The sequence below is a fragment of the Lissotriton vulgaris genome, chromosome 3_1, assembly GCF_964263255.1.
Source record: "Lissotriton vulgaris chromosome 3_1, aLisVul1.2, whole genome shotgun sequence".
Classification (NCBI taxonomy): Eukaryota; Metazoa; Chordata; class Amphibia; order Caudata; family Salamandridae; genus Lissotriton; species Lissotriton vulgaris.
Window position 1 is genome coordinate 872,953,649 of NC_141689.1, and position 72,089 is coordinate 873,025,737.

A 72,089-nucleotide genomic window follows, 5' to 3' on the forward strand; every position below is an offset into this window, starting at 1 on the left:
CATCTATGCACAGAGTCACACACCTCTCAGCCACTCCCACACACACTCACCCTCTTATACAAATACTTGGGCAACCAATGAATAACCTATATAGCCACTCATATAGCTACTAAGCAACACATGCAGCAGCTTACACAACAACAGACATAATGATGCACACATTCAGACAGTTTAGTCACTAACCTATGCATTCAGTAAAACACATTTAATCACTCACTCATACAGTCAGTCACGCACCTACTAAATCCTTCATCCACACACTTATACATACACTCATTCTTCAATATGTAAAACATAATTTAACTTAACAAAAACACACATTCACTGGATGATGTCATCAGTGATGTCATCAGTGATGTCATTTTAGATGTCATCAGTGATGTCATCAGTGATGTCACTGACCATGTCATGAATGATGTAATATGTGACATCATCAGCAGTGGATTGCAGGCGCGCAAGTTATAGTGAGTCCAACTAACTATAACGTGGGAATTTCAATGGTTTTGTATGAGTAAAATGTCCAGCTAACTATAACTGGTGTTAAACCTATGGTTTTTTCAGTGAATATATATAAATTTATATATATATATATATATATATATATATATATATATATATATATATATATATATAGCACCCGGTCTGTGCACCTCGCGTCAGCGCGCTATTCTTGCATCCTTTTCTTTTGTTACTTCAATCCCGACGCGTTTCGAGGCTGAACGCCTCGTAATCATGGGCTGCACACAGAGAAATCGAGGGCTCTACTGGATTCTTTTCATTCTTGATTTATTGAAGGAACCGCCCACAGTGGGCGTGGCACACCACAGATGCCAAATGGGATGATGGTAGTTGTGGTCCGAGCAGGTTAGATTCAGTATTTGCCTTGAGTAGGTTAAATTCGCATTTCACATTATTACTTTTATATATATATATATATATATATATATATATATATATATATATATATATATATATATATATATATATATATATATATATATATATATATATATGTATATATATACATACATATATATATTCACTGAAAAAACCATAGGTTATAGTCGATATATAGTTAGGAATTTGCATTTACAAAACCTTGAAAATTCAATGAAAAAACCATTGGTTTTAGGCCATATATAGTTAGGGATTTGCATTTACAAAACCTTATTTTACTCACATAAAACCATTGAAATTCCATATATAGTTAGATGCGCTAACTATATATCGCGCACCCGCAATCCACTGCTGATGATGTCACATATTACATCATTCATGACATGGTCAGTGACATCACTGATGACATCACTGATGACAACTCAAATGACATCACTGATGACATCTCAAATGACATCACTGATGACATCACTGATGACAACTCAAATGACATCACTGACAACATCACAGATGACATCATTCATGTGTTAATACGATGAACCTCTACAGACTCTGATATATCCTTAGATACACTCAGTGAAAACAGACACTCACAGATTGTCACTCATCCATGGAGTTACTCATACACCTAGACAGTCATGCAAAGAATCAAACACACCTCCAATTCCTCAACTATACAGTTATACACACCTTACTTATTGAAACATATTCTAACACATATTTACTCTCTTATATAATCCCTAATAAAAGTTCACAATGATCCATACAGCCACTCACACATTCACTGGCTCTAATGCACAGTTATTTATATATGTTAACTCTCACATGTACTGTGTTTTACATATGTACTTACTTTGACATGTAGCACTGAGATATCCATTCACTCACCAATACACTCATGCACACAGTCAACCGCCCATACAGCTGTTTCCACATGCACTTTTGAAACCATACATCTAGTGAATCAACTGCTCACACATCTATGCACAGAGTCACACACCTCCCAGCCACTCACACACATACTCAGTCTCCCATACAAATACTTGAGCAACCAATCAATAACCCATATAGTTATTCATATAGCTACTGATCAACACATGCAGCAGTTTACAGAACAACAGATATAATGATGCACAAATTAATACAGTTTAATCACTAACCCATGCACTCAGTGAGACACATTTAATCACTCCCTCATACAATCAGTTGCACCTACTAAATCCTTCATCCAGACATTTATACATCCACTCATTCTTCAATATGTAAGACATATTTTAACTTTACAGAAACATACAGTCACTGGATGTTGTGATCAGTGATGTCATCAGTGATGTCACTGACCATGTCCTGAATGATGTAATATGTGACATCATCAGCAGTGGATTGCGGGTGCGCGATATATAGTTAGCGCATCTAACTATATATGGAATTTCAATGGTTTTATGCGAGTAAAATAAGGTTTTGTAAATGCAAATCCCTAACTATATATGGCCTAAAACCAATGGTTTTTTCATTGAATTTTCAAGGTTTTGTAAATGCAAATTCCTAACTATATATCGACTATAACCTATGGTTTTTTCAGTGAATTTCAATGGTTTTTTAATAGCAAATATGAAAAGCTTTAAAATGTCAAGTACGTGATAGATAAAAACTTTTTCGTGTTTATGCACGCTGATGTGCTTTGAACGCTGCCCCCCTCCCCTCTTTTCTCTTAGTAGTACTCTCTCTTTGCAGATAGTGAAGAGTAGTTAACGCAGGCCTTTACCCCCGTTGTAATCCGTCCTGCCTGCTTGTCTCTCCATTTGATTGATTATTATCCAAGCATTTACTGTTTTACAATTGATTCTCTTTGGTTCATTCTCTATTTACAAACAAGCACAAAGTCGCAATACTCTGTTTAGTCTTTGCAGATCGTGAAAAATCGTGTAAAAAAATAAAAGTAATCGAGCAAAATCAGTAGGCCACTAATTGGATCTCTTTTTGACCTCGCTAAAATAGAAATATTATAAACAACCCTTCATGAGAAATACGAAAATAGTGAGATGAACTGAGCTCCACACCATGAGGGCTGCAAGACAGCTCGGCTCCGTCACCCATCCCGCCCAAAATAACGACAAACCCTATGCAAATATTAAAAATATAGACAACACACCAGCAAAGAAACAGGGTAAAACATTTTATTAAATAACTATTTACATAACGTTGGTTTATAAGATGATGTCAGTAGTGGACCGATGTGTGAATAGGTCGGAAGCAGCACAAGGCGCCAAGATCCGGATGGCAAGTCCTGGATGTTGGGTGCCATAGTTCAGAGTTCTGAGTTTGAGCCCTTTTCAATGCCTGAGCTTTGTTGTTTCCCCTCCATCAAAAACAAAAAAAAAATATAAAACTGTGCAAAAATACAAAAAAATCAAAAAATGTTTACAAAAGCAGTGCTTGTAAGACTGTCTGAAGCTTATTTCCACCTACTGCAGCTTCACTATTCTCAAAGTAAGTGAGGGTCGTTTGTGGACCTGACTGCATTTGAAAACAATGTTATATGGTACCTCCCTAAACCGCTTGACGGAGGCCCCCGAGGGGCGGTGTGATGGCACGGACTCGGAGAAGACGCTTGGCTCCGACCCCCTCCCCAAGTCTTATAGCACTGGTGTAGCCTGAGATCGCCCCCGACATAGGCGGCCGGCTCCCGGGGTCCGGCGGAACTTTTTGCCTTTTGATGACTCTTCTATTCTGGACTTTGTCCCACAATCCGTTTGACCTGAAGACACGCTGTAGTGGGGCGCCCCTTTACCGTTTTAGTTGCCATTCCGCCCGCTTTTGCTACACTGTGCCTCTTCCGCCATTCAGCTGTTTACCGCCCGCTCTTGCGACTACAGCGTCTCGCTCACCATGTAGTTAAGTTGCTCCCGCTCTTGCGGTGCAGCGATAGGCGGCTGCCACAGGACTCTCAAAATGGCGGCGGCTCTTCGGTTTTGGGCCTGGTCCACTAAAATGGCCCTGGGACACCTTGGAACTCGGACGCTTCCCTGATAGGGCTTGGGTCCCATTCTCGAAAGCGTCCCCTCAGCCGTGAAGATTCTACAAAAGTCTTGGGGGCCCCCGACTCCCGCAGGCTTCTGGTGGGGAGCGGCTGCCATGTCTGCTCGTGGAATGGCCACGACGGAGCTATGAGATGGTAGTGCTCTCATGCTGACGCCAGCTTTAGTCTGAAACATCCAGAAACACTGTAGACTACCAATTCGATCAGTTCCGGTAGCGCCCCAACATGACCCGGAAGAGAAGAACTTGCCCTCCCCTCTTTGACTGATGGTTCTTGTTGCCTGTCCCCTCTGTTGTCATTTAACAGAACTTTTTGGACTGCTGAAAGGGGTTGTGTTCCGAACGCTGGTTGGTGGAGACATTTTGACTATATTCTTGACCTACGTTGTCGCGTAATGCGTTATATGACACGCCGCGTTAGCGCACCCGGAAGTGATCCGGGGCGCGGCGGCAGCGAGTAACGTAAGCATAACAGGTCATGTGACTTGTTAATAAAACTTTTCATTGGTTCATTTTACTTTTGTTATTTTAATGATGAAAAGCTTGGTCATATGACCTAAAAATTACGCTTTTTATTGTTTTCGAACATTATTTTTTTTTAAACATATATGTTATAATATTCCAGGCTAATGTACTTTCCCGGAAAATTTACAACTGTCCTGCAAGTAAAATATATTCCTTTTTCGAGAAAAAGGGCGTTTCTTCGTTCCATGACGGAGCTGTTGAGTAAAAGAGACTCGGCCTGCTGTCTTAGTCGCCGATACGCCTGATTATCAGATTCTTATCGATCACTTTATGTTGCAGGAGTGGAAAACACAACTGCCCTTGACCATTTATCTTTACTGCGTTCCTACATATTATACCTTTTATCCGTCATGTAATTGGACTGCTTTATTTCACTTGCCTTTTACTGATTCGAAAACAGTGACTAAAAGTAAAAACTTTACCAATGTAAATACTACTACCGTGTTTTGTTTTAAAAACCTTTATTGTGAAAATGTCAGTATACAAATACGGGCCTATAACCACGTGGGCCGGCCACGGAGCAAACTGAAATCGTATATGATGAGGAGACATTTACACTGTAGAGGAACGTAACGAGCGGGCCATTAGGTTGCAAGAACTAAGGTGTCTAACAGTTGCGGAATCGGTGGACGTACATTTTGTAATTAAAATAAGACAGGGCCACTTACAATAACATTTTCTAGATATACATTTGCGGGCAAGGAGTTACGAGTCCCATTTATACCGGCGCCATTTTGGGCGAGGCCGGGCAGGTGCAAGATATAGTCAAAATGTCTCCACCAACAATCGGCCAGACCAGAACCCCTTTCGGCCCTTTATGCTACAAGATGGTGTCTTCCATTCAGAAAATATTGTTGGCAGCATTTTGAAAGGAAAGATAAACAGCCGTTCTCCTAGTGAGTCTCACATTGTTACATTTAGGAAGAATGTTGAAGAGTAGTATGTGGAAAATCTGAAGCCATTTTTCTACAAACTCTCAATCAGCCTTGGATGGAAAAAAAAATCCTGAAGAATGTACAAACTGAAAACCAATTTTTGTCTGTATAGCATCAACAGCAACGCTTGAGTCAGCTTTGTGTCAAGCCGCCATTTTCATTCAATCAATAGCGTCCCCCTGCACACATTCAGGAACCTGGTCGTGTCTTCAGGTGAAACGGATTGTGGGACAAGAAGCAGAAAGGAAAAGGAAAAAAGTTCCGCCGGACCTCGGGAGCCGGCCGCCTATGTCATGGCCGATCTTTGGCCACACCAGGGCAATAGTGAAGCTGCAGCAGGTGCAAAAGAGCTTCAGACAGTCTTACAAGCACTGCTTTTCTAAACATTTTTTTGTATTTTTGCACAGTTTTATATATTTTTTTTGTTTTTGATGGAGGGGAAACAACAAAAAACAGGCATTGAAAAAAGCTCAACAGTGCAGGGCGCCTTGTGCTGGTTCTGACCTATTCACACATCGGTCCACTACTGACAACACCTCATAAGCCAACGGGGCACCCCACACTGACTTTCGGCGCAGCATTGTAGGATGGCCACACCAGTGCGGCAACTTGCTGGACACCACCTCGGTGCCATCCGGATCTCGGAGCGTTCGAGTCACTGTACCGCAAGAGTGACCGGAACTCAGCTGGTCACGCCGTCTTTCGGCGCAGCATTGTAGGATGGCCATACCAGTGCGGCAACTTGCTGGACACCACCTCGGTGCCATCCGGACCTCGGCGCGTTCGAGTCACTGTACCGCAAGAGTAACCGGAACTCAGCTGAACACGCCGTCTTTCGGCGCAGCATTGTAGGATGGCCACACCAGTGCAGCAATTTGCTGGACACCACCTTGGGCAATAGTGAAGCTGCAGCAGGTGCAAATAAGCTTCAGATAGTCTTACAAGCACTGCTCAGAACTCTCAACTATGGCACTCAACATCCAGGACTTGCCATTCGGATCTTGGCGCCTTGTGCTGGTTCCGACCAATTCACACATCGGTCCACTACTGACATCACCTCATAAGCCAACGGGGCACCCCACGCCGACTTTCGGCACAGCATTGTAGGATGGCCACACCAGTGCGGCAACTTGCTGGACACAACCTCGGTGCCATCCGGATCTCGGCGCGTTCGAGTCACTGTACCGCAAGAGTGACCGGAACTCAGCTGAACACGCCGTCTTTCGGCGCAGCATTGTAGGATGGCCACACCAGTGCGGCAATTTGCTGGACACCACCTCGGGCAATAGTGAAGCTGCAGCAGGTGCAAATAAGCTTCAGATAGTCTTACAAGCACTGCTCAGAACTCTCAACTATGGCACTCAACATCCAGGACTTGCCATTCGGATCTTGGCGCCTTGTGCTGGTTCCGACCTATTCACACATCGGTCCACTACTGACATCACCTCATAAGCCAACGGGGCACCCCACGCCGACTTTCGGCGCAGCATTGTAGGATGGCCACACCAGTGCGGCAACTTGCTGGACACAACCTCGGTGCCATCCGGATCTCGGCGCGTTCGAGTCACTGTACCGCAAGAGTGACCGGAACTCAGCTGAACACGCCGTCTTTCGGCGCAGCATTGTAGGATGGCCACACCAGTGCGGCAATTTGCTGGACACCACCTCGGTGCCATCCGGATCTCGGCGCGTTGTGCTGCCTTCGGCCTATTCGCACATCGGTCCGCTACTGACGCCGCCTCACGTGCCAACGGATTTTCTACGCTTTTTGTAGCCCTATGCCGCATAACAGGTCATGTGACTTGTTTATAAAACTTTTCATTGGTTCATTTTACTTTTGGTTTCCTAAAGATGGAAGGCTTGGTCATATGACCTAAAAATAACACTTTTCATTGGTTTAGAACATTTTTTTTCCCAAACGATGAAAGCCCCACCTTGTTTCTGGATGATTCAGACTGAAGCTGGCGTCAGCATGAGAGCACCACCATCTCGTGGCTCCGTCGTGGTCATTCCGCGAGCAATCATGGCAGCCGCTCCCCACCGGAAGCCTGCAGGAGTCGAGGGCCCCCAAGACTTTTGTAGAATCTTCACGGCTGAGGGGACGCTTTTCGAGAATGGAGCCCAAGCCCTAGCAGGCAAGCGTCCGAGTTCCAAGGTGTCCCAGGGCCATTTTAGTGGACCAGGCCCAAAACCGAAGAGCCGTCCGCCATTTTAAGAGTCATGTGGCAGCCGCCTATCGCTGCACTGCAAGAGTGGGAGCAACTCAACAACATGGTGAGCGAGACGCTGTAGCCGCAAGAGCGGGCGCAACTCAGCTGGATGGCCGCCACCTGGGGAGGCCCATTCACGCCGCCTCCCCCACGCCCCCCCCCCCCCCGGGCCGCCCCACGCCAATTTTCGGAGCAGCATTGTAGGATACCAAAACCAGTGCGGCAGTTTACTGGACATCACCTGGGTGCTATCATCATCTCAGCGCGTTCTGCTGCCTTGGGACTATTCGTACAACAGACCGCTACTGACGAGGCCTCCCTCCGCACCACCCTGGACGCCCCACGCTGTTTTTCTTTGCTGCATTGTAGGATCCCAAAAACCAGTGCGGCACCCAGGTGACATCACCTGGGTGCCGTCCAGAACTCAGCACGTTGTGCTGCCTTGGGACTATTCGCACAAAAGACAGCTTCTGACCATTGTTGCTTTTTTTTGTGAAAAATGTTTAAATGTTTTTACAGTTTTTGTTCCGTTCGTTATATTTAAAAGTTAATAAAGTTTTATAATCCTACTTTGTTGGAGTGTTATATATTTTTTTAAAAACGGGTGAATGGGGCCTTGAATCGGGTTATTGTCATGTGTGGGCTTTGCAAGTGTACTGCTACAGGATCGGACATTTCAAACTCAAATGCACGTTCTTTTTCTTACCTTTCCGAAGCATGGAGTGCAATAGCAGGCAGAGAAAGGGTGATGCAACTATTGAACACTGCCTGGCCTGGAAGTTGCTGGCAGTGCCCCCCCCCCCGCCCGCTCCTGAAAGAGGACACACACACACCGCCGCCCCGAGTACTTCACAGATCTTTAAAAGACCATGCGCTTGTTCATGAGGCTTAAATGGTTTATCACCCCTTCTAGAACCCCTGCATCGACCCTCTGACGTTTCCTGGAAGAATTACCACGTAACACAATACCAAGCCTTGTCAGCTGAAACCCCCGAGGAATCGTGGGGCATATTATCAAGGGGGTTTATCTCCGCTTTTTTGGCTTTAAAAGCCAAGAAAGCGGAGATAAAATTATCTCCCTATTACCAAGCTGTCGCTAACACCAGTTAGTGACAGCTAAAAGGAGATAGCGACCATCTTGGGCCCCGCTTTGCATGTCAGTGATATTTATCACTAATGACATGCAAAGTGGGCGTGCCAAGATGTTAGCGACTGGAAACAGTCCCTAACATCGCTATCTCCTATTACCAACTTTTGGAGATATTCGCGCTAAGCGCGAATATCTCCAAAAGCTAACACCTGACCTGAGCAGTTCTTAGCCATGTTATCCAATGGGAGGTGGATAACATGGCTAAGAGCATTTGCTCGATAATACATGAATATCGCTGACTTTTCTGCGATATTCATGCATTGCGGCCGTTTTTTATCGCATTTGCGATAAACCTTGCTAATAGCAAGGTTTATCTGCGATAAAAATCGCCGATGTGCGGCGATAATTTTTGTCTCTAAACAAGTTAGAGACAAAAATTATCGCTAGTTGTTGGTAATATGCCCCCGGGTTTTTGCTTGCAGAAATCGGGAGGCGGGAGACTAGCACTGAAATCAGTAGTCTCACGCCTGAATCGGGAGGGTTGGCATGTCTGGATTCTCTACAGCTGGGGCCATAAACTACATCCGCAGGGGTAGGTGATAGCCTGGGACCAGCCTGGCATCTAAAATGGCTGCCGTGCACGACAAAATTGTGGCATTGGAAAAAAGGCAAGATGGCGCAGACAATGTTTATCAATAAGGATTCATTTATAACAAAATATTTTATCGCAGTGACAAATTGGCGGTCAACACTTCCTGATTTCCATCGAATCGAACATTAACAGACGTCACGCAGCAAAAAAAAAAAAAAGCTCACGCACAGCCGCTGGAAGAGATGTATCAACATATATGAGCCTCCTCAGCCACCCTCAGGAAACATAGGGGATTAGGATACGTCTCCCGCACCCCCTTATACCTAGTAATTTAATTAAAACGAAGCACAAAATGGCGAATTCCCGTTTCGCTACCAGTTTGCGGCCCAGTTCGCGGCCCGTGAAGCGCTTCTACCGTGAAAAATCATTTTTTTTTTTTTCCCCACGGGACCCTTTAATAACCCCAACAACATTCCTAGGGGGTCAAGAGGGGTATACCTTGCCCCCTTTCATTAAATTCCCCCTTCGTTTTTCACCTCTTCTTCTCTCTCGATCCAACCGAGAGATAAGATGGCGGCCGCTCCGGACTGTTTAGAATGTTGACAGACACCGGAGAGCCAATCAGCTTTCTGCGCGCAAAGTTCCGTTTCGCGAAAAGTAAGCGAACCGGAGCGCAGCCCGGAGCGCTGTTACAGATATATATCTTGTTTTGAACGTTAATTTCTCAAAAACTACTGGAGCACATATATTGAGACCTAGCAAAGGCACATCGGGCTAACAGTCCCTACAATTTTGCCAAGTTTCGTGCAAATCCATTCAGCCGTTCGAGCTAAAAGTGAGTCCAACCGCCCTATGGAAATTAACATGGGAAAAACGTGTTTTGGGACCCCCCTTTTTTCTCGGCCCCCCCTCGACAAAACCCCCCCAAATTTTCAAGGGCTGCTCAGAAACAAAATGTGCCATTTTCCTGAAAATTTCAGCCGATTCCGTCCACAAACGCCAAAGTTATTAGACATAGAATTTTCAAAAATCCCATAGGGAATAAATCCTAACTATATATACCTACTGGCGATAGCCAGTAGGTAATATATATATACACACATATATATATATACACATATATATAAACTGAGAAAACAAGGGTTAAAGTGAGGTTATAGGTAAACATTTCAGTGCCAACATATTGTGTTAAACTAAAAAAAAGACATTTATTAGTTGTAGTTTTCTATACTATAACTCGTGCCCTAAGGTAACTATAACTAGTGGCCCTCAATGCACAGGGTTGAGTGATGTAGTATGGGAGGTAATTAGCTGTGCATGATGAGCGTGCAAGTTATAGTTACCCATCTATGTATGTATTTGTATCCCATGAGTCCCATGAATCCCAAACCACAGTCTGCTACAGCTTTGTTTATTTAATTTCTATTATTTATGCTTACCTCATCCTTTACTTCCCTGAGGGCTGTCGGAGCAGAGCAAGACGATCAGCCATCAGCTTGAGTCCTGGAAAAGAAAGAATAGAAGAAAAAGGATTTTATACTGGGCGCACAGCTATTTAATTGGTTTTAAATTGTTTGTAAGGAACTCCGGAGTATCGCCTTCTGTCCGGAGGCGTGGTAAATATGTGGGGGCAGCACTCTCAACTCTGAGAGATGTCCTCCGGGTTCCGCAAGAGTCCTTGCAAGAAGGTTTCTTAAATAGTTAGTAGAAAGGTGAATAGAACACTTCAGACGTGAAAGATGTTCAAGTATTTAATCATGTATTTTACTTCTCGTTGCATTCACAAGAATATATTCCATCATCAGAATTCCATTAATGCACTCAAACCATCCCAATGCATTTCGGTATTCAAGTCATGCCTTCATCTGGGGATATGTTCTGTAAACAAAGAAGAAAGTATTTGTACTCTACATAGAGCCTAAAATGTTCAATAACTAAATAATTGGAGTGAACAGTAAAGTGAGGGCGTTTGTAATAATGAATCAAACGTGATTTAGAGTGATTGAAATAATAATGAAGGGTGATGCTCGGGATAACTAAAAGATGTGCTCTGTAGAAATGGTATCGTAACCGACTCGTGTCAGCATGCATTTCAGTGAACTCGTTAAAAAGGATACTTTGTAGCGCGGAACCGCTACGAGTGGTGATTGGAAAGGAAGAAGACGCGTGCATCGCGCTGTAGTTTAAATGCAAGCGGGCTGATTATAAAACGTGCAAGCAACTAGTTAGTAACGAACAGAGACAGTGGTGGGTTGCTTACCGTGAGCTTGCAAAGTAGATTCCTAATCGCCGACAAGCTTTACTCTGGCCGGGTTCGAACGCGGTTGTGAACCGTACTAAGGAGCAAAACATTAAACAACTGTTATACCTATCAAAGAAAATAATCAATCAGCGCCTGCATGCGAGCACTATGGTCAAGTACCACAAGGCACAGAGAATTCCGAGAGGCTTAAGGATACCATTAAAACCGTCTCTATGTAAAAACGTTCAAAAATTCAAAGACAGATGGTATGCCATCCTTAATAAGTGTAGTCTCGATCTGATACTATTGATTATTGAGGAATTATCAACCATCCTGGAAGAATTATCAACAGATATCTCCCGAGTCAAAACAGAATTGGAAAGTAGTTACTCCACAGAGGAACTCAATAAAATCATGGAAGACATCAACGCACAACTAGCCAAACACACTGCTGAAGTTAGTGAACACAAGATTCGAAAACTAAGAAGGGATACTATAGATTACAAAATGGGAGAGGTATACACGTGGGCAGACATCTACGCCAAACGGCGACAGAATAAACCCTACACCGCCAATACCGAAACTTCTTCTTCGGAAGACGACACCACCAACTTACAAGGTAGAAGAACCAGGTTTCCCACACAGAAACCAATCTCCAACGTTCAAGAAACCGCAACAAACTCCGAAGTTCCCTCAACATCTGCCGAGCCTTTTTTAGAGGTAGGCCAAGATCAACGCGAAGACCCAGGAGGTCAAAAAGAAAAAACAAAAGAACCCCACAAACGAGAACAGTAACCAGCAAGAGGGACAAACCGAAAGTGAAGTAACAGATAACCTGGTTATTAACATTTCTGATTATCATTTCAGCAAAATCCAAATAAAAATCCTACAAAAGGGTACTTCATTCATACCCACGGCCCAAACCAACAAACTAGAACTGGAAATTTATTTCTATAAGCTCATGAGGAAACTCCGTTTGAAACACTTTTTTCAAAACATCATACAAACACCCACTGATCCTCAGGAAGATCAACTTAGGGGCCTACGTCCAAAAAGTAACTTCTTAGCACTTGTCTCACACAAGACCCTTGATACCTATGAGACTCTCGTCAGAAATGATTTATCCAAACTCAATTGCAATCGCCAATCCAAACACAAGAACTTCACCATTAAGGAGATCAATACTATCAAATCCATCGCTAACAACAACAAAATTACCTGCGTTAAAGCAGACAAGGGTGGGGCTATTGTAATTCTTAATACATCTTACTATGATCAACAAGCATCTCTTCACATCTCGGACACCAACACGTACTTGAAATTACCAAATAATCCACCATTTAATTCAAGGAAAGACTAGACAAAACATTGAACACAGCCCTTGAAAATGATGTAATCTCTGATAAAACCATGAAGTACCTTACTACTAAACATCCTAAAAGTCCAAAATTCTTTTTGGTTCCTAAAATACACAAGATCCTACAAACACCTCCCTGTAGGCCTATTGTGTCTACATGTGGCAGCATCCACGATCCTGTGGGAAAGTTTTTAGATAAATATTTCCAGCCCATCGTCATCTCCCTGCCAACATTCATTCGAGACACAACAGACTTTCTCAATAAACTCAATCAAGTGCAAATAGAAGACCACAACCAAATACTATTGTGCACGGTGGATGTATCATCTTTATATACATCTATCCCGCATTCCATGGGGATTGAGGCCATTGAATATTGCTTGTTGAGAACTGACTTGGACAATGACCTAAAAATTTTTCTAATGGAACTCCTACAATTCACACTATTTTTCAGCTACTTCACATGGAAAGACAATTGGTACCAACAAATGACGGGAACATCTATGGGCAATTCGGCAGCACCGGCCTACGCAAATATTTTCATGCACAGATTCGAAGAAGACCACATCCTTAACAAAACTGAATGGACTGATCACTTGAAAATATTTGTAAGATTCATAGATGACATCTTCTTAATATGGCAGGGCCCAAGAAACATCTTGCAACAACAATTGTCTTTATTGAACACCATAGATCAGCGCATCCAATTTACTCATGAAATCCACACTGAATCTATAACCTTCCTTGATGTCAAAGTCACCAACACTCCCACAGGATTCATTACCAATTTATTCCGTAAAAAAACTGACAGGAATAATATGTTACACTACTCCAGCTTTCATCCACGACCTTTGAAAGATCATTTGCCATACAGCCAACTCATCAGGGCCAAAAGGATTACTTCGGAAAGCGACCACTTTCAAAAAGAGGTACAAACCACCTTACAGAGATTCAAATCCCGAGGGTACCCACACCACGTCCTCGACCAGGCTAAACAACGATGTGAAACCAAATCCAGAAGCGAACTATTGTCTAACATTACAACATCCAATAAAGACTCAATTACCGTTGTTTCCAAATACTCCACAGCCAGTAACAAATTCAAGCAGATCATCAGAAAACATTGGGAAATCCTAAGAATAGAACCTGACTTCAACAAAATCTTCGATAACCATCCCACCTTTGCGTATACCAGAGCCAAAAACATAGGAGAACTTTTGAAAACACCTCACCAAACCACCGCTGAATTCAAAGGAACAGTCCCATGCAGAAATTGTAACCACTGTAACAGTGTCATCCAAGGGAATACTATCAATCATCCGATGAAGGGTAACAAAATCAAAGTCAGAGCGACAGCGACATGCGATACCAGCAATGCAGTCTACATGTTGAAATGTCCATGCAGCAAAATTTATGTTGGACAAACCGAAAGGAAACTGAAAGTACGACTTAACGAACATAAGTCTAACATAAGAACCAAACAAATCAAATCCACAGTTGCCCAGCACTTTTTGGAAGCAGGACACGGCATCAGCCAATTACGATACTGTGCTTTGGAAACTATCAATAAACAAGAAGGCAAAGACAATCGCATTGAACTTCTTAGAAGAGAAAATTACTGGATTCACACGTTGTGCAGCATGAAACCACTGGGTCTTATCGACCGGGTGGAATACCTATGCTACCTTTGATGTGCTGAAGTTTCAGCTTATGGCTCCCTAAATACGTATAGTGGCTAGCTCTACATACCACCTACACCACTGTACTTCTATTGAGAGTAACTTATTGACTTCACGGATCACATCCTTGTTTATGCTTTAGCATTAATTGTACTTATTCATCATATATATTTGTCATATTTTTCTTTATATATTCATTATTGCCTTTGTATCTGAGGGTAGATTGTTATTTATCCCCTCATTTGTGTAAATTGTTTATTCGTATTCATTCACACATGTTATTCTTTCACCCTCGACTCACAGTCCGTTTTTTTCGCACACCAATATAATTCACGTCTAACACGCTATCCAGGGCATTCTTAATCGTAATGGTGAAATTGTTTATACACGGCCCCTTGTAACTATCTTGCCACACTTCGCTTCCACGTAACTTCTCTGCTATATACACTTCCGGGTCACAACCGCGTTCTAACCCGGCCAGAGTAAAGCTTGTCGGCGATTAGGAATCTACTTTGCATGCTCACGGTAAGCAACCCACCACTGTCTCTGTTCTTTACTAACTAGTTGCTTGCACGTTTTATAATCAGCCTGCTTGCATTTAAACTACAGCGCGATGCACGCGTCTTCTTCCTTTCCAATCACCACTCGTAGCGGTTCCGCGCTACAAAGTATCCTTTTTAACGAGTTCACTGAAATGCATGCTGACACGAGTCGGTTACGATACCATTTCTACAGAGCACATCTTTTAGTTATCCCGAGCATCACCCTTCATTATTATTTCAATCACACTAAATCACGTTTGATTCATTATTACAAACGCCCTCACTTTACTGTTCACTCCAATTATTTAGTTATTGAACATTTTAGGCTCTATGTAGAGTACAAATACTTTCTTCTTTGTTTACAGAACATATCCCCAGATGAAGGCATGACTTGAATGCCGAAATGCATTGGGATGGTTTGAGTGCATTAATGGAATTCTGATGATGGAATATATTCTTGTGAATGCAACGAGAAGTAAAATACATGATTAAATACTTGAACATCTTTCACGTCTGAAGTGTTCTATTCACCTTTCTACTAACTATTTAAGAAACCTTCTTGCAAGGACTCTTGCGGAACCCGGAGGACATCTCTCAGAGTTGAGAGTGCTGCCCCCACAAAGAATAGAAGAAAACATTATTTACCTGCCTCATACAAAGAACTGTTGAACTTAAAAGACAAATACCAAAACTCTTTAAACATTTGGCTTGATTTCACTTGTCTACACATTCAGAATGCTAAAATTAAAAAAATCTTTTCCCCTAAAACTCTTGGCATCTTGGTTTTACTTTCCCCGACTGATCCCCACCCACTACAGACTCCGTCGAGCCTACATGGGCCTGGCTGCTTCTTTGTTTTTTAGCAAATGCCATAGTTTTGCTGCAGTGATAATCTCCCTGTAACACTATTCTCAAATCCAAGCCATTCACTCTTCATTCACTGAGGCAGCTCCAGAGGAGAGAATGAGAGGGACAGATGGTGAAGCATGAATGCCAACTAGACAAACAAACATTGAAAATGCAATAGAAACTCGCCTTTGATTATGTTAAAGCCATTTGCTTTGCTAATGGTATTGTATAGCAAAACAAATGGTTTTAACTTAATGAAAGGTGAGACCTATTGTATTTGTAATGCTTGTTTAACATGTGCCTGACACACCTATATGATCTTCTAATACAATATTCAGCTTTAAAGTAAAGCAATTACACCTAAGAATAAACAGCCTTGGCACACTCAAAGTTGTATTGGGAATTTTGGATTGCATTCCCCCTTTGGGCCATATCTGATCCTGTTGATAGTAGTTTTTGGAATGCACAGAAGAGGTTTTTTGGTATCCCATGATCTCTCAGGGTGGGCCAAAGAAGATTTCTGATAACTGAGTGGAATGTAACTTTTAGATTTTTACAAGCCAGGTGTAGAGGTGTTTTTCTCAGTGTTGGGTATTTAATGCAGTCACATAGAGTCTAGTGGCTTGTTCTGTATCTCCAAGTCCTTTTTTTAAACCCACTTGGAAGTTCGAGAAAATCAGATCACTTTCGACCCAGTCTTGGATATGATTAATTAGAAGTTGTCCATAGACTTTTCCAGCTCTGTTGAGTAGCGAAATTGAACAAAAGTACTTGTAATCTGAGCATAGACCTTTTTTAAAGATACAGATTTTAAAAGCTTATCTCCATAAACTTGAGACCTACCCAAGTTTCAGGTCTGTATTAAAAGTGTTTTTTAGAATTGGGGAAAATAGTAGAATATTTGATCGAAAAACATCTCAGGGATTCTGTCAAGTCCTGGAGTTTATGAGGTTTTTTGGCTCTTAATCGCCTCATTTACTTCTTAGGATGGAAAAGCATGTGACTGGGAATAAGTGTGACATGGCAGATTAAAGCGATAGAAGACTTTGTTTACCCACAGCCAACACCCAGCTTTAAACACTAATAAAAAGCACCTAGGCCCCTCCTGACGGTTCAGAGATGCTAAGCAAGCTCTTGGGCCCCTTTTCTCTCGCCTGGTGGCATTTGAAAGTGCAACGCTTTGAATCCCAATTGCCTGAACTGGACAAATGTGAAGCTGTTCCAGTCCCACTAATCCACCAGGCAAGTGTTTCTTTGTACGCCCAGGCAGCACATATAGATCTGAGCGAAAGTGCCCGTAATCTTGCAAATGTTAGAAAAATGGCCCAGTGTGACAGTCGGGCAAGGGGGAAGGAATCGCCGGCGGAGGGGATGCCCGGGAACATCCATTGTCTGAGGTGCAGGAGGGAAGGGGAGGAGGGGGCATGCGATGGCGCCCCCTCACCTCATCTCTTCTGAACCGTCCCGGAGGGAAGGAAACCTGCGCTTCGGGATGTATCGCTCTCCAATGGCCGTCGCACACTCAAACACACTCGCAGGACCGCGACAAGTTTCAAAACACTGTGAAAATTCCCCTTCTGGCCGTTTTCAGCTGTGCAACCCCAGCAGCCGGCCGCTCGCTTATGTACTGACTTCATTATCACCCCCACTCTTGATGCAGACGGTTTCACTTTCCATTAAATATATAGTGCATCCATCTCACGCAGCGAGTAAAGCATCCAGTCCCCTTATGCACATCTTCTGTCTCTTCTGTCTCTCCGCGTACACATTTGGAATCCGTATTGATTCCAAAAGGCGCTCGCATGGCGAGAGCAGCGCTTGCGCGCTGCTAACGCCAGACGAGACCTAAAAAGCAGGAGCATCAAGTGATATCAGAGGTCTGCAGTCAAACAGAAGCCACTAAGATCACAGACGCCTTCCAAACTCTGACCTTGCATAGTGATCCGAGAAGCCATGACCTAATGAAGGCATCCACTCCACAGGCCAATTTATTTGGAATTCAGGAACATTACACTGATAGCAACGCTTCATTTTTGTAAGTGAAGCAATACACTAACGCCACAACAAATCTCCTCATGAACCCTTGAAAAATCCTGGCATTCCTTATAAGTACGCTGAGGAAAAAGGTCTGGCTGAGATTATCTGCCCTGATGTTCTGAACTGTCTGGACATTGGCACACAGACATGGTCAACAGACTCAGCCATAATCAAGTATGCTGTGTTAGGCTTCACAAAGCAGATAGCTGATGTGTCCACCTATGTGTTAATGTAGGCTTTGATCACAATGTTCTCCTAACAAAATGATGCCATTCAAGATAGGGAAAGACTAGAAAGCCCCACTTGATAGTCCTTACTTTCACATAGTCCTGTGCCTACATTCGAAGTAATTACCCAACTTCTTTTGGAATTCACAGAAGATTACTAGAGAAATCCTGTGAACCTGTGAAACTCGCAGATTTCCATGAGAAGTTCTGTAATTCTTTTGGAAAGGCAGCGTTTCTCAAAGAGATTGCTATGAGTATTTCTGGAATTATTTTGTGAATTAGAAGTTTCTTAAATGCCAAAAGTTTTTTCATGCTTAAGTGTTACAGGTCTACTTTTAGACAGGCGTAAATACTTGTAAAATGGGGCATAATTTTTTTTCTCCATGTGGAAAATGTATTTCCCAGTGAAGAAACACGTTCCTCATTGCTTCCCAGTTTTGGTAGAATTCCCTTCCTTTTCCAAATATCGACACAGATCTCTAATACTCTTGATAGAAAAAAACGCCTACCATTCCCAGCCTACTGAGTTTGTGATTATCAACAAACTAGCAAATTGGTGAGAATTCATCCTAACCTGGAACACCCACACATCAGCCCTGACATTAGATTTTCTTACATGTAAATTTACACCATGCGAGTGTAAATTCATTTTTTGTAAATGCAAAATGTGACTGTTCACTCATAAAACATTTTTTTCTGAGCTAGATACAGAGACACAAAATATTAGTCACTTCCCTGACATAGTGATTATTTCACATTGTACTTTAGCATTGAAGGCATACCAGGGGAATAAAACACAAATAGACAATTGTACAACAAAAATCTATAATAGCAGATCATTATTAATCCCATAAAATCAACTTCAAAGTAGGCCTAGGAGAAATCTCAGTTATGCCAGTGTAATCTCCCATAATGTCTGTAAGTATGGTCCCTACTTTCCCAGTGCCCAGCCCACTGCTAAGGCTTCCCGTTCTATGGCACTCATCCTCTGTTCCATGGGTAGTAGTCTCCTGCTAATGAAGACTACAGGTTTATCTAGGCCCTCTTCATTTAGCTGTGAGAGAATGGCCACAATGCCATGAACTGAGACATCTGTTTGGACTATGAATTCCTTAGAGATTACAGGCACCTTGCACACTAGTGTCATGCACATGGCCTCCACCAAGATGCCAAAACACTTTCTTGCACACTTCTGTTCACATCACCTTCTTGGGCTGTTCTTAACAGCCAGCCCCATCAAGGGGGCAACAATAGTGACATAGACTTTGCAAATCTCCTGTAGTAGCCAGTTAGGCCCAAGAAGGCCCTCACCTTGTATGAGTTCCCAAACCAGGATGTTCTGAATTTTGGGTAGAAGAGACTGGACCTTGCTTCTGCCAACTCAGTGAATCAGGTAGACCACATAACCCTGCCCTATCTGGCATCTACTGGCCTTGAAAGTCAGGCCTGCCTTCTCCAGGTTCTGGTGGTCTACCCAGCTAGAGCTCAAGGCTTCAATGTCATCCAAGTAGGCGAGAATGTAGTCCTCCAACCCAACCAAGACCCAGTTGATCAACTTCTGGAAGGTGGCAGTGGCATCTTTAACAGAACGAGCATCACCCTGAACTGGAAGTGGCTCTCAGGGATGGAAAGTGCAGACCTCTCCTTCGCCCCCTCAGTTAAGGCAATCTGCCAGCATCCCAATGTCAAATCGAAGGTACTCAGGACCTTGCCAGCTCCCAAAGGATCAATGAGCTCATCAGCTCTGGGGATGGGGTATGCGTCAGTCTTTGTAAATGAATTGAGTCCTTGATAATCCATACAGAACTGATGTTTTCGGGTGGGGTAGTCTTGAGTGCTAGTACCACTGAATCGGACCAAGGCTGTTGTGGTGCTCACTCACACCTAGTTCCATCATCTTGAACATCTCCTCCTTCATGATGGCCCTCTCTTTATCAGATAGCCTGTAGATTTAATTCTTCACAGCCATACTGTCCCCTGTGTCAATATTGTGGTACACCAATTGGTGAGTACAGGGGTGAGATCAGGAGGAGAACTGCTCTAAATGCTGGTGGCAGTCTGTGTCCTATTGCGGGGGTCAGAAAGGGGAAAGGTGTATTCCCTCTACTGATCTATCATGCTCTTTTGAGGAGAGGAGATCCATGCGAGGTTCCTTATCTGTCACGAAGATCATAGTGACCGTGGACCTTTCAAAGTCAGGCTTAAAGAAGTTAACATGAAGGACCCTTCAACGGTTGCTGGGAGTCAGGAGGACCACCAGGTAGATGACCTCCTTTACATCAACTTGTCCACCAGTACTGCAAGACACAGGGCCCCACTGGCTCCATCACCCACACTTTCTGACCAGGTTGAAAGTCGACCAGAGTGGCCTTCTCATCATACCAGAGTTTCATGACCTCCTGGCTGGCTGCTAAGTTCTCAGTGGCAGTCTTACAGAACTGCTTCACCTGGGATCATAGGGCCAACATATTGCTCACTGCATCCTTAGAGGGTTTTTTGGGAGTTTGACGCCATCCCTGAAATACAAGGTAGATAGGCCCTCTGACAGGGTGGCCATACTGACGCTCGAAGGGTCTGAAGCCAACTCCCTTCTGAGGCACTTTTCTGAAAGCAAACAGGTATAACTAGAGGACGTCCCATTACTGCATGAAGGACTCTGATAGGCCCACTATCATGCCTTTCAGATTATTGTTGAACCCATCAACAAGCCCATTGGTTTAGGGATGATAGGGTGTGGAAAACTTGTCGTTCACTCCATACGTGTTCCTCATTGACTTAATATACTCTGTCATGAAGTTGGTGTCTCAGTCATACAACACCACCTCCTCAGGGAAACACACTCGAGTAAAGATCCCCATCAGTGCCCTGGCCCCAGCAGGTACAGCCACTGTCCTCGGAGGGATGGCTTCCTGCTACTGGGTGGCATGGTCCACCAAGACTCAGATGACCGTGATGCCCAATGCTGTCTTGGATCCAGAAGCCCCACAATTTCAATGCCCACCATTTCAAAGGGGGTGCCAAAAACAGGAAGGGGCACAAGGGGAGCCTTCTGGTTTGCCCCTATCTTCTCACTCGCCAGGCAGGTAGAGCAGGACCTAGAGAAAGCATCTGATCCATTCTCATCTGTGGCCTACAAAAGTTGGTGACCAGCTTGTCAAAGGTTCTGGTCTGCCTAGATGTCCTACTAGGGGTACATCTTGAGCCAGCACAAGTAAGAAGGTCCCTGCGGTATTGGGGGCCCACCCAGGTTCAGGAACCTTAGGCTCCCTGCACAAGAGATCATTCTTCCAGAAGATGAGATTTGCATGGGGTTTGGCCTGGTACCAAATACTCTCGAGAGTGGGGCACTCCTTCTTCACTTAGCAGAATTCTGCCAAGGAGAGCCCTCCTTCAGTTTGACAACCCCTCAGTTTGGGTAGTGCCTCAGGGCATAAGTGGTTTCCCCTATGAGTTCTGGAGCACCCCCTTACTTTCTGCTTCTTTCCAGATCGTGAGAATCTCAGAGGTGGGTTTGCCAGGACCCTGCCCATCCTCTTCTTGGCAGGTACCTGGGCCATTGTTCAAGGCTCTGAGGTTCTACGATTTCGGATTTCGTCCCGTATCTAGCTGCCATTTTGTGTCCTGTCACCATTTTGTGTTGCCCTCACTCAGGCAGCACGGCGAACGATGTGCTTTTGCTTTTCCAGCTGCTACGTGTCCTTTCAGTTAAAAAGTAACTCCATTGTCCTTGTTCATGAAACCCGATGTCAGGGCCTGGATGAATTCGCTAATCCATGTCTGGGTCGATTGATCCCTGTCTCGGCCGACTATTTGCCCTCTCCTATTCTTTCCTTACACTATCTTATCCGACTGGCCTTCGCTATTCTCTCCTTGTATGCTCCTATTACACAACCATCCTTTGAGGCACACAAATACGTCCTGCCACCTGCAAGAGGGGATTGTGGACACCATCTCTAATTAATTTGTCGGGAGGGGTAGCACACTGGGTCTGAGAAAGGGGCGTATTTGAGACACCTGATAGCTTGTTTTTCAACTTTTCTCATTGGTTCGTTTTTTATGTGCTAAGAGTGGGATATTGTAAATGTGTTTCCTATAAAAGACTGTGCACCACGGATTGAAGTGGCAGTCTCCTTAGAATCCACCCTGTGTGTAACTTCTGGGACAACTGTGCTTAGCTGCAGCTAATAAACCTGGCTTCCACGCTCAACGGAGTGTCTCGTGTCTCTGTTAGTTGCAAGGCCGGTGAGCTCGGGGATTTAGGCGTGCCCTGCGCCGCCCGGCCCATAAGGCCCGGTTCTCCAACTGGCTCCCAACGTGGGGTGGTGTTAGTAGTAGCGGTTCAGCCCGAGGGTCGTGAGAAGCCCTGCAAGAAAGTTCCAGAGGATTCGCGAGCCACGCCTGTATGTCGAAGTGGACCGAATGGCTACTCCTTTCCGACGGCTGCTGATGACTGCTGCCCTGACTACCGCCCTGCCTTGGAACCTCTGGTGATGATTGGTATCGCGAGACGTTAGACAGACCTCCTTTGGCGTGAGAAGACCATTTAGTTAAGTATTTGTGGGTAGCGCCCGCTTCTTTGTTTTGTTTTTGATTTTTGTTATTCGTCTGTTGCAATAGTCGAAGCCGAGGGGGGAGTACTTTTGTACTGTGTTCTTTGCTTTCACTCCTTGAAGTTAGTAAACGGATCAGTGTGCTTAAGATGCCTGGTCTAAGCGGATTTAGGAAATATTGTTGTTTTTGTTGTACTAGGGATTTCCGGCTTGAGGATTCATGTCCGATTCCTCCGGTTGGAACTCCCACTTATGAGCTCTATTCCAAACATGGTGTTGGTCCCATTGCCTTTAACAATGCATGGATCAGATACACGAAGAAAGATGGTGTCTTGCGGTGGCCACAAAATGGTAGCTTTGAGCCTGACATTTTAGATAATTTGGAAGCAATTCTGTTTAAAAGAAAAGCCCGGCCGGCAATGTTTGACTCTTTCCGCCTTTGGCATAAGGAAGCCAGGCAGAGAGAAATTAAACAAGCAAAAAGAGATAGGAAAATTAAAGATATGACGGTCATACAGGCTGCCCAACAATTTAAAGACGATGAGACTGATCGTGTAATTGAGGCCTCGGATAGACAGCATCAAATGGCAATTGATAGGTGCTAACCTGTGTTACCTCCACAACGCAAAGATCTTGATGAAGATCCCTTAATGTCTCATCTGTTGAAATTACCTCCGCCTTATGCGCCAGTGCTAATGCACCTGTATTATTGCCAGCTGTGCAGCAACCTGTTGTTCAGCCAGGAGCTCTGGCTCCCGTACAATTGCCTCTTCCAGTATTACCGCCTGCACCTCCTTTGCCACAAACTTCTGTTTCTCAGTCTCCTATGCCTTTTGTGTCTCTTGCAACAAGTAGCCCTTCTCTTCCTTTGCTTAATACCGCGTCTCCAGTTTTATCTGGTCTTTTCTCCCCCCTCTTTGGCCCATTTAATAGGACTCCTGCTTTTTCTCGAAGGCAATCCCGTAGCCAAATCCCAGATTCTGAGGAACGAGTTGTATTTGACTCCCTTGCTCATAAATGGATGATGAATGGTTCGCTGTATAGTGTACCCGATATATTGAGTACCTTTCTCCAGTGGAATGTGCCTACGCAGAGATACGTTTTTTATGTTCTGTGTGATGCACTTATTAAAGGATGGGAGATTATGGAGTTGGATCTTACTCCTCAGGGTTTATTGGATATACAGGACAGGTTTGATAAAGGACTTATTGTGGGTCCTGACATTGAGGGTGCTATACAGACATTTGTTACTTTTAGGTCCTTATATTCTTCCCAGACTATTCCCGAACCTGATCCTGCAGTTCGACAGAAAACAAAGAATTATCCTATGAGAGAAGTTCCTCCAGTATGAAGGCAAGAGGTTCCGCAAGCGGGCGTTGTTCCAGCTGTCCCTGCTCATTTCCAGCGTATATGGGTACATGTCCCTTGGAAACGAGCTGAAGTTTTAGCACTTAAGCAATCTTTGCCGGACCCTCGTAAAAATCCTGCTGGTTATTATAAAGAGCTGTCCCAGACTGTTGATGCGTGTATTATGAATTTGGCTGATATTGATATGCTGATGGGGAATGTAGTTCCACAAGCATTGTGGGCTCGGATTCGTCGAGAGGATCATGATCAGGCTTTGGGTGGTATTTGGGCTGATATAGTTGCCTTAAATACAGCACAAGTGGGTGGTGCTAAACCAGATGATTTGATTACACAGTTGCCTGGTAGAATAATAACTTTAATGAAGACGATGATGCCTGCCTTACGCGTTAACTGGGATAAGTTAGCTGCGTGTAAGCAGAAGAAAGATGAGAGTGTTTCTGATTTCTTTACTCGGTTTGAGGAGACATTTATTGATCATAGTGGTCAGGATTTGAGTACTGAAGGTGGACAGCGATTATTTGTGGATAAATTTGTCTTTAATCTGCTTCCCGAATTGTCCCATAAGTTGAAAGATTCGGAAAGTTCTTGGGCTGTTTCTTCATCTGCCCAAATATTATCTACTGCTCAATATTATGAGAATAGGGACAAAGAGGAAAAAGATAAGGCTGAGAAGAAGACTAAGGATTTAAAGACGAAAGTTATTCTTCAGCAGGCTTATCCTTCTCGTTCTGGTCAGCGTCAGTTCCAGCAACCTAGTCAGTCTCAGAGGTTGCTACAGAAACCCGAGCTTTTTGTTCCGCGGCCGTTTCTTGGTCCTAATTTGTGTGACTATTGTAAAGAGTAAGGCCATTTTAAGAATAGCTGTCCGGTTTTATTGCAGCGTAATGGTGGATTTCAAGGGCCCCGAGGCCGTGGTGGTTTTCAATCAGCACCTAGGGGTAGAGGGCGAGGTGCGTTGCCTCAGGGGCAGAGTCCCTTTCCCCCTCAGAATTCTTTGAATTATTTTGATCAGCAGAATACTCAGTCTGCGCGATATTACAATGACGATTATTGTGTTGAAGGTGAAGTTCAAGATTTTCATTCTAGTTAGGACAGCCATGGACCAAGTAAGGGAGTCGTATCAATTCCAGTGGATCAGAATGGGTCTTATGTTGAGGTAGTTGCTTTGGGTGTTACAGAACCATTTCTTTTGGATACTGGTGCAATGAGAAGTTCTATGATCCATTCAAAACTCCCTTGGGCACCTTTGTCTGGCTTAACGAACGTTTCTGTAGGATTTTCCGGTGCCCCAGTTGCTAACCCAGTTTCCTGTCCTTTGCCTCTTTCGATTGGTCATTACGATCTGGAAGCTCCACTTATTTTAACGACTGGTTGCGGAGAGAATTTTTTTGGGTTTGGATCTGTTGAAACGTCTTTGTGCAACATTGTATTGTTCCCCCTCTGGTGTGCGTCTTACTTTGGGTGAGAAATTGGTTTCTCCTATATATCTATCGAAGGATAGTTTTCCGCCAGAGTTGCAATCTCTTCCTGCTACACTTTGGGCTACAGGTCCGAACGATGTTGGTTTGTTGCAGATTCCTCCTTATGTGGTTACCATTAAGCCTGATGTTAAGTTGCCACGCATTCCACAGTACAAGATTTCTAAAGATGGTGAACAAGCTTTGATGGCTATTATCTATGATTTGTTCCCGAAGGGTGTGGTCGAAGAAACTAGAGGCAATGTTTGTAACAGTCCTGTTCTCCACATTCTTAAACGCAGCGATCCTTCTCAACCACCTGTGTATCGCTTTGTGATTGACCTTCGGGAGGTCAACAAGATTGTTGTCCCCCAGTTTCCTGTTGTTCCAGATATCACTGCTTTGCTTACTATGATACCTGCCTCTTCGGCATGGTTTTCTGTTATTGATCTGAAGAATGCTTTCTTTAGTATTCCTATTGCTGAGGAAAGTAGAGATATTTTTGGCTTCTCTCTCAGAGGCCGAAGTTTTCGGTTCAAGAGTGCTCCTCAAGGTTATTGTGAGTCCCTCCATTTACAGTCAGGCTTTGAAATCTCAGCTGGATGCGTTCATTTTGCCTCCAGGTGCTACTTTGATCCAATACGTTGACGATTTGCTGATTGCTGCTGATTAAGAGGATGTTTGTAAAGATGTGACGGTTTCTTTCTTGCGTCATTTGTCTGATCTACATCATAAAGTGTCCTCTTCTAAGTTGCAATATTGCCGCCAAGAGGTTACCTATTTAGGTCATCTCTTGTCGAAGAAGGGAAGACGATTGACCCCAGAACGAATTCAAGCGATCGCACAAATGTCTGAGCCAACCACACAGAGAGAGGTACGTGCCTTTCTGGGCATTACCTCATATTGTAGGCAATGGATTCCGAATTTTTCTTTGTTAGCTAAACCTTTGCTGGTGCTTACATTGAAAGATACGCCACAACCTCTCCCTTGGACCGATGAAAGCCAAAAGAGTTTTTCTGATTTACGTAATGCTTTCTGTTCTGCACATGTGCTAGGTACTCCGGATTACAGTCAGCCTTTAACACTCTATGAGCATGAAAGAGAAGGTTGTGCGTTGTCAGTTTTAACGCGACAAACGAAGGCCATGTGCCTATTTTTCGGCTACATTGGATTCAGTAGCCAAGGCGTTGCCTAGTTGTCTCAGAGCTACAGCAGCGGCAGCAATTTCTATTCGTCAGTCTGCTGGATTGGTATTGGACAACACCCTTGTTGTTATGGTACCACATACAGTGGATACTCTTTTGAATAGGACTAAAACACAACACCTCACGAGTGCTCGCTTGTCTGGATATGAGCTAACGCTTTTGGCTAGCCATATACATATAAAGCAGTGCAATACTCTAAACCCAGCAACATTGTTGCCCATACCGGATGAGAATGGCATTCAAGAACAGCATGATTGTTTTCTCCGAACAGAGGAGGAAACGAAAGGCAGAATAGATCTTAAAAGATAAACCACTTGTGGATCCGGACTGGATCCTATGGGTAGATGGATCTTGTTTTAAGCTTCCAAATGGTGAGACAACTGCAGCTTATGCTGTTCCTACTTTGCATACGGTAGTAGAAACAGCATGTATTGCACAGAATTCAGCCCAAGCAGCTGAATTAATTGCTTTGACGAGAGCATGTGTCTTAGCAAAAGGAAGGAGAGTGAACGTCTACACTGATAGCCAATATGCTTTCGGTGTGGCTCATAGTTTTGGTCGCTTGTGGAAGGAAAGAGGATTCTTTACTTCCCATGGGACTAAAAAACAGCATGGCCAGTTGGTGACTGATCTTCTCGACTCACTTGCTTTGCCTACTCAAATAGCAATAATCAAGTGTAGGGCGCACAAATAAATTACTGATGATGCGGGCCGTGGGAATGTTTTTGCTGATGAAGTAGCAAAAGAGACAGCAAGAGATGTTACGAGTCGTATGTATGTTGCGGGCCCTGCAAGATGGGTTAGAGAAGGAGGAATGTGTGAGGACACAATAGAAAGTGTGAGAATGATTCAAGAAGAGGTAACTGAGAAAGAGCTGAGTAAGTGGAGAGAGAGTACGGGAATGTTGGACGCGACTGGGTGTTGGACGGAATTGTCAGAGCATCAAAGCTGGCTGTTACCAGACGCTTATGTACTACCTGTAGTAACTATTGCACATGGTCCAGCCCATATTAGTGCTAAGGGCATCTGTAAAATCCTGGCTCCAGTATGGCAGAACGAATGAATTCCTAAATGTGCAGAAAACGTGGTGAAGCACTGCATTGTTTGTTTAATGCATAATCCAGGAAAGGGAACCCCAACTCCAGCAGGTAATTTTGCTCCCCCTACATATCCTTTCAAGGTATTGCAAATCGATTACATTCATATGGATCGTTGTAATTATCTCAAGTATGTTCTGGTGGTGGTTTGTGCCTTTTCCAGATGGATAGAGGCCTACCCCCTAAAGGACAATACTGCTTTGTCTACTGCCAAAGTCCTTTTGAAGGAGTTTTTCCAGAGGTTTGGTTTGCCGCGCATTGTCTGGTCTGACAATGGGAGTGAATTTATAGGCCAAATTATGCAGAAAGTATGTGCAGGTCTTGCCATTAAACAGAAATTCCATGCGGCAAACCACCCTCAGTCAGCAGGATTGGTAGAGTGCTATAATGGTACTCTCAAGCTCAAATTGGCAAAGATTCAGGTGAGCACAGGTCTCGCCTGGCCTGATGCCCTACCATTAGCACTTCTGTCTACGAGAACTACTGTGCATTCCCGTTTAGGTCTGAGTCCGTATGAGGTCGTTTTTGGGCGCCCGGCAAATGTCTGGGGAGTCCCTCGACCTAAAAAATATTCTGATATTCCATACCCAATGCTGATTGACTACTTGCATGACCTCACCACTAAATTATGTGTTCTTCATCAACAGGTTCAAAACGCCTTGCCAGAGGCCTCCGCAGACCCAGGTCATTCCATCCAACCTGGCGACTGGGTCTGCGTGAAAAACTTTCAGCGAAAAAAAGAATTTGGAACCTCGTTGGGGCCCACCGCGTCAAGTGCTATTGACTACACGGACGGCAGTGAAGGTTGTTGGGAAAAAGAACTGGGTCCATCGCGTGCACTGTAAGAGGGTACCTTTGACTTTGCCTTTTGACCAGTGGATTCGCGAGGGCATAGGTGATAACGAAAGCGAAAAAGTGCCTAGATTTGTACCGTTTAGTAGTGCACGCCTGGACCACACGAACTCTGAGAAAGAAGATGACGTGTTACAGGAGGCCGTCCCAACACATCTGCATTTGAACACAGTGGATCCAGAAGCCTTGTTTAAGGACCAGACAATCCCTAATAAGACTCGATATAATTTACGATCGAGAATGACCAAAGACAATTGAACTTTTCCTTTTTTACGATTTTTCTGATTATACCTTTTTGTTTTGAAATACATTCTAATGTGTTTTCTTCCACTATCCATCAAGTTGCAGGGTCACGGTAGGAGTCTTAAGCTGTGACCTGAGTAGGGACCTAGGGTCTGCAGGACTTGCAGTGTCATAGGACGGCTAACAATCACAGCTAAGTGATCTAGGAAGATTATCGTGAGTAACGCTTTAGCGTAATGGATATTAAAGTGGAAATTAATGATCAGACTGTAAATATGAAAGATAGATTCAAGAAACTAATGGTTAGTCCATGTGGAATTACCCTATGTATTCTGATATGTTTATGTACTTTATTAGCGTGTGAAAGTTGGGTTGTTTATGTTATACAGCCATCACCTGTCCCTACATCTGTCTTTTTATCTTTTCCTACTACTGCCTCCCCACATCGGTTTTATATACTTTCAGAACACGAACAGATTAGGAGAACCGAATACTTCAATAATTAGTTTATTCAGTTTTTGCATCAACACCAACTAGTGATGAATACTACTGATTGTTGGGTTTGTGGGCTCATGCCTCATAATACAGAGAGAGGCATGCCGTATTTAGTTTTTCCATTCTCCTATGAAGGTTCCGCCTGGGCTTATTTGGCTATGTTCTCTAACCTTTATCAAAACCAGCTGCGATATCCTCCTGGCAGTCCATAGGGTGCTGGAGCAGACTTTAGTCTCAGTACTTTGATTAAGGGATTAGTGACTATGGCTAAGATTGCTCCGATTAGTAAGATTCCTATAGATGAGAAGAGAGCGTATGATGGATGGAATATAACTCGATATGTTACTAGCCTCACAGAAAAGGCTAAACGAAGGAGCTCTCCGCCAATTTGGACTGGACCTCATCGAGGTAATTTCTGTTTACAAATTAATGGTCAGAATGTTAAGAATCAGCAGGAGAAGAGTATCTGTTCTCATACTTATTTCTATACACCTCATATTCCCTCACCGCTAGTGCCATCACAAGGCACATATTTTATCTTTCACGATAGAGCCTATACATGGCTTCCTACTTATTTCTCAGGAACCTGTTATGTGGCTTTTCTTCTTCCCCCAACGTATACTGCTCCTTCAGGTCATTACAAGAAAAGACATGGTAGGGGAGTTTTTGATCAGAAAGACACAGCAGGACAGAAGGCAGCTGACTTCATTAAAGGGTTGCTTCCCTTCTGGGGCCCAATAGCCAATAGCAGAGACATCAGACTCTTGTGTTGTGAAGGCTACCATAAATGAAACTTCTGGAGCCTTGAGTAATGTGACAGCCGAACTTCAGGCGGATCGTCTTATGACTTTACAAAATAGGATAGTTTTAGATATTATTTTGCAGATCGTGGTGGAGTCTGTAAATTGATCGGGTCTAGTTGCTGTGTTTACATTCCTGATAATGCCCCAACAGTATACCAAGCTATTTCCAAGTTACATACCATCTCCGAGTCTATACATCAGGACACGGGAGATTGGTCTGTGATGGGATGGTTTTGGGGACTACTGTCCACATGGATCGCTAATCCATGTCTGGTTCAATTGATCCCTGTCTCGGCTGACTATTTGCCCTCTCCTATTCTTTCCTTATACTATCTTATCCGACTGGCCTTCGATATTCTCTCCTTTTATGCTCCTATTACACAACCGTCCTTTGAGGGACACAAATACGTCCTGCCACCCTCAAGAGGGGATTGTGGACACCATCACTGATTAATTTGTCGGGAGGGATAGCACACTGGGTCTGAGAAAGGGGCGTATTTGAGATACCTGATAGCTTGTTTTTCAACTTTTCTCATTGGTTCATTTTTTATGTGCAAAGAGTGGGATATTGTAAATGTGTTTCCTATAAAAGACTGTGCACCACGGATCGAAGATTAGAATCCACCCTGTGTGTAACTTCTGGGACAACTGTGCTTAGCTGCAGCTAATAAACCTGGCTTCCACGCTCAATGGAGTGTCTTGTGTCTCTGTTAGTTGCAAGGCAGGTGAACTCGGGGATTTAGGTGTGCCCTGCGCCGCCCGGCCCATAAGGCCCGGTTCTCCAGCTCCAGGACCTTGGGGGTTTTCCTCTCTGCAGGCAAAGGACCGTGTGATCAGGCGCACCCACACAGGTATCCCTAGCATCTTCAAGTGTGACCGGGCTGCCACCTCCTTCCAAATGGTGGGTTCCACATGATTGACCAACAGACAATCCACTGACATGGCTGAACATACAACTACCATTAAGAAACTTGAGATCCTCCCCCCATTCAAAGGGAAGCAGAATTACTGGGTCGTGACTCTCATGGTTGTCAGCTGTGACACCTGATGGACTACCTACTCCGAGGACACCAGATGACACCTGACAGTAGTCATATGGGCTCATGTGTCTCTCAGAGCCTCCACTCTCTTCCTGTTGATGCTATACTGCCTATACTTTTTAGTATTTCTGGGCATGTGAGTCTTGGGTACCACCTCTCTGTCACCCAGGACAGTAAGGTAACCTCTGCACTATCCCCTGTACTAACTGGGACAACCTCATCCCTGAGCACTACACTAGCCATTTCCAGGGTCTGCCCACCAGTGGGGGCTACTGCCCTTTCTTGCAGTTGAGGTCTCCCTTTGGGCGCCCGTGCCTATAACACTCAAGCACTTAGGTGTGAAGTGACATAAAAGGCACGTCCCTAGGAGCACTCCCTCGTTTCTGGTCAGGATTGGGCTGTGAATCCTTCCCCTAGACATTTTTTGGGAAGCTTTTTCTTTTGTCTCCTCCCTCAATTTTCTGGTGGGTACCTTGTACACCCTTTGGGTGATCACCCCAGATACTTTCTTAAGGACTCTGGTGCTGAGCTGGCAGTCCACCTCTTTCACAAGCTCCCTAGGGTTAGCAAGCTTGCTGTCTTTCAGATGGATTTAGGCCCAGATATCTGTACTGGGGTGAATGTATGACATTGTTCTGCATTCTGTCCATCAACTCTGTGTTTTTTGCATTTGTCACCTCGAGTGGGATGGGTAAGCTCAGATGTGAGTCCCATGCTCTCCACACCACTGGAGTAGAGCTATCCTGGCTGAAGACGGCTGATAGCCAGAAACCGGTCCTAGGATGCTTGATTCCGGTTCAGGAAAGACTTGGCTTGGCAGTTCGGGCTGGATTGTTCCCATGAGGCACAGGGTCAAGGCTGATTTGCATATGGCCATGTATGAACTGGGGTGCTGTGGAGTGCAAAAGAATGATGGATTTAGGCCCAGATCTCTGTACTGGGGTGAATATATGACATTGTTCTGCATTCTGTCCATCAACTGTGTTTTTTGCATTTGTCACCCCGAGTGGAATGGGTAAGCTCAGACGTGAGCCCCATGCTCTCCACACCACTGGAGTAGAGCTATCCTGGCTGAAGATGGCTGATAGCCAGAAACCGGTCCTAGGATGCTTGATTCCGGTCCAGGAAAGACATGGCTTGGCAGTTCAGGCTGGACTGTTCCCATGAGGCACAGGGTCAAGGCTGATTTGCATATGACCATGTCTGAACTGGGGTGGTGTGGAGTGCAAACAAACGATGGATTTAGGCCCAGATCTCTGTACTGGGGTGAATGTATGACATTGTTCTGCATTCTGTCCATCAACTGTGTTTTTTGCAATTTTCACCCCGAGTGGGATGGGTAAGCTCAGACGTGAGTCCCATGCTCTCCACACCACTGGAGTAGAGCTATCCTGGCTGAAGACGGCTGATAGCCAGAAACCGGTCCTAGGATGCTTGATTCCGGTCCAGGAAAGACATGGCTTGGCAGTTCAGGCTGAACTGTTCCCATGAGGCACGGGGTCAAGGCTGATTTGCATAGGGCCATGTCTGAACTGGGGTGGAGTGGAGTGCAAAAAAACGATGGATTTAGGCCCTGATCTCTGTACTGGGGTGAATGTATGACATTGTTCTGCATTCTGTCCATCAACTGTGTTTTTTGCATTTGTCTTTCAGATATTGGCATTACTCTGCAAAACAATGACTGAACATGTGCTCTCTGGAAAGCAGATTGTACAGCTCCTCCTAAGTGTTCAGGTTACTAGCCTTCACCTAGCCTTCCAGTGCCTTTCTGACCTATGCCACAAAATCTACCCGAGACTGGATGGGGCACTTTCTGGCTGCCCCTGAACTTCAGCCTATACTTTTCAGAGGTGGGTCATACTTTTGGATAAGGGCGGCCTTTCACCCTCTGCCCCTTGCCTAGCACCAATAAAGAATCCCTCCCCTCTGTAAGTATATGCTTCTGCAGACTGGCACCCTAATCTCCCTCAGGGACCCTGTGCATTTCTAAGCCTACCTCGTAGGTCTAAAACAACTTTTTTTTATGTCATTCCCACTATAAAGCTAGTCACCAGGTCTTTAGGTATGTGGACTCTCCTTTCCTCATGAGACACTGCGGTTTTACTGCCACCATTGTTGCTGGACCCTGTGCTTTGCTGGACTTTGAGGGCAGCTCCTTAAGACTCACTTCATGAGCCAACAGATCTTTTTTTCTTCCAAGGTTCTCTCTCCCTCAGTCTTCCTCTCCTCTGCAGCCCTCTTGGTGGTGGCCTCCTCCATTTTCTATTTTGCCATCGACAGCCTGAGCTCCCTCTCTACTTTTCTGCCTGCCAGTTCCTCTGGGGACAGGTTGTGGGCTGAGACGTTGCTTCTGGATCTGGCAGCTGCCCAGCCATTCTCTGGGGCCACACACAGGGAGTTTCCACCCCCTCTCTACTCCCAACATCCACTTCCTTCTCCTCCTCTTCTGTAGCCTATAACTAGTGGGCCTCCCACCAGGCCCTAAGGGCCTTCTGCAGCTCCTAACAATTGGAGCTCCTCTTTGCTACAAGCCCCCTCCCTGCAGAATCCTCTTAGTCCAGCCACAGTGTAGCTCTCCAGGTTGTTAGCTCAAACTCCGTGCTTGTAGGTATGGTCACGGGTGCACAAAGTCAGGTAGACTGGAAGTGGATTTTGATAAAGCAAAAGAGGCCAATCAAGGAACATTTTAAAAAGTTTTAATCTGGTATCAAATTATTTATAATGGTATTTTTATGTTACATAAATTAATGCATGACAATAAACAAATACAAGTACTGAATCCCACTGATGCCACCAATGTGAACAATTTGATTCCTGGTTGGAGGGGGGCAGGGTGAGCCGGGGGGGGCGGGGGGGGTTGAGCTCTTCTCTCAAACAGCTGCCACAACCCTTATCAGGGTGAACCACAAAAAGTCACCCAGTCAATCTGTGCTTAGCTCTCTGATAGCTTGCCACAGAAGCAGTCAGGCTTAACTTAGAAGCATTGATTGAGTGCTGCAAGTATTTACGCAGCACTCAATTAATCAATCAGGTTTCTAATAAAGTGTGCCTACTCACCCAAAAGGGTCTCAATGCACTAGGGAGGGGGAGGGGGTTCTGCACATCAGTGAGAGAGCTAGGTCTTGAGGTACTTCTTGAATTGAGTCAGTAATGGTGATTGCCTGAGGGGAGTTCCAGCTCTTTGCCACAAGGTAGGAGAAGAATCTTCCTCCAGCCGATGTCTTGTGGATCTGTGGGATAGTGGCCAGGGCCAGATGGGTGGAGCAGAGGTGTCTGGTCGGTCTGCACGAGAGGCGGTGGTAGAGGTATAGCTTTGTAGGCGTGTATGAGGAGCTTAAAGGTGATTCTTTTGTTGATCGAGAGCCAGTGGAGGTCTCTCAGGTGACTGGAGATGTGGTTTCGGCAGGGGGATGTCCAGGATAAGTCTGGCTGAGGCGTTCAGTAGTATTGTTAATGCCATAAAATGTCTTAAAGTTACTGAGCATATTACCTAATTTTCTTTATGATTATTAAGTCTGACATCTTTTTACTAAAAGAAAAGCACTGCTTGGCCATTCTTTATATTGCACTGTATTATGCATTTTAGCTCACATCTCCCTTCAAGAGTGACCCATAACTATTTGACTCCGCTTCCCCCTGTAAGTCAAAACCTAAAGATTAGGTACTTGACATTCCAGTGAGCTTTGAGCTATACTTGGATGCCATGTTTTCAAGGGCAGGTACAAGGATTTCCTAACAGCCTTTGAGTCACAAAGGTCATTGAGAACTGGACTGGCAGGCAATGTGGTTTATGTGAAGATTCTGGAATACCTGAAAATTATGTACACTGTGTACACAGTGTTCAGCACAGAACACATAATTTTGTCACATACTGAAGCACAGTTAGTGAACGGGCAATTTCAGACTTATTCATGGAGTGTGGGCTCAACCGGCCGCTCAGGGATGAGAGATGTGTACTAGACCACCCAGCTGGCCAGTCAACCAAACCCTTCAACACCTGGAGAGAAGGAAAAAGAAAGGAGACAGAGCAAAGCAAGAAGCAAAACATCTGGAGAATGAAAAGGAAGGCCTTGCTATGCACCATAGATCAGTCTCCCTGGAGAATCACTCAGCCCAATAAGGAACTAGAAGGAAAAAAAAAGTTGCCTGGATGGATGCCTTGTAGGCCCCGAGACACAGTCGGCATTACAGGGCTGCAGCGGGATTCCTTGGAACTGTGGCCAGGGCACAGAGTAGTGTTTCCCCCTCCACACAGAAAGGAAGCAGAGAGGTTGCCCACCTGAGTTTAGGTGATCAAGCTTCCCCAGGATCTGAGAGGGTGATCCAATACTCAGGGTTCAATGGGTCAAAGAGACGTAGAGCTCGTAGAGCCGGTTGGAGAGCAGTGGTGAGCAATCAGGGATTACCACCATGCCCAGTATTCAAGCAGGCAGGACCTTGACAAGAAACAGGCCTTGCAAGGAGAGGCGAGGGCCCTGAAATAACAGAAAGAGATAGTGAGCAGTACAATGAGCCCCCACTGACAAGAAGGATAGAGGACGGGCCTGCCCCCCAACAGAAGGGCAAGAAAAAATAAAGGGACCCTGAGACCTGAATAGGCCACCCACTTCTGACACCTGAAAACTGGGAGACTGTTTTATGGGCATGCATACAGAGAATCAAATGAGGAAGCAGACTTCTGCAGTGGTCATAGCCCACTGTCCTTCTGTGGAATTATGGAGAAAAGGTGGAAATCTCCGGGAAGCTAGACAAGCCCAAGAATATACTCTAGAGTAAGTATTGAAAATTGGTAAAGAAAGAACATCTGCGGCTAGATATGAGAACAAGGGAGCAGAACTGGAGAAGGGTCAAAAGAAGTGAATGGCAGCATTTGGATCAGTAGTAAGACACCCAAGATTTTGCACTACTGCAGAACACATGAAATTACCTGAAGTGACGGGCAAGAGCAAACCGAAAGAAAGTAGCATGAAACAATGACATCACGTCTGAATGGCTAAATGTAGGGTGATTGAAGTGGCAGTAGTGTTAATGTCACCATGGCATCAAGAGTGCTTCTGATCCAGGTTTGATGAAGATAAACAATATAAAGACCTGCATAAAGGGGTTGATGAAGCCATTGGCAGTCTTCAAAAGTATATGGGAAGAAAGAGAATGAATAAGAAGCAAATAACCACCATAAGACAACACACCAGGTTGAGGGACCCAGCACAAAACAGGCACATCCCCACAAAGACCTGCGGAAGGAGAAGAGAAACTCCCTCCAATTCAAAAATTGGATAAGCCCCTAGTAGCTGCCTCCACTATGAATCCCAGGAAGTCAAAATCCACACCTGTAAGTGATATGTACTGACTAAAAAAAGATAGAGGATAGTCTGAAGCAAGCTGAAGAGGCAGTAGGAGAAATGTGCCCAATCAGTGATGTTATGCAGAAACAACTACTTGAACTCACTGAGTAAGATTTTTAGACTATATAGCGCAAAAGACTTGGAGGGTCGCAGCAGGCACATCGAAGGAATCACAGAGGGCGTGGAGGGGATCAACATGGTATCTTATGTGTAGAGCTGGCTGCCCATCAAGGTAGCAACTTAGGGCCCTTGTAAGTTCTTTGCTGAGGAGAGGGCCAATAGAGCCTCTCCATAGCAAATGTGCCAACCCCTGGCCTTGTTTGCCAGTTGGTGACAGCCCATCTACTTAATTACAGAGACTGAGACTTAGAACTACTGAAAGCTAGGTCAACTGAACTGAGTCAAAACAACTCAGTCGAAACATTTCTAGACTTTACAGCAATAGTGCAGCACATGAGAGGGTCAGTCATGGAAGTCAATAATACCCTTGAAAAAAGCATGCTGATGTTTCCTGCTCAGTTGACGATCATGGTGGATGGCAGGGATTCCTTCTTTACCAAACCATCTGAGGGATGGAACTCACTGAAGCTCCAAGGAGAGGGAAAAGATTGATGGAACTGGAAAGCCTCCCACCCACTGAAGAGACAGCGAGGTGGACAATCTGGACACAGTGACAATAAACATCTATCAAAGAAGTAGGTGGAAGCTGAAAGGCCAGCAATGGTTGCAGCAATCAGCATTTTTAAATCTGGCTGAGTCCTGGAGGACACCAGGGTGTCATCATAATGCTCGATAGATGCTGGCTAAAAGTCTGAAATATCCCTGTAAAAGGAATCTGACCATCTGAAGATAACTCCAAGAATGGCAAACGACCAGTGATTTAAACAGCCTACTGTACACTGATTGTAAAGCTGGCAGTTCAAATCCAAGACTCTCCCCTCATCAGTATAGGATGCAATGGTTTACCTTCCAGGAGGATGTTCTCTTGTTCTGTACAATGGTGATTAGTGTTTTGGCCAGCTGGTGAATGATGCCACCTTTAACTGATTACAAAGAATGCCTGAATGCATGGTACTGCATCCATCTTACATTAGTAGTGAGGATTAACTGTATCAGATAGTTATATATCCTACAATAAACATGTTATTGTGATCATTCCTTTTACATGTTCATAAGAGAATATTGTAGCCTTGCAATCTTTGGTAGATTTGTATGACTTTCAAGGATATAAGGGTGGCCTGGTATTGGTAAAAACGTAGAAGTGTTCCGGATGCTCCTAGGCTTTCAAATATGTGACCAAATATGTTGTTTCGTTGATTTAACCAACAGGGTACTAGACAGAATTATAATCTCTGTTGCTAATGCTGTAATAATGGAAGACATAGCTTTCATTATGTGTTCTGTGCTTGGAAATTCCTTAAGATAATCGGATGTAAAGTACTGAACTCTAATGTTAGAGCCTTGTAGAACTTTCCCTATTATTCATACTTTCACCCTTTCAGGGACTTAGTAGGCACATTGGTTTGCAAAGCCATAGTTTGAATTGACCATTAAACGATGCTGATATACTTGTTAGAATACTTTGTGTTCACATGGTAGTTCTGTAAGTTCATGGGAATAGATATACAAATTTAAGCAATAGAAGATTTTATTTTTACTAATATCTTTAAATATAAGAACAGGTTGTATATTTTGTGGACTTTTCAAATTATATTAAGGAGGAGTTCAATACAGAATATAGAAGACACAACTAAATATGCTATATTCTCTCCTTCTTACACTGGAGGAGGGTATGGATGACACCCCTCCCCATGTAGAGTGTGAGAAAAGGTCTTTGTTTCTGGAATTGTCTAATTTATCATACGTTCCTCTAAATGTATTGCATAGAGAGGCTAACTTGCATGCCTATTCGGGTGTCATATTTTACAATAAATAGATAACACTGGTCTCTATGGAAGCTAACTAAATTATTCACTGAAGGTTGGAGAGCTGCAGAATAGACATTGGTGATGATCTGCATATATTTTTTAGGTGCCCACTGTGCATCAGTTCCTTGAAGTGTGGTAATACTAACACAAATAAATGTAGCTAGAGGCACTCCAGCCATTCATAACCTATGAGCTTGCAACTAATCCTGACTTATTGTACAATATGTTGGTGTTCTAGCTGAAGTAATAAGAGGTGATGGTTGGAATGAGGACACAATTCTAAGTCAATGGCAATCACACAATCTAGTGCACTATTTTGTGCCCGTTGAACTGTGTACGTGGATCAAACTTATACAAATTTGGGGATGTTCCTGGTCTAAACATTCCAGTCTGTCCTAAACTGTGAGACCAAGCTCCCTTTGAAGCGAGAATCAAAAATGCAATGCTGGTTTTAGCTTTGTTGATCTTAGCAATCAGTTGCAGAGTGGTTCCAATGGCACAGTCAGTATGGGACCCACGTCTTGACATGCCCATAAAATGTAGGGCATCTAACTGAAACTACTAGAGGTGATGGGTGGAATACTTGGAAAAGTCTCTTTGGCCACATTGTTCTTTTTTTTGCCCGCTGCACCAGTCCACACAGAGGGCAAACTGTTCAATTCAGTCTTGGATCTGCTGCAATAGAATAGTTGTAGTCTGATATACAAGGCCCAATCAAATCTGAATAGGGAGCCTGAATGAGAGTTTGGCAGCGAGGTTACCCCATCACAAACGTGATAAATATCCTAACTGCTTTATTACAAGTGCGTACAATGCACTTGTAACACAGTGGAAGAGTCATCCGTCACATTTGTGAGGAAGAAACCCATCCGCCAAACTCTAAATCAGGCCCTTTGTTTTTTTTTTTATGCTTGTGTCATCTGCCTGGTCTATGAACTATGGTTTTGTGCTCCTTCACCATCTTCATATTTACAGAACATTTTTAAGCTGTTATTTTCCGTTTTATTATTTACTAGCAGCCCATCCCGACCTTGTCCGGGAGCAATCAGGCTTCCCCGACCCCCGCCAGCCCCAGCATTGTACAGAAGCCCGGGCCCCCGCCCGGCCCGTCCCCCGCATGTCCGACCCCCGCCTGCCCCGACATTGTCCGTGGGTCCCCTTACCTCAGCCGCCGCTCCTCCCCGCGCTCCTCAGTTTACCACTCTGCCGCTCCTCGCTCCTCACCGCCGCTGGTCACCGCTCCTCCCGCTTGTCCGCTGCTCGTCACCTCACCTCTCCTCCCGCCTGTCCGCTGCTTGTCACCTCACCGCCGCTGGTCACCGCTCCTCCGGCCTGTCCGCTGCTCCACACGTCATCGCTCCTCCACCGCACCATGTCCACTGCTCCTCGTCGTGCTCCTGGACGCCGCACCTCCCCGCGCTCCTGACATGAGCACGCACGTTGCGGCCGGCGCAACTTCGGAGGGACTACTTTTTTTTTTAATGTACATTTTTTAAATAACGTTTTAAAAAAAAAAATTATATAGCCTATATCCATCTGCACACCCTGACGATTACAACGGTGTATCGGGTGTGAGGAATGGCGCTGTGGTTCCCGAGTTTACCCGCCTCAAAGCCTCAAAGTTCTTCCTTTATTATAGTAGTATAGATTTTAGAGCTGTAATATGTCAGTATTTGACATATTTTGTAGCATGCCCAGCACCATGTTCCGTTAAAATATATCACAGCTAGACCTTCCTACATTTTATAGTACATGTTCTTATCTCTCTTGCAATCCGGATGAAAGCACAAATCAGATATTTATTATAATGTATAGTTTCATTGGTATATGATAAAATATATAATTCCTCTCTATTAACCACCACTAAACCCTCAGACTTAAGGATCCGGTTACATTTCCATTGGAACATGAATATGAATACGTAAAAGCCTATTTATAATACAAAGAAGGAGAAATACAATTTGAAATTCATATATTTGGTTTAATTTATTTTGGCAAGAACAGTGTCTTTAGAAGAACGTTGTAATTCACTTGATATATATTATGTACAAGAGCTGGCAGTCAATGGTCAGGGGTTACATAGACCAAGTCGATTTAAGGGCTGTGTTGCTGACCAATTTATGCTACATAAATGCTAAACAGCATTGCGTACAAAACATGAGTTGTGGAAAGTTCCGTTGGCACTACTGGCTGAGAGCCAATGGCTGAGGTAGCCAGTCCTTGTGGTGCATTGTCTCGGTCACTCAGTATAATTGTTTGGAGGTGCATGCCCCTAAGCCTTTTGGCCTGAAGCATCATCATGAACAGATCCATGCGACCCGATTTTTCCTCTCTAAGAATGTAGAGATTTATCTGCTAATTGTTCGAGTATAATTGTCATTAACTGTACACATTAGGGGGTTGGATATAGAATGAATCCCACTCTGTTGCATTCAGATTGAAGTATGAACTCCCCAAAAGCGCCATCTTGGATTGTGTTTGGAATCCTTGAGAAGACCTTGTCTGTTTGGGATGAGGATTCTTCACAAATGGTATTGGGCAGGGAGATGGGTTAATTTCCCTCAAAATTGAATCTTCATAGTAGGGTGTCAGTGCTGGCTTGGAAGGGTACTCGTCTCCTCGATCTAAATGGCATCACGTTAATGGCCGCACTGAGCCCATTCCCGGAGCTGTACCATACCCATGTACATATATTACTACATACAGCCAAAAGACATTGTTTTTGTGGTGGTTGTTGGCCACAGTTTTATTACTCATGACCAATGTTCCCTCTAATTTTTTTCCTCTGTGTGCGGCAGTGTAGGGTCTCTGTGCGCTGCAGCCATGGCTATGTGCACCAGGAACCAGATTGCGCGTGTGTGCAGCGCCAAATATCCCTTCAAACTTTTGCTTAAAAAACTGAAAAGACTGTGCATTTCCACACATATTAGTCAGTTATTTGGAGTGAGGAGGATAGCGGAGGGATAGAAGGGGAAGAAAGGTTTGCATTCATATAGCACCTGTTACCCCTAATGGATGTTAAAGCGCTTTTCTGGCAAGTAGCACGCTACTCCGGAACCCATTAAGTATTATTGTTGAAAATTAGTATAGTGAAATATGAAATAATTTGAGTGGTGGAAATGTTGTTCAGTTATTTGGATAGAGAAGGGTAGATGGCGGGATAGAAAAGGGAAAGAGGTTTGTATTTATATAGCGCTTGCTACCCCTGATGGGGTTTTGAAGCGCTTTTTTTTGGCGAGTAGCATGCTACTCTGGAACCCATAAGGATTAATTTTGAATTAGTATAGTGAAATATGAATGTAATTTGAGTGGTTCTATGTTAGTCAGTTATTTGGATTGATCAATCTATTATATTTAATAACTGCTGGGTGGGGTACAGTGATGAGATGTCTGTGCTGAAAATTCTGCTTCACAGAGCCGGCGCTGTAGCCAAGCAGTCTCTCCCTTCCCTTCTTTGTACGCTGTGGGGTAAGGATTTACCTTGCATGGATGGAGTGTGTGCTTCTTGTTCACTTATTTATTGATCATTTTTAGCTTTAGTAAGTGTGGCATATAGATGGGGGCATCACTCACTTTCTGTCATAACATACATCCCCGCCTTTGTTGCCCAGTTGTTGCAATAAGACAGCAATAGCAAACTGGCCATGAAGCGAGCCACTGCTGCAGCTGAACATATTATAGGCCTGATGCTTCCCCAATTACCGCACAATACTTTATTGTTTCATTTTCTTGAATTTTTATTTCAGGTTTTCACAATATTAGCCACTTCTGTCTGCAAAGACCATTTAGAACTTAGGTCTGGCTGTGAAGTGCCCAAGATGGGAGATAAGTTGACCTTTCTTAAAATACCATGTATCACCAATCTAAGCCTTCCAACCAATATCCTGCCCTTATGTTTCACAATTCCATGACTTCATCCACCTTTAAGTTGCTGTATCTATCTGTAGTGTCCACCAGGTTCTGTGAAGCAGAATTTTTTGTCCACGTTTAGAAACGGTGATGGCAGGGACAGTGTTGTGAATTTGTGCTCTATTCATGTAAAGCGATGCAAGATGTTGTGTAATACTTTTTGAGGAACTGTTACATGTGTTTGTGACTCTGCCCTGAAACGTCTAAATCCCTTCCCTCCAAAGTACAAAATAGGAACCGCCTTTTCTATTGTTCCTAAATGTATATGAACACGGTCCTAATATTCTCGTATTTTAGATTGGGCCAATTCACAGAAGCTCGCAAGAGTACCCCTGCACTTTTACTCAGAAATGCTTTTGTGAGTCGCCCCCATAGATGAAATGCTGATTTTAAAATGCTGGTGAAATTGCTCTGTGGTGTGTCTAGTCGGCCAAAAATGCATTTACGTAAGTAACTAGTCATCTTTGTTCAAGGATATTAATATCACATAAACAAAAGCTGTCCTGAAAACGGGCCTTGCACTGGCTTGACTTCTTCCACACTTTTCTTTCACTGAATTAACGCCCTGTTTCCTGCCTGCCATTAAATCAATGTTTAGGGCTGGCAGGAAAGCGCAGGTAACGTTTATTTAATACCCACAGTGGAAACATGTGACCTCTGCATATTAACAGTAATGTATATACAGATGACCACTTCTCTAAGCACATTATCAACAGTAAAAAACGTTCTAGAAGTCGCAGCACAGGGGCCAGGGATTGAATGAGAGTGTAAAAAGTAGCTTCCTTTCAGGCGCAACTCAGACCCTTCCTCTAGAAGACAGGCACGTATTCCTGTGAAAAAAGAGAAGTTATGTGCAGGATCATCAGCAAACAGCCTCCCTACCCCCGCCAGTCACCTTTGTTCCACTGCTGCCAGCAAAGCCTATTTCCAGAAAGGCTGAACAAACACGCATTGAGATAGGGAAAAGCTCCTAGCATGGTGGGAGGAAGGGAACCTGTAAGGAATTGAGAGTGAGGGGAGAGAGCAACACAGGAAAAACAACGTTTTTGCCCCAATGAAATAACCCACAGTAGTTACGTGCGGAGTGCAGGAAATTTTACCTCCTCACCCCCTCTCAGCTATTTTCCTAATGCTGCTAGCAGAGAATCTTTCTAGAAAGGCTGACCAAGCAAGCAATGAGAGGGCGTGGAGGGGGGCTAATTCTTCCAGCAGTCGGAGCCCGGAGGTGTTGATATGCAGGGGCCCAAGAAGGAGTGAAACCCATCAAAGTCTAATTAACGTGCAAATGGTCTTGAAGTGAAGTACTCGGGTGCGGCTGTTGTATGTCTGGGAAGCTATCTCATCCCGGGGTTCCACACACAGGGGTGTGCGTGTGGGGGGTTGAAGCCCACGAAGGGCTTTGCGAGTCTGCAACACTATGTTCTTACTCTGCCTCCAGCCTGGATTTCGCGCCGCTCGCGTTTTAAAAGCGGCATCGGGAATGGCCTCATAAGGACGTCTCTTAGAGTGCGCGCTGAATTCAGGACACTGCGTGCTCTGGGAGACCATCGTGAGCGCGCGCCCACGCGCGCAGGTTAGTGGGAACAGTGCTCATGACATACGTCATATTTGTACAACTCTCCTGGATACCTTCTCAGGCCGGGGTCATAAATCATTATCAAACATTATCACAATTGGTTATCGCTCAGTGTCATTTGGATATCATAAATCGTGGGTCATAAATCATCGGGTATCATAAATCATTCTGTCACAAATCGGTCATCATCTTGTTGTCATAAATCGCTCTGCCTGATCATCATAAATCAGCCGCCATAAATCTTTGTTGTTACTCACGGACACATTCCTAATGCTTTTGGTAGGCACTGTGGGGGGAGGCGGGGGGTACGTGTTTTGTCCTGGATCAGGGAATGTGGAGTTAACCCGAAGCTCAACACCATGGTTCCCCGCTACATAGTCTGCAGCTATAGCTTTAGAACACATGAGCAACACGGGACACTAGTGATTATGGCTATCTATTCCCCCTATGTACTCGGGGCACTAGATGGCACTGTTGTTACACCGCCAGGTGAATTTCAGCGCAAAGCATTATTGGAACCTGGTTCATATGCGGGGAGCGCCACTAGAAATTCCTCAAAATCGACATCCAGTATATAAAGGATGACTACCAGATGACCTACTGGCCTCTAATTCAATGCCCCTAATGCAGAGCGTTTGGCTGCAAAGCAAAAATTGGCTTAACATGCCGGGAATGGTCAGAGCATGTTTGGAATTTAACTAAGTGTAAGTGTTAACGCGCCTTCAGCTGCCCATGCTCCAATGATAGAGATTTGCAGGCCTTAATTTGCGTGGACTTGATGTGGTTTCATACAGAACAATAAAGGGACTCACATGGTACCAACCTCCCTAGTTGCGCTCTCTATTTAACACAATATACCCCATACCTGCTGCGGTTTTCATGAGGGATTGATTTCACCTTGTTTAACTTTAACAATACACGTTAACGTATCATAGAATCCCTGGCGCTGTGCTCACCTCAAACTTTGCTCGACATGGACCCCGATAAATCATTGCCACGCCTTTGCTGCCTGATGTTCTCCAGGGCCACTCCGACGCCATCTGCCTGGGGCATGTTATGTTATGTTAACATTTTGACTAAGCGCAACAGCTGCCCCAGCAAAGGGGCATCCCGGAGCTGAGGAGCCACAGGTGCCATACCAACAGAGGAGAAAGAACTGAGACAGGAGAAAGAACTGAGACAGGAAGTCCTAAGGAGAGGGGAACAGATGGGTCTTAACGGCTTTCCGGAAGGCAGACAGGTTTTCCAAGGAGCGAATATTCAATGGCAAGGAGTTCCAGAGCTTGGCTCCCAGAACCCTAAAAGAGCGACGCCAATACGACAGAGCTTTGTGTGGGGTACAGTCACTAGGTGTTGGCCTAATGAGCGCAGATTGCGCTGTGGCACATAAGGTGTTAGAAGCGGGCGCAGAAGTTCTGGGCATCTGGATTTGAGGATCTTGAATGTCAGGGGGAGGGTTTTAAACTGAATACGAGATTCAATGGGAAGCCAATGCAGCTTTCGAACGGTAGCTCTGACAGAACATCTGCGGGGAAGACCCACCAAGGCTCTTGCCGCAGAATTCTGAACTCGTTGCAATCACGCTATCTCCACTTTGTTGGTGCCCAGAAATAAGACACTGGCATAGTCCAAACGAGAGAGGATTGTGGATTGAACAATGAGTTGGCGGACTTTAGAGTCAAAAAATGTGAGTATCGGGTTAAGACTCCTCAGCAGGCCCACACAAGTAGCTGCCACTTTTTTTGAATGGGTCTGGAAGCTAAGTGAGGAGTCTATCCAGACTCCCAGGTTTTTGACCAAGGATTTAGGCGGTGGAATGGTGCCCAAAGAAGAGGGCCACCAGTGCTCGTTCCAATAGCTGGTATTCCTCCCGACGAGCAGCACCTCCGTCTTGCCTGCATTTAAGCATGGGCGAATTTTGCAAATCTCGCGTTCGCGAATTTTGCGGATTTGCGAACTCGCAATCCGCAAAATCCGCGAATTCTCGCGAATTTGCGGATTTTTTTTTTTTGTGTGTTTGCGCGGGTTTCTGCCAGTTCGCGAGGGTTTTGTACAATGTCGCAAATTGCGAACTTACCTGTCGGGTCGCAAGTTTCGCGAACTTGTTGTTTCTACGTGTCCAGCCTGTTTGGGACACTCTTCTTCATCACTGCCACTCTCTGTCACCACTGCCACTCTCTGACTACTCATGCCACCCTCTGGCCCACCCATGCCACCCTCTGTTTCATCACAGCACCCTCTGGTTGTCCAGTCAGTGTACATTATTGTGGCAACGCAAGCACACCTTCCCTGCCTCAAGTGACCTGAATTAATTTGGGGCTGATTAATGTGTCACAGAATATTTTTTTAGCTGGCACCTGCTTCCTTAGTGCTTCCTGATTAGTGAACTTTTGCACTTGCTAAGTGCTTTCATTGTTGCAAAATTAGTTACAACACCTGCCCTGCCCCAACTGACAATAATGAATTAGGGGCTGATTAATGGATTTGAACTGCCAGCCTGGCTCCTGCTTGTCTCCCTTAGCTGTAATTCAGGACCTTTGTGGCATATGTGTAACTATTCTGAGGTTCAGAGCAGGGTCACATAATAGTTGCAACTGGCAACTGAACTCTGGAGGGGCCCCTCAGCAAGCACTACAGGAAATGGCTACTAATGATGAGCCTGAACTTTTGAACCTGGTAAGTAGTTACTTTCAGTTTGCTAAAATCGTATTTCTGCAATTTTGCACTTATTCGCGGGGCGCGAACTCACGCGAACTCACGCGAACAGTGCGAGCAAAATCCGCTGCTCGCGGATTTGCGGATTTTGCGGGAGATTCGCGAATCTCGCGGATTGCGAATTTCCCGAAAATCCGCAAAATCCGCGAGCTAAACGGATTTTCCGCCCATGCTTACCTGCATTAAGCTGCAGGCAATTGTCCGTCATCCACTGGGCTACTGCAGCCAGCCCACTCCTAAATCTTGAGGCCGAAGTAGATGGTCCTTCGGTGAGAGTGATGACCAGCTGCGTGTCATCTGCATATGACACCAGCGTAAGGTCCCACTCCTTAGCCACTACCGCAAGTGGCTGCACGTAGAGATTAAAAAGGGATGGGCTAAGTGCAGAGCCCTGAGGGACTCCCAGGCCGATGGAATGGGACTGGGAGAGAAACGGGGGAGCTGACACCCGGAAGGATCTGTCCTTCAAAAATGAGCGGAACCATTCCAGGGCAAGACCGGTAATCCCTACTGTCGCAGTGTGATCGCGGGGGTTATTCAACACTGCTGTCCTCTGCCAGCTGGACGCCCTCAGGCCTGGGGTTGAGCGCACTTCCCTGAGCACGGGAAGATTCAATCGCGGAATGGTGTGCGGATTTCCGAGACTCCGCCAGTATCTCCAGCCGTCTCTTCTTCGAGCTGCCGAGATGCCTACTGTCGATGCCAGATGCCCCGGTTGGTGAAGGGCCCACCCGCTCCGCAGACTTTGCCGCTCCACTGCCTCCGTTGTTCTGCAGTCCCGAAGGAGTACTTCTAGACACCATATAGCATGCTAGCTAGCTCTGGGGGCAGGAACCAGGGGGCAGCACAACTGGAGGGAGCTCGGCCCCTGGAGCTTGGGGAGTGTTTATGCTGGGATGCAAGCTGCATTCAAAAATCGTTGGTGCCGCTCCCCCAGCTCCCTTATGAAAAAGGTGAGGTCCCCAGGGGGAGCGTCACCTTATATCCCCCTCCCCCTTCCTTAGTCCTTTTGTTCTTGGGGAGGGGGAGGGCTTCTGGCGGTTTTTGCCATGTGGCAATTCCTGGTGGCGCTATCCTGCGCAAACCTGATTCGTTCCTTGTGGCTCGGGCGGCCGTTAAGGCGCAGGCCCTTGAGGCCCCCTTCGGGGGCGGTCTCTGCTAAAACAGGTTTGAATCGCTCGCAATCTTGTTGTCAGACTGTAGTTGACACCCCCAAAATAGCGCTGTCTAGGGGATGACATATGATGCAGAAAATCAGAAAGGGGCATAACAAATGATCAGAAAAGGGCATAGTACAAATGTTGAGGACACTGCTAGCTCTCTGTTCCTTTTTTTATTACCACTAGCAGTTGTTTGTTGGGATGATGCCTGCGCACTAATCAAGAAGGTGTTACATTTGTGGTCCAGGAGCATCAACTTGGTGTAACTTCCCTGCAGAGCTTTGGGAACCCTCGATGAATCAACATATTCAAATAAAAATCCATGATTGTCACTTTTAAATACTGATTTAATCTAATTCAACTACTTTTTTTTTTCCCTCTTTGTAAACCGCCCACATGTACTTCCACAGAAGGGAATTGTCAAATGTGCCTTCTACACTACCCCTCGTCAAAACTTGTGCAATCTTTCGCTATTCTCCAATACTTGGATAAGCAAATCTGTACGATTATTGATGTGTGCTTTCATCAAACTTACTTATACACTGCATCTTATTTTGTTTCACACAAGATGAATTAATCTTACTAGTGTTTATTCATCTCCACTGTTTTAGATAATACAGAAAAATCCACATTATTTAGTACTCTACTCATTTTTGTATAGTTTTCGATAAACAATTCTAAGTTAAAAAGTCATGACAGTAGTAACATGAAAGGGTGATTATCCTTCATTATTTCCACTAAATTCAAAGGCTCTGGCCGGCATAAGCTGATGTAAGGAGTGGAGACAGCAGCAGCAGGACGTCCCGTTCCTGTGGGAAGGATTATGTATTTGGAAGTCTGCATGCTGGCTTTCCCCAACGATTAATTAGGCGAATTTCAAATGTCTTTGTACTTTGAGGAAATATGTTGTGATGGAAGGTCAGACCTTTCCAGGTCATCTTGAAAGAACAGCTTTTTAATGAAAATATTTCTTCCAAGCTGCTTTTCCTGGCAGAGATGATGATGACGTAACTCTTACCTCTGAAGGAAGGAACAGAAAAAGAAGGCAAGGGCTGATTGATAGATTATTAGAAAAAAATCGTCATACATTTAGCTCAGTTTGTTTTTCTGTAAGATGTCGGGCATGATTATACATTTGAAATGCCCGTGGATTTAAATGTGCATCATCAAGCGGGCTCATAACAGAGGTCAGAAAAGCGTCATATATGTAAGAGGTAAAAATGTATACAAGAGGTAAACATGTATAAAGGGATAGAATACAAATAAAGTACAGTTAGGGCACGTGAAGAGTAAAAAGGTGGAAGGAAAAAGTGAGAGAGAGCCTTAAACACTGGTTCGAGCACAGTTGAATCCACCGTTTTTACCGTAATTATTATACGAATATGGCCACATATTGAAATCAGGCTCAACACTACTTGATCTCGATTTGGAATCGTAAATTCGATATATACAGAGGTGTATCCCGGATTTTTGTACACACAACCTCCTCCGGGTTACAGTGTGTAAACGGTGTTTTAAGGGGATCGTTGTGTAGTTAAGTCGGTTGCATAGATCGTTTTCATGTTATTCCCCATTAAACTGAAGAAAACTTGCAGCTGGTAAAGACAGAGATACCCTCTGGGGCCATATTACTGAAAGTGCCCCACGGCGCAATAGACAAGTGTGCACACTTTCTGGGGCCAGCGCCATAGTAAGAGGATGTTCCGTCATGAGCATGGGGGTGTGGCCCCATGAAAATGAGGGAATCACTTTGCCTCTGCTTCCGTATCATATTACGCAGGGCACAAGTCCTAAAAAAAGAAGTGGGGGTACGCTGACGTCACAATAGGAATTGACGTCACGAAAGGTGGCTTGCACTATCAGACTAATTGCGTGAGCAACGCGTGAGCAGCATTCTGAATGAGCTCCGATCTCGCCCCATAGCCTAACTTGATATTGTCTAGAGGTTAGACAGTTATCAGCAAGTGTCAATCTACTCTGATCTTGGCCAAAGATGTACAACCCACAATCAAAGAGGCAAGTAAACACAGAGTGAAAGAGATAAAGTTTGGGAGAGGAGAAAGAGAGAGAACATACCAAAAGAGAGAGACAGAAGATGGACCTAATAAGAGGAAGATGAATAGAGAATGAACTGAGAGAGATGTATCACAACTGAGTAACAATTGAAGAGAGAAGGAGACATAAGAATAGAAAGAGTTTCAAGCATATTCAAGTAACAGAAAGAAGAATAAAAAGAAACAGCAACCAAGCACAGCAAGCCCTTGGAGAACCTTTAAAGATGCAGGATGTAGAGTCAAGTCCATACCTCTCACTCCCAGTCAAGAAGCAGCAGGCCATCACAGTAAGGCAAGCAACAAAGTGGCAGTCCCTCCTGGCAGCACAACAGCTCTTCTTCTGGGAAGAATGTCCTCAGTTCAAGAAGCATTCTGACTATATGGTGTCAGAGGTTCAGTACGTATACCCATTTGAGCCTTTGAAGTAGGGAGAGTTCAAAGAAACGTCTCTGCAGTACACAAGACCCTGAGCCCAGACTCACTACAGGGGGTATTCAACCCTTTGTGTGGGAACAGGCACAACCCAATTCAGGTGCAAGTATGAGCTCCTCCCTCTAACTCTAGCTCAGGGAAACCCTTCAGCCTGGTGATGGGCCATCAGGAAGTGAGTGCCACACCTCAGCTTCCTTTGTGTGTGACTGTTTAGAGGGAATACACAAAGCCCAGCTGACACCCAACCCAGACGTGCATTCCAGAGACAGGCAGAAGGCACAGAATCGTTACAGTAAGACAAGTCCACCCTCAAGGTCACCACCCAGGCAGACGACACCCTCAACGCTGCTGAACACCTGCACTTCTGGATCCACACCGACCCCAACCCCACCCTCAGAGGAACACTCATCTACAGACCCCGCTGGCTCAGTTCAGCGACTCCATCGCCGACCTCCCCAGCACCCACGCACTCACCTCCACGGACTACATCCTCCTCGGGGACATGAACTTCCACCTCGAGAACAACAATGACGCCAACTCCGCCACCATGATCGACAACCTTGCCAACCTCGGCCTCAGACAACTCATCACCGCACCCACCCACGCCGGCCATACGCTGGACCCTGTCTTCTCCAAATAGGCACCCACGTCGCCTTCAACCACACCACCGATCTCCACTGGACCGACCACCGCTGCATCCATTTCACCTTCAAGAAACCAACCACGCACCACCACACCCAACAGCTGCCTCGTCGCTGCTGGAGCAAAGTCACTGAAGACCGGCTGATCACCTCCCTTGCCCAAAACCCACCCACCGACCCCACCAACCAAGATGCCGCAGCCCGCAAACTCAGACAGTGGATCGACGACTGAATCAAAACCCTGGCCCCGCTCAAGAAACCCTCCAACAACCACACCAGCAAGAGAGCCACCTGGTTCACCGACAAAACTCCAGACCTCCAAGCGAGTATGCTGGAAAATTGAGAAAATATGGCTCCATGAACGCACACCGCACAACCACGCAGCCCACAAGGACGCCACCCGAAGATATCACCACCTCATCAGATTAGCCAAGAGATCCTCCTTCAGAAGGCCGCCTGGATAACAACGCACACAACAGCAAAGAGCTCCTATGCATCGTAAAGGAACTCTCCAACCACAGCGCCAACACCAATGATATCCCGCCCTCTCAAGAACTGTGTGACTCACTAGCCACCTTCTTCCACAGCAAGATCACTGACATCCACAACAGCTTCAACACCACAACTGCCCCGACTACGCCAGACTCCACCTCCCCTGTGAACAGCGCCATCCGCCTGACCTTCTGGTCCAACATCAACGATGACGAGACAAGCAAGGTCTTGAACTCCATCCACTCAGGATCTCCATCAGACCCGTCCCTACACCACGTACTCAACAAAGCAGATGCAGCCATCGCACCCCAACTACGGAAGGTCATCAACATCTCCTTCAAAACAGCGACATTCCCGGATGGCTGGAAACACGTTGAAATCAACGCCCTCCTCAAGAAGCCCAAGGCGGACCCCAAGGACCTCAAGAACTTCCGGCCCATTTCCCTGCTCCCATTCCCGGCAAAGGTCATCAAGAAAATCATCAACAGACAGTAGACCCACCACCTGGAAGACAACAACATCCTGGACCCTTCCCAGTCTGGATTCACATAAAACCACTGCACTGAGACAGTCCTCATCGCCGCCACAGACGACATCAGGCGCCAACTAGACAATGGCGAAATATCAGCCCTCATCCTCCTGGACCTGTCGGCCGCCTTAGACACGGTCTGCCATCGCACTCTAAAGACACGCCTCTTAGAAGCCGGAATCTAAGAGAAGGCCCTTGACTGGACCACGTCGTTCCTCTCTGGCAGAACACAAAGAGTCCGCCTCCCACCCTTCCGATCCGAAGCCACCCAAATCATCTGCGGCATCCCCAGGGGTCATCCCTCAGCCTGATACTGTTCAACATCTACATGGGCCCCCTCACACAAGTGGTCCTCCATCACGACCTCAACATCATCTCTTATGCCGACGACACCCAGCTCATCCTCTCCCTCACCAAGGACCCACACACCGCCAAAAATAACCTCCACGAGGGAATGAAGGCCGTAGCTGAACTCGGACAAGACAGAGGTACTCATCCTCGGACCCACCCCCTCAGCCTGGGACGACTCCTGGTGGCCAACCACACAGGGAGCAGCACCAACACCCACTGACCATGCACGCAACCTAGGATTCATCCTCAACTCCTCCCTCTCCATGTCTAAACAGGTCAACGCCGTCTCTTCCTCCTGCTACAACACCCTCTGCATGCTCCGCAGGATCTACAAGTGGATACCGACCGAAACAAGTAGAACGGTGACACAGGCCCTTGTCAGCAGCAGACTGGACTACGGCAACGTACCCTACGCAGGAATCCCAGTCAAACACCTAGGTCGACTACAACACATCCAAAATGCCTCCGCCCGACTGATCGTCAACGTCCCCTGCCGTAGTCACATCACCCCCCACCTGAGAGACCTACACTGGCTCCCCGTCTACAAGAGGATCACCTTCAAGCTCTTCACCCACGCACACAAAGCACTCCGCAACGCCGTACCAGCCTACCTGAACAGCAGACTCAGCTTCTACACCCCCAACCGCTAGCTCCACTCCGCCAGCCTCGCCCTCGCCGCTGTCCCCCGCATCCAACGAATGACCTCCGGCGGCAGATCCTTCTCCTACCTCGCCGCCAAAACCTGGAACACCCTCCCCACCGACATACGGCAGACCCAAGACCTACTCACCTTCAGAAGACTCCTCAAGACTTGGCTCTTTGAGCAGCAGCAGCACCCCCCTCCCCTCAGCGCCTTGAGACCCTCACGGGTATCTTGCGTGCTCTACAAGTACTAGATTGATTGATTGATTGATTGATTGATTCTAAATGGGACATTTTCAGACCTTCAATTTAAAGACCTACTAAACTAAAATATGTGTTTTTAAATTGTGAGTCAAGAGACACCAAACCTACATTTCCTAACTTTTCCCAATTGGAAGTTGCATTTATAAAATGTTGAAAGGCAGCTCTAATGTGAAAAACTAATTTAATAGTTTCTCACTTCCAGGACATCTAAAACTTAAAAGTACATGTCCTATTTTTTAAATACACAGTACCTTGCCATTGGGACTGTCTGAGGCTACCTTAAGGGTGACTGATATGTGACAAAAAAAGAAAGGTTTGGGCCTGACAAGTAGGTTATCTTTTCATGTTGAAATGGCAATTTAAAACTGAACACACAGGTTATGCAGTGGCAGACCTGAGACATGTTTGAAGACTACTCATGTGGGTGACACAATCCGTGCTCAAGGCCCACTAGTAGCATTTGATTTACAGACCCTGGGCACATGCAGTGCACTGTACTAGGGACTTATCAGTAAGTCAGATATCAATCACGGAAACCAAATACCATTACATTTTAGACACAGAGCACATGCACTTTAGCATGGTCAGCAGTAAAAAAAGGTCACAGAGTCCTAAAGCCAACACAAACAAAGTTCAGCACACAGTCAAAAACAGGAGGTCAGATGGCAAAACGTCAGGGGAAACCTCTCCAATAGATGCCAGGTCTAACAGTTACAAATGTCCACTGTACATTAAGTGCTTTAGGTACATTATTTCTGATGGGATTGATATTGGTGGTATTCAACACAAGGTAAAGAAGGTTGAAGAGCCAAAGAACTCATGCCACAAAACTTACCCCAATGTAATGCTTATGATTATAGTTACTATCCTGTTTATTCATCAATAGGTGAGTTATAGTTAATGTATTGCCCATTTTTACAATGGGTCAATATTCCCCCTTACTTCAATTTCTTGTCCCATTTTGACATTTATTCCATATAGGTTTTAGTCTCTTCTGTTGCGTTTCTAGCTCTCTCTAGGTATTTACCCCCTGCAGATTGTTTGAATCTCACTTGTGTTTTGAAATGATGTCATCAGTCATGTGTTTATGCTATGTTCTAGAAAAGGTGTACTTTTCCTATGTAAAGGGCAATGGCGTCTAGTTGGCTAGGGTAATGCTATATAAAACTACAAATACATATTAATAAATAAACAAATATGGTATATTTCATGGTGCAGGAAGTCAAATCAAGTAAGCATTGGTAAAAATGTCTCAATTTTTGGCTTTGTCAATGCAGAGAAATTGGAATAGGGAGACCACCTCACTTCATGTAATTACAAGCACTATACCAATTCTAAGCTTTTCACCTACAAATAATTGATTTCCGGTGGGTTAGGTTAGCCATTAGGGCAATGTAAGCAAAACAAGACACCAACGCCCAGAACGTACTGGGCTATCACACAAAAGTCCATGACTTGAAACAGTGTCCATAATTATCTGAAGGGAGGTGGTAATCATATTTGGCATTGTACTCAAAAGGACGCCTGGCTTATTTGGACACGGCCTTCCATACTGTAAACAGAACATGTGCTAAGTGAGCGCCAGCTCTGCTCCTACAAGTTGGGAAGTTAAGGAGGAAAGTAGAAAAGTTTGGAAACCTATGGCGGACTACAGAGTACAGCTTTCTTTGTATTGCTCTGCCATCATGTGTGCTCTGTAGGCATCTGGTGCAGAATATATTGCACAATTATTGTGGTTTGGGCTACAGAACATCTCTGTAGGTGATAAATCCTCAGCCTGTCTGCAAACCTGAGCAAATAAATAAGAAGGAGCAATGATGAAGGAATGGACATAGGAATGGAACTGGAACACCCTGCACTTTGAGAATCTACTGTTAAAAATGTTACTTCAGAGGAAGTCATCTTAATATGCTTCTGTGGTATAACATTCATAGCTAGGTTTGGTTGAGTAATGATTTAGCTTTCATCTGGTAGTGCATGTATAACACACAGGATTCTATCAAATACTTCATGTAAATAGCTGCATGGAAGAGTTGCTTGGGAATTGTCTTTAGTTTTCCTTCTTAAATCGGGTTGAAGAATTGTTTTTAGCTCTTACAAAGCAGTAAACAGAGAAGAGCACCCACCTGCAGTAATCGGTAGCCACTTTCTTGTAATGATTCATGCACCGCAGCAGGGCAATTAGAAGAGTTCTCTTTAAGTGAATGAATGATTTGGATATAGGATGCATATCTTTGCTTTAAAACGTTTCTTTAAGCATTTTAAGATTAAATTAACTGAAACAATCCCTCCAGCAATTTTTATTGATATCACTCACTGATATCAAGCGGGACAGTGAAGGGCAGGAGAGCTACAGTGCAACAGGAAGGGTGTGGGGTAGTTAAATAAAAAGTTGCCAACCTGCAGCAGTAGGGGAGAGAAGGAGGAGTTCGAACAGTAAGGAAAAAGCAGGACGGGAGGTGTGGGGGAAGAAACAGGTGAGCTTGGAGGAGCAGTGGGGTGAGAGGGAAACAGCACATGGGAGAGAGAGAGAGAGCAAGAAAACACATGCATTCCCATGGAGGGCTGAAAAAAAAGAAAAATCTAAATCCCTGGTGTGGAGTCATGAAAGGATACAGCAAGAGGAAGGAAAGACCTCAAATAATATGCCAAGACACCAGATTGACTAGAAAACTAACCAATGGTAAGCCATAGGATGATACAAAACCCACCATAAGTAATGATATTGTCCACAGTAAGTCTTTGACAGCAACCTGTTAAAACCTGTCTGTAATTCATATTTGTAAAGCACAAACATATCACCCCCTTAAGGGTTTCAAGACACTGGGGGCCGTCGGGGGGATTAAGTGAGCTATTGCCAATAGTCACATGATGTTGAGCTGTTTCCGCGGATCGACCTGTGAGCCCCACATGTCGAAGTCAGCTACTTTGGCTGCTGTGCCACACCTCTCCCTAAAACAAGATATTAAAAGTACAGGTGCCACTCTTGTATGAGAGATATTTTATCCCATTATAGGAAAAACAACTTGAATCAAAAATTAAAATAGCCATTCTACGAATGGCATTGGATGAGCATGAAGTGGTCTATGTAAATGCTATGTACTCCCTCCATTTCACAGGGCAACAAAATGAAATGGAAGATAGACAGATTCCACTTTCTGGAGTTTGTATGCAATCAATGGCTTGCGATCACAGGGAAGCAAACTACTGATACTACTAACTGCAACTCATAAATAGGAGGGGGACTCCGCATTCCCACTCCACCTTGTGAATTGTGAGTAGTTTCAATGTGGGCATTGTAAGTTAAAAAGGTTTTTCCAACTTGCCATGCACCTTTACTGCATTATGACATGCCCCTTTGGGTCCCAAAGCCTAGAATGTTGGCAATCACAGTTTGCAAGAGACTGGTTGCACACCACTTCCTGGTCACTGGCTCATTCCAGAGATCTGGAAGCTATGGCTGGCACCTATTAGCCAAGGTGCTGTATATTGAGATGCATCACCAATGGAGTGCAGCAGTAACCAACATAGAGAAAGCCTGCTGTTTTGTATTTTTCTCTGTCACCGGTGATTGATGGTGTCTTGGCTGCTGGTGTGTCATAAGTCACTAGAATTGGTGATATTCCCATTCAGATAGCTGTAGGTGCATGTTGTGGTGGCTTAATAAATGACGCAACTACTTTTGAAGATTATATGATCCGATGAATTGAATCAGACTGAACTTGTGAAAAATTTCAACTTATCTGGGGGTGGGGAGCGATTTTCACTTTACACCAATCCTCTTTCTCTAGTTCCCCAAGATCTTCCACACACCATTTCTTTAGTTCAGAACATTTATTTGTAACTTTTTCAAGGCTTATTTGTCTTCTACGAGTTTTGAATCTGGTGGTCTATTTTCTGTAGCACCCAAATTGTGAGTTCCTCGGGAATATTGTGTAGAAGTACAGCACAATGGATTTCTTAACTTGTGTGAAATATTGGACTTGAAAGGCACCATTACACTTTGTTTTGGGGTTTTGCACTATTGAAAACATTTGGTTAGATTCTGGATGCAATATTATCACGTCTGGTAACACCAGGGGCTGTATTACACATACAAGTGGCCCCATGCAAACAAGGGAATCACTTTGCCTTTGCGTCTGTACCGTATTATGGATGTGGGTGCAGTGGCAAACAGGCCCTTACGGGCCGCACTCATAGTGAGCCACAAAAAAGGCACTCCGGGGCGGGGGGAGGAGGGGTGCAGCCCTCTGGAAGGGAAAAGGAGGTCCAAAGGACCTTAAACAAGATTGGTGGAGGGTCTAAGTGGAACAGATATTTAAAGACCAAGATGACAGACTAAACCCCCTACTCATGATATGACTATACAAAACAAGACTGTCAATGGTCTCTACAGCTAGTATGGGCGAAAAGAATGAGAATCTGTGTCTACCTATGAAGTGTGTACAACAAAAAAAAATGAATCCCATCAGCCCACCCATATGGCAGAGCATCATCATCTATACTACTATTATAAAGAGAGAACTGTGTCCTTTGAGCCAGGTAAACTCGAAAAGTACACCACCAATCCAAACACCCAAGACATCTTTGAAAACGTCAGGGCAAGCAGAAGGACATAGGCTATATAAAAATAAAAAATATCCGTTCTTTAAAAAATTTACGAATAAAAAAAAAGTAGTCCCTTGGAAGTAGCACCTGCCGCGACGTGCGTTATGACATCGGGAGCGTGGGGAGGAGCGGCGTTCAGGAGCAAGAGGAAGAGCGGCCGACATGAGCACGGGGAGGAGCTGCGGACAGGCGGGGAGGAGCGGCGAGCGGACAAGCGGTGAGGAGCGGCGAGAAGCGGAGGAGCAGTGGAGCGGTAAACTCAGCAGTGCGGGGAGGAGCGGCGGATGAGGTAAGTAAAGCAGCCGTGGGTGCGCACCAAGGGACGGGCGGGGGCCATGAACACTGAGTGCTCAGAAAGCCTTTCCCACAAAGTGGGGACGTCGGGGGAAACAAAGCGTGGGCAGAAGCGGCCAGGACCTATGACGGGCGGGGGCCATGAACAGTGAGTGCTCAGAAAGCCTTTTCCACAAAGTCGGGACGTCGGGGAAAACAAAGCGTGGGCAGAAGCGGCCAGGACCAACAAAATGGCCGCTCTGTTGCGCCTCTCCTGCTGCGATGCTGCCCCCAGCCCCTTCTGCCCCGGGCAACGCCGGGGCGGACTGCTAGTCTGGGATAAAATCAAAGATGATCCGGTTGAGGAGTGACACACCTGTTGGTATTGTGTGCTTCTCCAAACCAAAGGAACCAGCAGTGATGAATCATACCAAAAACCAAATGTATGTAATGGCGTGGGTTGTCAATTGCAGTGAAAAAATAGTTTAGAAAAAAGTGAAATATAAAATTGGCTACCATAACATAAGGAAAGTTTTATTAGGGAAAAGTCATGGTGTCAATGTTAAAACTAAGTGTGAGGAAGTTTGAAATTATAACTGTCTGTAAAGGATGGTATTCGGTCAACATGTTTCAGCTTTTGTAGGAGAAGTTAGACCTACTCGGCTTTCGTCAGGACCTCTTAAACACTACTGCAATAAAGCTGATTTAAAGCTTCAATGAAAAAGAAAAATTAACACGTATAGATGATAACACACATCATACCGTACGTTGGTTTTTCCACACGGGGGAATGTCCGTTTCATAAATCAAAGGATTCTTTCCTACAAAGGAAGATACACACAAAGACTACAGAAAGGTAGAACACAGACACACATATTTTTTATTTTTGCGCCACATTTTTTGCCTAAATGTAATTCTTCAAAATGGTAGCAACTAAACTTATATATCTTTTCTACTCACCCAAATTTGCTTGGGAAAAAGCCATGGCCACTGCTCAGGGATGGAGGCCCGCTCTATCTGTGAAATAAAAAATCTACGGATGTCTGATTAGGTCGTGTCCATATTCAAGTTTCACTAGCAGAAAACCCGCTAAAAACATAGGCAATATTTTTTAAGCATATAGGAGACCAAGGACCTCCCAGACTTCCCACTGCAGTCAGGTTAAGTCATTCACTGCACCTGCATACTAGAGGATTTCTGTCCCCTCTTTAAAGTGCAGGCGGCATGATGCCTACACTGTGAGATACGGAGCGACTTGTAAATAGCTGCACTGTATTTCACTGATTGCATTGCTCCCGGGTAGGAACAGGTTTGTGGATGGCCAGAGGGGAGCACATTAACTGTGAGAGGATGCACTGTCCCTGTTTGCACCCAGCGCACCTCTTTAAAGGTGCACCATGGTGCAAACAAGGAAGTTGTTCCCTAGCTATGATATGAGGCTACGTTTATTAATGTTAGTATTACTGCCCCACCACATCAACAGGAGCTGTTTTTATGAACGGAAATATGACATTTTTGAGAGACATATGAGCTTAGGAAGTTATTCCATTATTACAACCAAGCTTGGTGAAAGGAACTCTCTATACCACAATGCTCTGCTAGTACCGTACCTGAGGACACCACTTCAAGGCTGCTATTTCTGCAACTCTTCTGGATTGTTTAATCCATTTGCACCCTCGGAGATTACTTGTCAGCTGGACCTGGATCAGTCATCTCATGAAAAAGTCTTCTCCAGGTCACCGTCAAGTGAGATTTAGAGATACAGAACTTGAGGTGCCAGCAAAGGAGGTTGCAAAGCAGGAGCTTAGACTCAGGATCATGGAGTCATAGGTGTGCCAAGGAACCAGGATTAGCATGTGAACACCAGGCCTATATCACATAGTATCTGAAAGTTGATTTTTCTATATATTTGCTCAGGGTTCTTGGTTCTACAAGTGGCATATGTGCCCACTCTTGTCCCAATAGCTTTAGCAATACTACCAATGCCACAGATCTTTGCATTGCTTTGACATTTGTCTTGATGTATGTAGGAAAGACAATGTTTTAGGGACCTAAAGTAAGGAAAACACTCATTACCTAGCTCAACTCCTTATAGAAAGTCAGCTGTGATGGGGCACGTCAATATCCAACTAAGATTCGGTATCCACCCGTGGCCAGGAAATGGTGCACAGCCAGTAGGAGTGGTAAGGTTGGTTGTTCTAATACCAGTACTAGACTCAGGTACATACACATTGGCATTCCAGAGGTGCAAGATGGTGTACATGTCAAGACCATATGTAGTGATAATGTGGGGTTCAGGCTGAAGGTGTGCCAATGTACTTTGGTGCTTGGCTGCATCCCCATGTTGAACAGCAGGCTCATTCTGACTATCAAATGTGCGGAATACAGGAAGACTTAAAAAACTGCTAATACTAAATCTGTTCCTCGTTGAGAGTAGGAAGGAATTAAGCTTCCAAATGTCTTTCTGGGAAATGTAGCTATAAAAAGACCTTGTTCATCAGCAACCCTGCCCATAATGCATTGTAGAAGCACTCTCACAGTCTGTTTGATAAAAAAATAATAAAGTTTGGTCCCAATCTAAACTGTGCCCTGAATAACTTTGAGTAGGTGCCCCCTTCTCTTGAAATACTACTGGCTCAATCCTGGATGTCAGAGGTTAGTCAGATGTACTTCAAGCTTTTTGCTGGAATTTAATACTTAGCCAAGAGTACTCCAAGAGTAATTCAGGGCTAAATCATTGTGAACCAGGAAGATATTTAAGTCTGAGTTTTGACAGTTCAGTTGTTAGACCATCGCTAATAATAATCATAGGGTGGGCTTTGGGTCTGCCCCATTCAGCCATTGGCTTTCTTTCACCACTATCTTTCAACCATTGGTTTGTGACTTCGTATCAGAGTAGCATTCATCTCTCACCTAATGCTTCTCCTGCTGTGCCTGACACTGCTTCTGGTGTGATTTTTGTTTATTTCTGGCATCTATGTCATTGTTTATTTTCTGGTGTCTATTTCATTGTTTTTCCTGGTGTTTAATTTCTGTTGTGATTTGGCATGTTTCCATCCCGCAGCTGATGCCCCTATGGCCCCCGTCAGTTCCTGCTTCCACCTCTCAGCTGCACGTCCCTCCCCTTCCTTTTTAATGGCAGCCGCTGCGGGGGAGCACTAGCAAGTCCTCTGACCCCCTGGCCTGAGAACTGCTTTTCTCCCCAGCTGCTCCGCTGTCTGCGCGTTCCCCGCTGACCCCATTCACCTCCTCCTGGTAGGTGTTCGAGGCTGCCCAGGTCCGGTTTTGTGCCCACTTCGTTCTGCTACTGATTCTCCTGCTGTGCTTCAACATCTACATGCCCCCCCTCGCCTCCATCATCAGACAGCACGGCCTCAGCATAGTATCCTACGCCGTCTACACCCAGCTCATCCTTTCCCTCACCAAGGACCCCACCACCACCAGACTGAACTTCCAGGAAGGAATGCAGGAGGTCGCATCCTGGATGAGCAACATCTGCCTGAAGATTAACTCAAAGAAGACAGAAGTCCTCATTCACTGAACCACCGTGTCAGCATGGAACAACACCTGGTGGCTCACCACCCTCGGCAGCTCTCCGACCCCCACGGACCACGCCAGAATCCTCAGCATCATACTCGACTCCTCCCTCACCATGAACCGACAGGTCAACGCCGTCACTTCCAGCTGCGTCAATACTAAGCCTGGGCGTAGTTCGCGTAGCCGCACTCCGCGAGCTACGCGAAGATGCACTTGCACTCCGCGAACTACGCATAGCTCCGCGAGCATGCGTAGTAGCTTGCTTGACCCGTTCGCAATCCATTTTTCGTCTTCGGGAGCGCCGTGGAACTCTGGAACCTGCTCGACACCACATCTCCAGACGTCGCCTTCCTCACGGAAACATGCATGAACGCCTCCTCAGTGCCCGACATCGCCGTCGCCATCCCGGAGGGATATAAGATCACCCGGAGAGACCGCGTCAACGAGACAGGAGGAGGCATCGCCATCGTCCACAAGAACACCATCCGCATCACGACCAACTCAGACGACACCCTCACAGCCGCTTAACATCTTCACTTCCAGATGCACACCGACCCCAAGACCACACTCAGAGGCACCCTCATCTACAGACCCCCAGGACCTCGCACACAATTCAGCGAAGACTTCGCAGACTTCATCAGCCCGCACGCACTCGCCGACTACATCCTCCTAGGGGACCTCAACTTCCACCTGGAGAACAACAACGACAACACCACCACCACCCTGCTGGACAACCTCGCCAACCTCGGACTCATGCAACTGGTGAACACCCCCACCCACTACGCCGGACACACGCTTGACCCAGTCTTTGCCTCCAGCAAGTACATCTCCTTCAGCCACTCCACCGGGCTCCACTGGACAGACCACAGCTGCGTCCACTTCAGCTTCAGAAAGACCACGACTCACCACCACCCGCAACAGGTTCCCCGCAGGAACTGGAACAAGATCACCACCGACCAGCTCACCACTGCACTGAGCCAGAACTCGCCCGCCAGCTCAACGGACCCCAACCAAGCAGCCAACAACCTCACACAGTGGATCACCAATTGCGCTCGCCCAACCAGCCTCGACCACTCGCAGTCCGGCTTCCGCACCAACCACAGCACCGAGACCGCCCTCATCGCAGCCACTGACGACATCCGAGCCCTGCTCGACAACTGGGAAACAGGGCCCTCATCCTCCTGGACCTCTCCGCAGCATTCGATACGGTCTGCCACCGCACCCTAGTGCAGTGCCTCAGCAACATCGGAATCCAAGAGAAGGCACTGGAGTGGATCATCTCGTTCCTCACGGGAAGAACCCAGAGAGTCCGCCTCCCCCGTACAGATCCAAGGCCACCGAGGTCATATGCGGCGTACCACAAGGATCATCACTCAGCCCCACCCTCTTCAACGTCTACATGAGCCCCCTCGCAGCCATCATACGCCAACCCAACCTCAACATCATCTCCTACGCCGACGACACCCAGCTGATCCTCTCCCTCACCAACGACCCAGGAACCGCCAGAACCAACCTACACGAAGGGATGAAAGACGTAGTCGAGTGGATGAGGAACAGCCACCTGAAACTGAACTCAGACAAGACGGAAGTCCTCATCCTTGGATCATCACCCTCCGCCTGGGACGACTCCTGGTGGCCCCCTGCCCTGGGCAGCGCACCCAAACCAACGGACCACGCACGCAACCTGGGCTTCATCCTGGACTCCTCCCTCTCGATGACCAGACAAGTCAACGCCGTCTCATCATCATGCTTCAACATCCTACGCATGCTCCGAAAGATCTTCCCATGGCTCGCCACCGAAACCAGGAAGACGGTCACACAGGCACTCTTCACCAGCCGACTGGACTACGGAAACACCCTCTATATTGGAACCACAGCCAAATTCCAGAAAAGACTCTAACACATCCAGAACGCCTCCGCACGACTCATCTTGGACATCCTCCGACACAGCCATATCTCCGGACACCTGAGAGACCTTCACTGGCTCCCCGTCAGCAAGAGAATCACGTTCCAACTCCTCACCCACGCACACAAGGCCCTCCACGACCTGGGCCCCAGGTACCTCAACAACCGCCTGACCTTCTACACTCCCACCCGCCAGCTACGATCGACCAGCCACGCCCTCGCCGCCGTGCCACGCATCCGAAGATCCACCATGGGAGGAAGATCCTTCTCCTACCTGGCAGCCAAGACTTGGAACTCCCTCCCCATCCACCTCCGCCTGACCCAAGACCACCTCTGCTTCAGGAAGCAACTCAAGACATGGCTGTTCGAGCAGTAGCGGACCCCCCCTCCCCCAAGTTCCTTGAGACCCTCTGGGTGAGTAGCGCGCTATACAAATATCCTGATTGATTGATTTATTGCCTGCATGCTCGGGATGTGTAGCGCGAAGTTACCCATGAGGTTTGTCCTGCCCGCTCGCGTCCCCTTATTTCCGGTCACTACTAACGTGTTCGCGAGTTATTCTGTGCCAGATTGCAGTTTCTGCGTGTTCGGCAACTCGATCTTACCGACAAGCATCCTCGCGCACGCGAAAATGCTATTGAGCACGCGAGAACTACGCTACGCAGCAGTTTGCGGAGTATTCAACAACTTTGCGTTCTCCGCGGAGCGCGGAGTTGCCGAAACTCCGCAAACTCCGCGAACGGAGCGTAGTTCTTCGCCCAGGGTTAGTCAATACCCTCTGCATCCTCTGTAAGACCTTCAAATGGATCTCCCCCAAGACAAGGAAGATAGTCATCCATGCACTTGTAATCGGCAGACTGGGCTACGGAAATGCCCTCTACATAGACATGAACAAGTCTCTACTATGCAAACTCCAGACAATACAGAACACTGCAGCCAGACTCGTCCTCGGAGTCCCTCGACACTAACACATCAGCCAACAACTATGGAATCTACACTGGCTCCCCGTTGAGAAGAGAGTCACTTTCAAGATACTCACCCGCGCCTACAAATGCCTCCACAACACTGGACCCCAAAACCTCAACGAGAGAATCACTTTCCACGTATCCAAAAGATACCTCCGCTCCACCAACCTTGCCCTCGCCGAAACCCTGAGCATCCGCAGAGCCAGTCTAGTTCTGTGAGTTTGTGGGTCTGGTTCGGGTGTTCCGAACCGGTTCGAATAAGGTCGTCGGAAATAGACGATTTTGGTGTCAGAAGACCGCAAATCACGAGTGTAGTGTGTATGAGTGTTTTGGCATGAATCGATCAATGAGAACACTCCGTATTCAAGGATTTATCTGAACCTTCGGGTTCCATTTTGTGTACGGCAGCCATTTTGTGTGGTTGCCCTCACATAGGCCGATGACTACGGCCGAACGAGTCCTTGAGACACGTATGTCTTAGCTGACTTTTGAGTGACCGGGCCGAACTGACTCCTTCCCCGAGGCTGACCTCGCTGAGCCAGTTCATTGTTAAGCAGCTGGTCAGATAAAGATCAAAGAGTAGGGCAAGCCAAAGTTTACAGTACACTGCTCCCACCTTTCTATCTCACTTCCAATCTGTTTCTGTTCCTTCCTTTACGACGTAATCACTGATTTGGGTTGAGGGTTTTATGATGGGTTTGTCCGGCCTGAGCGAACAAGAAATTTGGAATGCGCTTGGTCATTTCTGGTGGGCTGGACAACGGAAAGTGGGATTGTCGTCATACGCTACTTTTGAAATGTCACACTGTCATTGGTCAGTTTGTATGAACCCAATGCTAATGTGCAATGTTGCCTGAAGCTTGATTTTTGTCATAAAAGACCATGCTCCGCTCATTGAAATTGTGCAGTCTCTAGCGAACCACCCGTGTGTGCTTTGTAGACCTCTGTTCCTGGTTGCAGCCAATAAACTTTGGTCTTTGACGTCATCAAGAAGTATCCTGTGTCTCTGTTTGCCACGGCAGGGGAACTCGAAGGCATCGGGCGTTTTCCCAGACGCCGCTGGGTTCTAAAACCCAGTCCTTCAGTCGAACAGGGGGAGGGCCTACTCCTATATCGCAGCCAAGGCCTGGAAGGAGCACCCGATCAACATCAGACGCACCCCCTCCCTGAACACCTTCAGGAAGGCACTCAAGACCTGGCTCTTTGACTGAACAGAACTGCTGACCCCTCTCCCCCAGTGCCTTGAGGCCCTCACAGGTGAGTAGTGCGCATACAAATCCCCCCCTGATTGAATGCTATTGGCTGTTTCCGAGTATTCTGCCTCCATTCGAGTTCTGGCATTGACCTGCATGAGAGACTACTTTACGACTGTAACCCTTTCTGTGCACTCCTGCTGGCTTTCTCTCTTGTGTCTCACTCTAAAGTCCTAAAGTTGTACACATTAGCACATCAAGCCCTGACTTATTGGCTTAGTGAATGCTTGTTTTGCTCCTATTCTTCTTCTGTGCCAAAAAGTAACTTCCCTGTGACTTGCAATCCCCAATAGTGTACACGGGTGAACACAGTTCTCCGGACTGTGAAATGATCCGGACTCTTAACCACAAACCTTCGGTCTCTTTAATGTGTATTTTCTGTTGATACAAATGTACCTGCATTTGTTGCTTTGACTGTGCGGGGTTGTAACTTTAAAGGTGACTCGGCTTCTGTTTTTCATCGGGCCACTGAATCCTCTCTATTAAAACAGCTGCGTGCCCTCATTAACATTTGATGAGCTTTCTCCGTTCATTCATCCCATTTCAGACCTGTCAAAACAAGGAAGTGTTCATTTTCCAGCTGTATTTTGCCCAGAACAAAATAATGTCAAACAGCCCCTAGCAAAAACTTTTATTTACGATTTTTTTGCAAAGAGAATGCTTTTCCTCTTATGTGTCCTGCGGCCACTGTAATGGCTTTGCCCTTTTGAACAGCAGATGTACGCGTTGTGGCATGAATCAGAGAGAATGGAGAGGAGGCATATTATTGTAAAGGCATCTGCCTCAACAGGGGCAGCAGATTCCTGGAGCAACCGCAATTCGAAAGCCACCAGCTCTGCATTACCCACTCTTCAAAAGTTATTTTTGTTTTTCGTTTTCCATTTGTGTTAAGGGGCAGTAACCTTCTGTACTAAGCACTTCTAGTGAGCTCAAAGAAAACATTAGCACAAGTAAAGAAAAACTGGACATGGGTAAAGAAATCATGCATGGTGAATTGGGCCTAATGCTAAAACACGCCTGAGCAGTACTTTCTCTGCATTGGACGTACCGCACCCTAAAAAAATAGCAAAACAATGACCACACTCTAATCCAGCTTGTCAGGGATGCAGCTAAGTGGAAGAAGAGTTTTAATCTTTTGACCTGCGATTGCCTAGCCCATTATTGGAAGCACAAGTGAAACAGTACTGTGGTGACGTTCTAGTTGTTCCGTCACCGGAACAGGAAGGGGAGCAGAAGGAAGCGGAAGGCGGCCATCTTTGTTAGAGGCGCCGGCCGCTGATAGAAAGGTCACAATTCCCGGCGCTCCGGCTAAATAAAGAATTTACCTTGAGAATCTAAACGAGTGGGTGCATTAAGTTAATTATCACAATGGCGACGAGTGAGAGTCTATGAACCCCGCGCACCACCTGCATCCTATTGCAGCGCCACCTACAGGAGGAATCGCTGGAGCGTGGCAGAGGTCCCGACCTGAGCCGGTAAAAGGGCGCGAAACGGCGCCAGCTCACCAGAAAGGCACCACAGGCCAACAAGTAAGCAGTTTTGGGCCCCACCTACGGGGGAAAGGACTTGGAGGAGAATTTGGTGCTTTTGTGCGCAATAGGCACGGGGGAGACACCACAGAGCCCTATTCATCGGGGCACACCACCCTGGGCTATAACAGAGGCTGTGAGGAGGCAAGCAAAAAGCAGGGCAGCATAGTGGGCGCAAACAGGAGACGCTTAGCCCTACCTATAGGTGAACCCCAACCCAGGCTTCAGCGACGGTGTACCCGGCAAGTTGGCGGAGCGGCGATCAGGCACTGAAGCGCCTGGCTCTTCAGACCCAGCCAAGAGAAGCAATTTACAAGCCTTACCTGGTCACCCTGCAAGGGACAGTGGGGAAGATAGTGACGGCGATCGCGGCGGAAGGGACGCGGCTGAGCAAACTACCCCAGGGAGCCCACCCAGTTGGGCGATCCCAGCTACTGCAGACCAGAGAGGCGTTCCCAAAATGGCTGTCCAGTCCTCCTCCCTCACCCAGCTGGTGCCATTCCTAATGAAGAGCGGAGAGCCAGAAATGCAATGGGAAGACTGGAAAAGGTACTTCTTGAACTACCTTGATGCTTTGGAGGAGGAAGGTGATGCCCCGTTTTCTAGCAAGAGGAGGAAGAAAATACTGTTACATAACTTGGGCCCGGAAGGGATTAGAGTATACGACACCTTAGTAAAAGAAGCGAGGGACGCCAACGATACAGACGTCTTCAGCCACGCCATTGCTGACCTCGACGCACACTACCGGCCGGTGGTGTGTGTCACCATAGACAGATACAACTTCTTTCAAAGGAAGCAAAAGAGCAGTGAGTCTGTGGATGAGTATGTAGTGGCCCCCCAAAAGTTAGCCCTCTCATGTAAATTCGGCGCGCTACACGACGACCTAATCAGGGACCAAATCATCATGCACACATCCAGAACCCACGTCCAAGAAAAACTGTGGGTAAATGGGGACGCCCCTCTCAAAGAAATCTGGGCTTTGGTGAAAAAGGCTGAATTGTCCAAACGATGTGCACAAGCTGCCAAGAAAGAAACAGGGGGGGGCGCAAACAGTGTGCAATATAATGACGCCGGGGAAGAGTGAACGGCCAAAGCAGAGGAACCAATCGAAGAATCAAGATGGACGACGTCCGGCACCAGCCAATCAAACAGACCAGAGAACGAGCAAAGGTGGGCGATTGAGCTGCTACCGATGCGGGAGCACAGCGCATCTCGGTAACGACAAAGCGTGTCCGGCATTCAGGGTAAGATGCTCATACTGCAATGTGTTTGGGCACTACGAGAAGGTTTGCCGTCGGAAGCCCAAGGGAGCAATGGTCAGATACGTCGACCAAGAGCAACAAGAGAATGCGGACAACCAAGAGGAAGATGATGACATAGAAGAAGTCCTCTACATCGATGTGCAGGTGTTAGAAATGGATGGGTCTGAGTCGGACAAGCCGAAGCTGGACATGCACATCGGAGGGATACCCATAGAAATGATTGCGGACAGTGGCGCTCCCATCTCCATCATACAGAGACGAGTGTGGGAAGAGAAATTCATCTCCAACATTGAGGAGGAACTACGTCCCATGGACCTGAGACCGGTCACATACACTGGACAGAAGATTCCCATGTTGGGGTACTGCCCCCTCCTGTTCGAATTCAGGGGCCGCCACGCAAATTGCAAGTTATACATCGCAGAGAAGGGCCCATCAGTGCTAAGCTGGAAGGACCACGGCGCGTTGGGAATACAGCTCAACCCAGGAGGCATTGAAAAAATTCTACTAATGGACAGGGAAGAGAAAGATGACGCGGAGTCATGGCACAGAGCATACCCCAAAGTATTCAACGGACAAATTGGAGAACTATCCAAGTACAAACACCTCATAAAACTGAAGGAAGGAGCGAAACCTGTAGTTCATAAGGTGAGGAACATCCCGTTCCGTTGCAGAGAAGCAGTTCAGAAAGAGCTGGACAGGCTAGAAAGAGAAGGAGTGATCAGAGCCATAGAGAGTGCAGAATGGCTTTCACCACTGGTGGTGGCCCAGAAGCCCAACGGCAAAGTGCGGCTGTGTGTCGATCTCAGACAACTGAACAAGAACATTGTGATCGACAAATTCCCTTTGCTCCGCATAAATGAGATGCTGGCAAAGACAAAAAACATCAAGTGGTTTTCCATGGTGGATTTATCGTCAGCCTACCACCAGGTGAGACTGCACCCATCATGTTGCCACCTCACGTCTTTCATCACGCCCTTCGGCTGCTACGAGTTCGTGAGAATGCCATTTGGCCTAGCCTCAGCGGCGGCAGTATTTCAAAAGATGATGCACAGGATTCTGAAGAACGTTGAAGATGTACAGTTCTTCCAAGACGACATCTTAGTCATGGGCAGAACCAAGCAGGACCACAACGAGAAACTACACAAAGTGCTGCGCACATTACAAGACAATGGATTAACAGTGGAATGGACAAAATACAAGTTCGGAGTGCAATCAGTCACCTACCTGGGTCACGAGGTGAGCGAAAAAGGGATACAACCAAAGAAGGCCAACATGGACGCCATCCTGGATGCCCCCACTCCGAGCAAGAAAGAGGATGTTCGGTCTTTCCTGGGAATGGCCGAATATTACAGCAAGTTCATTCCTCACTTCGCAACAAAAACCCATCTCCTGCGCCAGCTGTTGAAGGAAAAGAACAAGTTTGTATGGAGCCAGGAGGAGCAGACAGAATTCGACACCCTCAAACAGGAAATGGGAGCCGCCATTCCCCTGACACGGTTTGACCCAACGGCAGCGTCCATCCTAACAGACGCCAGTGACCGTGGTTTGGGGGCGGTACTGATGCAGCGGTCCGAGAAGGGAGACATGTCGACAGTCAGCTTTGCCTCAAGCTCACTCGCACCCAACGAAGAAAAGTTTAGCGTGATTGAAAAAGAAATGCTGGCTGTAGTTTGGGCCATGGAAAGGTTTCGGCAGTACTTGTGGGGAGCGAAATTCCTTGTGAGGACAGACCACAAGCCCTTAGTCAAAGTGCTGACCTCCAGTGGCCACTCTCATGCGACCCCAAGGATCGCGAAAATGACACTCAGACTACTAGACTATGTGTATGAAGTGGAGCACATCCCGGGGCCGCAAAACAAAGTGGCAGACTTCCTTAGCAGAGCGGCCGCCATGGAAGAGGCGAATAACCTGGAGCAATATAGGTGGGAAGGATTTGTGGTAGCCACCATCCAGGAGACAGAGAACGTAATCAGTGCCCAGGAATGGGAAGAAGCCTATAAAGAGGATGACGACTTGGAGGCCATCAAGGAATACGTAATACACGGATGGCCGGAAAAAAAGCACCTCAGGGATGACCTCAGGAGATTTTGGGAAGTAAGGGAGGAACTGTCGTTGGCAGAGAATCCGATATTCTTATTGCGAGGTGACAAAGTGATCCCACCGCGCGGCATTCTGAATCATTTGATGGCTTTACTGCATGAAGGACACCAGGGCATCACAAAGACTAAGGCCCTTGCTAGACAAGCGTACTGGTGGCCGGCCATCGATGCTCAATTAGAACGATATGTGCGGCAGTGCGAATCTTGTGCCAAGGCGGACAAATCACAGAGCATGCTGAGGCCACCGTTGACAAGGTTCCCAGTCCCGGATGGCCCTTGGGAAATGCTATCAGTGGACATTATGGGCCCCATCCTCAACAGTGCAGGTACACAGAAGTACGCCATAGTTCTCATTGATAGATTTTCCAAGTGGGCGGAGGTGGAGGTGACGGAGAACGTTGACACGGATGCAGTAGTGAACTTCTTGTGCTCCACGTTTGTCAGAGAAGGAATTCCGAAGGTAGTCACGTGCGATAATGGGCCGCAATTCACCTCCGCCAAATGGGGTGCCTTCACCACCAGGAATGGGATAGAAGTCAAACACACGCCCATCTACCACCCTGCAGGAAACGGCCAGGTAGAGCGTTTCAATCGAGTGATCATGGGCACCATCCAAGCGACGATAAATGATGGATTGGACTGGGAGAAAGAACTGGAGAAGATGATATGGGCCTATCGGATCACCCCAGGGAGCACGGGCTACAGCCCGTTTATAGTCTTAAGAGGAAGAGAAGCCTTCACTAGAGACAACTTAGCATGGAGAAAACTAGTGGTGCAGAGCAAATGGTCACCTGCAGTGGTCAGAAGAAATCTGGAAAAAGCTCAAGAAACATACACGACACACTTCAACAAGAAACGCAACGTGCAAAGAGCAGTACTGGAGAAGGGCGATTGGGTAAGGGTGAAGCTAGCCGTTCTCAAGAAAAAGGGAGAGAGCAAATTCTCACCGCCCTTGCAGGTTCTAGAAACTACGCACGTTCGGCCTTACTCAGTGATGGGAAAGTGTGGTCGCAGGACAGAATGGCAAAGTGCAGCAAGATCATCAAGTGGAGTAACGAGGCAGAAGAAGGCACAGAGTATCTAGGAGACGAGGGTGAAGAAGTATGTAATAGAAGGCGAAATGAGGAGGTCGAAGAAGGAATGCAGCAAGTGGAAGACAGTGAAGGTGAAGGAGGAACGAACGAGGGAACGAAGAGCTGGTGCAAGGAAGAAAGCAGTGAGGAAGTGATTGAAAGAGAGAGAGAAGGCGCAGGAGGAAGTCTGAACAGAAAGGAACAGGGAGAAGGTGGT